General features: G+C 42.1%; 1 protein-coding gene and 1 non-coding gene across 2 annotated transcripts; both read left to right on the top strand.

Annotated features, from left to right (window-relative positions):
• Positions 1 to 2,972: 2,972 nt before the first annotated feature.
• zmp:0000001168 (signal-induced proliferation-associated 1-like protein 2) lies at positions 2,973 to 61,548 on the top strand. Its single transcript, XM_036143209.1, has 16 exons — positions 2,973 to 3,321; positions 29,915 to 31,510; positions 33,168 to 33,292; positions 33,392 to 33,580; positions 37,460 to 37,634; positions 37,935 to 38,038; positions 43,162 to 43,319; positions 44,736 to 45,345; positions 46,107 to 46,381; positions 48,117 to 48,509; positions 51,566 to 51,692; positions 51,798 to 51,930; positions 53,859 to 53,957; positions 55,502 to 55,574; positions 56,963 to 57,041; positions 61,220 to 61,548. Exons 2-16 carry the CDS (start codon positions 30,391 to 30,393, stop codon positions 61,361 to 61,363), a joined length of 3,804 nt encoding a protein of 1,267 aa, XP_035999102.1. The 5' UTR covers positions 2,973 to 3,321; positions 29,915 to 30,390; the 3' UTR covers positions 61,364 to 61,548.
• On the top strand, positions 26,510 to 26,582 carry trnak-cuu. The gene has a single exon. It is a non-coding gene; the product is annotated as a tRNA-Lys (tRNA).
• Positions 61,549 to 62,235: the final 687 nt, after the last annotated feature.

Genomic DNA, 62,235 nt, shown 5'->3' with positions numbered 1-62,235 from the left:
ATATGAGACAAAGATAGAAACTCAGTGAACCTGAGTATAAAAAGGCCTCAAACTGATGGTTGGGCATTCTGCTTCAGGATTTTTCTGGTTTTGGTTTCATCTATTAGCGGCAAGTCTTCCGGGTCCTCAAACGCTGTCCCAGACCATCGCACCACCACCACCATGCTTGACTCCAGTTTCGATAGACTTGTGAGAAAATTGTGAGAGGGGTCTTTGTGTTCAATTTTGTTCAGTGAGGGCTGAGGACGTGAAACTCTCCTATGGATGGATGCATTTTGTGCCCAGTCATCTGCATTGGGTTGAATCAAGAACCCTGACCTTAACTGAGGAAAGTGAGGCCTGCAGGGCTTTAGGTGTTTTGTGGTAAATGGTTCTCAATGTGGTTAGCTGAAGTCCCAAAGCCTTAAAAAGGGCTTTCTAAACCTTTCCAGACTAAAAGACGTGAAAAGACTCAGTCTCTAATCTGTTCTTGTATGTCTTTAGATCAGGTCATGATGTCTTGCTTTTTTAAATTTATTTATTTTAGATTTTTTTCTAGCAAACTTCATGTTGTAAGACTGTTCTGGTTTAAGTGACTTCTCACTTCTACAAGCCTGGTACTAATCAGGTCTTTGAGTGAAAGTGAACTAATCTTTAAAAAAAATTGTATTAATTACATTAATGATATAATTACAAAGGGGTAATTACTTTTCACAGCGGGTTTTGTTTGGCTATGGTTTGAATAGCTTTTTTTTCGTTAAGATGAAGACCTCCGGTTCCTCGTAATCTCCCTTTCCAGGGACCAGAGATGGTCCTCACCCATAGAGACTGTTTGGTAGAAGGTCCAGCAGAGCTTGAGCTTTCTGCCACCACTCTATAAGTACCGCCTTCCACAGGAGCTGCTGGTCATCTTCTACACTGCCCTCATTCAGTCTGCCCAGCATTCATCCTTTACTGTTGGTTGGCGCATCCCCAAAAAAGGTGCCGTCCAGACTGCAACAAACAATCAGATCTGAAGAGAGAGTCATCAGGGCTGACCATCCTTCCTTCCAGGACTTATCACAGTCCGGGTTTAGGAAAAGGACATCTAACAGCTCTGTAGACTCCACAGCCCCTGGACACAAGTTGTTTAGACTTTGATCTTCAGGTCGGCGCTACAGAGCGCTATTTGTGAGACAGTTCCGTCCGTCCCCTCATGCTGCCTCTCTTATAACTCCTTTAACATAGTGCCTTGATCACATGCCTATTTGCACTAATTCCACATTCTGTTTTTGTCTTGTATAAATAAACAAAAACAACAACACTATATATATATATATATATATATATATATATATATATATATATATATATATATAAAACCCCACCTCTCGCCAATTCACAGCTGGAGATACACCAGCACTCCTTGCGACCCCAGCAGGGATGAGCCTATTAGAAAATGGATGGATGGATGTGTGTATATATATATATATATATATATATATATATATAAATTAAAATGCTCCAGTTTTTATTTTTTTATTCATTCCAAATTTTAGATATTTAATCTCAGTTGGCTGTACACTGAGAGCATGTAGAACAGAAGTTAAACTTCTCGTTTGTGTTCACGTACCTGGCCAACAAAGCTGATTCTGATTGTGAAATGAAGTCATCATTTGAGAACTGAATGCTGTGTTTTCCCAGGGTGTCTTTATCTATGACAATTTATTTTATGATCTGAAACATTGTAGTGCAGGTGTCACCAATCTGGGGCCCGTGGGCACCAGGTAGGCCCCAAGGACCATATGTGTTGTCCACAAGCCTGTTCAAAGACTAGCACAATCCTCCAGTGATCAGCATTAAAGATGCTATTGTATTCAGTTGCTCTTCCCTTTTAATCACACTTGTATTTGAATAGATTTAAAACACGACAAAATCATTAAAAACACATTTATATTAGGTAAAGTTAAGGTGAGCTTGGACTCTTGTAGTTCAAGCCCTTCGTATGACACGGTACCGATGAAGTAGCTCTGAGTTTCAAAAAGGTTGGTGACCCCTGTTCCAGTGCGACCATAGAGACAACAAAAACGTACAAAATCTGTAAGGAGAAAAACACTTTATCACAGGACGCCGCGTCATCAGTACAAGCGTTGATACTCCTTTTCAGAACATACTTTCTGGATTATTCTGCACTGTCTCCGAATCTCTGACACAACAAAACCAGTGGATAGTGACTCTGGCCGTCACAGGCAGGATCACTCGTACATCCGTCCATCCGTCCATTGTCTAAGTCCAGTTGTCCATGCAGGGTCAGAAGGGAGCTGGTTCCTATCTCCAGCAGGTGATTGGGCGAGTGGCAGGGTAGCTACACCCTGGATGGGTCGCCAGCAGGGCTGGGTCAACCATGTAAAGTGGAATCTGTGTCATAATCTGTCACAAGTCACTCACCCTGAGTGAAATGTACGGGCTGATCAACTAGCTTCTGCCTCTTGTGACATCATCGACCCCAATAAAAAAAAAGCCCAACAAGCAGCTTTTTTTTCTTTAAAATGTTTGTATTTTATGAAATCCTGAAATGGAAATGAATACTTTATTACCCAGACCTGTTTTTAATCATCAATACACATGTCTAAGGGTGGAAATAAATCCTGACAGTATGGTATCTTTAAAAATTAAAAAATAAAGTCCTTCAAAAACAGCCGTGAATATCAGTAAGTGAACAGAAGCAGCTATTTCCACATATTGCATCAGCACGTTCCTTTTTTTTTTTTTTTTTTTTTCTTCATGTGGTGTCGTTGTTTAAAGCATATGGAGCATGTGCTTCTGCAAATGTTTAAATTGATCCTTTTGCACATCGGTGTCAGCTCTCCTCTCTGTCTGCCTCTGCCCTAGCCTCTCTGACAAGGAGACGAGGAAGAGGAGGGACAGAGAGAGAGAGAAAGAGAGAAAGAGGGAGGGAGGAGGAAGAGTGGGGCCGGCTTTACTGTGATGTGAATGGAAGAGAAGCAGCGGAGAGGGGAGAGACAGAGAGGGAGGGAGGGAGCAAATCAACCTGCCTCCTCTTGACTTCAGCAAACAGCACAGAGGAGTGCGCCTATTAGGCGCTGGGAAGCGTGCGCAGCGAGCTGTTTTCTGTTGGGCTTTTTTTTTTTCTGTGTGTGTGTCTTCTTGGTTCAGAGGAAGCGCACAGCCCCGGGGAGGAGGAACCGCCTCGGCAAGAGAAACGAGCGGCCTCACCGCGAAGATAGATAGCAGAGAAAGAAGGAGAGAGAGAAAATGCTGTCATGGGGAGAGAAGGGGAGGGAGTCGACAGAGAGGAACAGGATGAAGCAAGCCGGGGTCGAGCAGGACTGAAACGTGGAGGTAAGGCTCGTCTTTTCCGCGCTGCCGGCCCGCCTGCGTCCTCTTTGTGCCGCGAGGATGAATCTGCACGGACGGCTCCTCTGTATCGGCACGCGCGTGCTCCTGCAGGCTCCCCATCCATTCAGAGACAATGTAGGGGATATGAAATAACGGCTTGGCATCCTCCTTCTCCTCCTCCCCCCCCCCCTCCCTCCCTCTCTCTGCCTCATGTCCTTTGTGTTTCTGTCACCTCCGTCTTAAAAAAAATAAATAATAATAATAATAAAAAAACGTGCTTTACCCAATTAAGAAATTCATCTAACCCAAGATTCACACACGACATTGGAATATTAAAAAGCGGCTCCACAACCTTTGTCGCATTTCATCCCAGGCCTCCTCTCCTCTCCTCCCCTTCCAACACTGTTACCCCCCCCCACCCCGCATCTTCCTTCATCATCTACCCCTCCACACACACACACAAACACACTGTCATCCATCCCGTCTCCCTCCATTGTGTGCCCTCTAACCAGGCGATTGTCTTAAAAACAGTGTTGTGACATTGTCAAGAAGGCGCCGCAAAAAAAAAAAAAAAAAAAAAAAAACCTTGAGCGCTTCTGGCTGCAGGACTCAGGGATGAGGGGCAAGGTGGAGGGAGGAGGGGAGAAGATGGATGGATGGACACAGAGGGAGGGAGGGTTTGGGGGGGGGGACTTGGAGAATGAGAAATGCAGTAGCTAATAACAAAGAAAGAGCATCCATATGATTCCTATTTTTCAAACCCTGCTCCATCAGTCTGCGGCATGCTGGGATTCGCCGAGATAAACTGGATGCTTTGCCACACACAGGCGACGAGGGAGAAGAGAGAGACAGGCAACCTGGACCAGGGTGTTGTTTTCAAGGTGGCGGGGGGAAAATGGGGGAGTCGGGGCTCCTCGTCCCTGACTGATTTAAACACGGGGCTGATGGGCGTCAGGGATTCAGGGCCCTGCGAAAAAAAGAAAAGAAAAGCTGAGCGGCAGGGAAGACGAGCAGCAGTGGCAGCTTATGTAAGCCCGTGCACTCAGAGGACGGGCCATTTAATTTGCGTTGAGCATCATGACTCCTCATCCAGCCTGGTGTTCACTGTGGTATGTGGTCGGTGTCAACATGTTGAGGGGGGGGGTAAAAACGCAGCTTGGGCCGGCAGGACAGGCAGGATATATATATATTTTTTTATTGACCTGAAGTAGAAAAATCCACCTTGTCGTTCTCCTCCTGCAGATGCTCGTCGCGTTCATCAGGGCAAATAAGTCTCCCGGCATAAAGTGCACGATGGTGCCCGCGGAACAAAGCCTGACCTTTAAATTCGCGGCTGTTGACGGTTTTATTACCGCCTTCCGCTTTTATATCAAATTTAAAAACGAGAGAAATTGTAAATACATTCATACCCCCTGAATTAAAATAAAAAAAAAAATCTTTTTTCCACATTTTGTTGTGTTACAACCCACAAGACTCAAGGTATGTCACTGGAGGTTAATGTGACAGACCGACGCAGCTTGGAACATCCCACAATGCACTGTTCAGTCTGTCATCCACAATATGATGCAACTGCAACCCTTTCACAGACATGGCTGCCCCTCCTAAACCGACAGGCCGGCCGAGGAGAGCATTAATTTAGGGAAGCAGTCGACAGATCCGTGGCGACTCTGGAGGAGCTGCAGAGATCTACAGCTTAGAAGAGTCTATAGCGCAGCTATTGGTTACGCACTCCACGTGTTTCGCCTCTGTGAAAAAGCGGCAAAAGACTCAGGTTTGAATTTCCCCCACGAGCAACAAACACGTGGGAGGAGCTGTTCCAACGTCTAACCTTTGGCCTGCATCCAATATGCTCTTATGTGAGGGAAAATAATCACCTTAAACACGAGATTTGCACATGAAAATATGAGCGTGGCAGTATCATGCTGGGGGGATTGCTTTTCTACAGCAGGGACAGGGAGGCTAGTCAGAGTTGATGGGAAGATGGAGAATCCTGGAGGAGACGCCGTCCATCCAGTCCCCGCAGCATCTCGTTCTCTTTAACTACAGAGAAAGATAACGCTAAGGTTCTGTCTCAGAGGGGATGAAAACAAATGCACGCAACACCTTTCAGCTTGTTATCCTACATATTTTTTTGAAAACCATTCATCCTTTTTTTTATTTTCTTCCACTTTAGCGTTGCTGTATCACATAAAATCCTACTAAAATGAATTGAAATTTCCGTTTATAAGGTGACAAACTGAATGCTTGCAGTTCTCCCCTGGAAAAGGGGTTTTAAAAGTCAAGGCAATGGAAATTGACTCCGCTTATTCTAATGGGGCAATTAGGATAAATTGGTTTTCATTATTTTCTTTAATCTAATCAACTCAGCCAATTATGTTTAGCCTGCTCGGAGAGTTAAAGCATTTTGCGATAGTGAAGAGGATAGGTAAGAGTTGTTGGAATTAGGAAGGCAAATAACCCTTTTGATTTATGATGAAGAAAATATTAATTACCTGTAGATCTTGTTTCTTTTCATGTTTTGGCGCTTGCTTTGGAAGAATAGAGAGGGAAAAACTAGTCTCACCTTTAAACATCATGGGTTTTGTCTCTCTTTTTTTGTTTTCTTCCTGTAATCTGAAGTCTGACGGAGACATTTGACAGTCGGCCCTGTTTAAAAATGGAAAGATTGCGTAAAAATGCATTGTGACTTCTGCTATTTTGTGAAACTCTTTAAAATCTCAAAATGCAACCTTTTCTTTTTTGGGTTCAGTTTGCCAACCTGTAATTTAAGAGATCTGGTCTTTACATGGTTCTATAATTATTTAAAACGAACCTCTTAAGACACAATGAAAGAGTGAAGCCAGGAGCTCTTTATCAAATGCAGTTTACTTATTATTCATTGGAAAATGCTCTATAAACCCTGAAGTTTTGGCAATTTTCCGCTCTCGAGTCTGCAGGTGTATCGAGTAAAGGAAGAAAATACCAAGGGCATGGCTTTCTCTAAGCTGTACCCTTAGATAAATAACTATTGCTGCTCCTCAACCTGAGAAAGGTTTATAAGGTCCTTTCTTAAAGGTGTAAATCCACCATGCCTTCTCACACATATAGATTAAACGCAAACAACTTCTCCAAAATACAGTAACTTAATAACTAAATACTACAAGTTATTAACACTTCGGTCAATAAGATATTTAACTAGACTAGGAACATTCAACTAAACTACTAAATGAAGATGAAAAGAATAGAGAAAATGTATAAATTATGGGGGGGGGGGGCTACCAATATCATAATGTAACTAGTAGAAAATTAACTAATATTTACTATTTCAAGGCATTGTTGATAGTGCATTCTAACTCTTTTTCCCTTCTGTCTGCTCCAAACTTTGGATTCTTCAGTTTTCTTTCTAAGAACAGATTCTAGATAATAATACCATGGAACCCTAATATTTAATAAATCATTAAGTCATGTTTTCAATATATCTTAAAAGCCTCAATTTGTTACTCAATAAAGCAAGAAAATAGCAGAATGTATTTAAAATTTGAATCAAATATATGGTAAACTCATGCAAAAAATATTAAATAAATGTAATTAATTTTTTGGTTCATGTGCTAAAAGTACATCATGAAAATATTTAAATTGCTGTGTCGCGTTAAAGAAAAACACTGATATGATCGGTTATCTTACACATCAACTTAGCTGCAGACCAGTCGCTATTACTGTTGTAGCATTAATACTGAATGACCATGAAGTAAAAATAATGTATGAAACAATTGTTAAACATACATGAAACATATCATTTCTATATTTTATTTATTTAAAATAAATATAGCTTAGGTTATTATTTTATTTAGATTTCCCACATATAGAAATTAATTGCGAGACTTTTTAAATTACCGAATTGCGGCTCTTTTGCCTTTCCGTACCTGCCCGGTCGTCCAAGTCGTTTGTGTTTTAAGCTTCTGCTTCTGTGACATGTTTAGATTTGCACTCCAAATGCCACTAGCTGGACCTTCTTTTAGCGTTTCAGGTTAATTTTACCCACAGCCGCTCACTTCCAGTCACAGTGATGAGGACACGCCTGGTAGGACCGTCGGTCTAGAGCAAGATACAGAACAGTGCAGCCATTAACGTTTCCCAGCCTTCAAACATTACCTATCGGACCTGTTCTAGTTACAACTTTCCACTGGCGAAGACACACAACAGGTCTGCTGACAGAAACTGCTGAGTCTGTTAGCGCAATTAGAGGACACAGAGATGAGAGGGCCAGCTGCTAGGCTGCACCTGTGGTTTGAGGCGTGTCCCTCAGGTGACAGTAACTGTTCTGACCCAGAACGGAGGGAAAACTCAAGGGCCCGGTATAGTGCCCCCCTGTTAGCCACTGTGGTGATATCATAGTTTTGGATATGTAGCTATGTAACTGTCTAAGAACTACCACTGATAGATCTTCAAACAGCCAGATAACAATGCAAAGTAGAAGGAAAAATAAAAATTTTCAGAATGCTTCTAAAAAACAACTGATTCTTAATGTTGTGTTAACACAGTCATCCCAGGGACTGACTGAATGGAGTGATGGACTACCAGGACGGTGACTTATTGACTCACGGTTTGGCGGACGGATGATGTCACAAGCAAAGTTTGCGGCCCAGCTTAACAGCAAAGAAAACAGCGGCTACGCCACTATTTAGCAAACCCTCTAAGTCCCACGCGTACCTTTCGAGTGCCATTAATGCAGCAATTAATGTGTGTATGAGTGCTGGCAGTGTGCTAGGGAACGGAGCTGGGCGCTAAACGCTGCATTACTGATGGCGGCCTGGCCAGCCTTAAGCAACCATAGGCAGGATGTTCTCGGATGTCCAGTATCCGTAGGGCTAACATCACAGTTTTAGAAAGAAACAGAAGCATTTGGGTTTGTTTGAAAGGATTTCCAAAAGAAAGCCTCTTCTCACTGAGAATAATATGGCAGCAATGCTTGAGTTAGCAAAATCTGACCTGAATGATCAATTATTCTTCAGGAACAGTGTCTCTTTTTTGGATGGATGGTTCTAAAGTAGAGCTGCTTGGCCATAGAAAACCAAACACCTAATGCCAGCTGTTAAACATGGTGGTAGAGCAATGGTGATTTGGGGTTATTCTGCAGCAGCAGGCGCTTTGGTTGACCTTTCAGCCGCTGAGTACATCATCCCGCATCCCTTTAAGTGTGTAAGGTTTCTATCTTTTCCCTGGCATTAGTGGCGTGTGGGGATGTTCATGATTGTTCTGATGTTTTTCCATTTCTGCTTTGTTTTTCGGATACACCATACATGTGAGATTTAAATAAATGTAGGAGCCTTGTTTTAGAACCTTGTAAATACCAGATTGTTTGTTTCAATGAAGTCCAAAACACGATAATTATACATGGTTTCCAATCGATCAATCAACAAATCAATCAATCACTCAATCACTTACTCTTTATTTCTAGAGCACAGTGTTGTAAATGGCTATGGCTACCAAGGAACCCTGTCTATGATAGGGAAACACTGGCAATATGATAAAAGTAAAGAATAAAAGGCAAAGTAAAAGTTAGAAAACATAAAAAACTTAAAGACATCCTAATACTTTATATCATAACTTGGTAGTAACAACTAAGACCAATAAAAATAAAGAAATGGAATAAATGAACAAGGAAGCATCTTCTTACACCTTAAATACCTAGAGATGAAGGATAAGATATGAAACTTTTAATACCTAAAGATAAATAAATCAGTTAAAAAATATTAGGGTTTTAGGCAAGGCAGGGCAAATTTATTTGTATAGCACATTTCAGTACGAAGACAATGCAAATTGCTTTACACGATTAAAACATAGGACAATCAAACAGAATAAAAGCTAGTTGGAATAAAATGTAGAAGCAAAATAAAACAAAAGCAAATATTATTAAAAACAGTGTAACTAATGATGTTTCAGTCATATCATGCTTTTAGGCCCATACTTTTCCATACATCCTGAGGAAAAGATTGGCCCTGGAAACTTTGCCTTTGACCCATTATACGGACTTCTCTGCTTCCAGACCCTCTTATTTCAATTTTTATTTTATTTTTTAAAGGTCCTCTGCGAGGTCGACCAACCCAATGAAAGGTTTCACACTAATTGGACGGATTTTACTAGCTAATGTGTCTTTTTTTTTTGTTTAGGATGTTTGTTTGTTTTTAATATAATGTTAAATTCAAAATGTGGGTCAGAACAGATTCCACCAGCCAAATTTGTCTTTACTGGAACAAGAACAATTTAAACCTAACAAGTCTGATGTTTTTAGCTCGTTTTGACATATTTTAACAGTCCTGTAATCTCGTGCTCCCTCTGGTCCTGGCCACTGCATCCGTACGCCCGCATAAATTCACTAAACTCACACTGAGGTCGTATGGGTGCCGGAATTGAAATCTTGATCTCATTTTATCAGGTTGGTACAAACGACAAACCTCTGACATATGACCTGCAGGCTGGTTTCACTTTGCACTGCACATAACTATCCATCCAGGATTTATATATCGGGCAGTTACCAGGCAGATTTAGCTTCAGACTGAGTCAGCATTATATCATGCCGGGTTTTTTAGGAGCTTTTTTTTTTTGCATGGCTGCTCCCTGCCAGGCTCCCTGTGGGGGCTCACAGTGAGGAAGCCAGTTTGACAGGCTGAGTCTCACCCTCACAGGATGGCAGAATACCACCGGCATGAGCTGCTGGGTGGATCATCTCAGCCCGTTCTCTACGCTGTTACCTGTCCCCACTACTCTGCTGTCTGCTCAGCGGCACGTTGTGGTCCCTTCGTAATTATCCAGTGTCGTTTCCCCCCCACTAGGTAATATGCAGCAGAACGAAAAGCGGTGCAGGTGAAGGAGCTGCGTCAGCTAGAGTTTTTAAAGAGATGAAGTATGATAGATGTGTGCTCAGCAGCCCTTTTTTATTATTTGAGGGGGGCCTTCCTCGGTGCCTGCAGACTTACTGCTGTGTTTTTGAAAAGAACCATCTTAAAGGCCTTTTCTGTTAAAATGTCGCTCAGGGTTTTTACAGTCCAGCGTTGTCTGCACAAGACGGTTTTATTAGACTTTTCTAACTTGCACAACGGAACAGCGGGTATTAATTTCTCTTTGGAGAAAAAAAAAAAAAATCAACCCTTCTAGCCTGAAATCAGAAATGAGAAGACAAATCGGTCGCATAACTATTGCTCTAAGTGACGTTATTATGGCCATTTCAGCTAATAAAATACAGACCCTAACAAAGGTGTTCATAGCCCTTGAACTTTCTGACATTTTGTCACGTCACAACCACAAACCGCAGTGTTTTTTTTATCAGTATTTTTAAAATCATGTACAGTTTTTACGTTTTTTTGTTTGCAAATGTGGTAAAAACATAACCTGACCCTTGCCATCTGGGACCTCTCCATAGGAATTGCCTTTATTGAAGGCTGGGCCTTATCAAAAATCCTTGCATATGATTGGATAAGCCACTTGTCTGTCATCTTTATCGACGTGCTATTTCAACCACTCACACAGAAGCTAACCCGTGACGCTGTGAGAGAAAACAAAACTTTTTTTTTTTTTTAAATGTGTTTGCGGCTCTAGAGGCACGCGAGCGCCGCGGGTCGGAGTCGATCCCGGGCCGACCGCGTTGAGGACTAAAGGCCTCCTAACATGGTTCGTGCTAACCGCTAACAGCTCCTCCACGGGCGCGCCCCGGAAAACAAAACTTGCCAAATCCGGTCGGGAGAAGGGCGAAAACATGGTTTCCACCAACAAAAGCCTTCAGAGCCGTTCTCTGATGTTCTTTTAATGAAACAATATTAGGTAGATTGGACAACACGGAAGAAATAGCAGCATCAATGTTAACGCTTGCTTCCTCGATGCGAGCCGCCATTGTTGTCTGAATCAAAACAGTCTCACGTCACGGTCGCGTCTCCACTACGTCACATCTATGAAACTCCAGCCCTGCGTCCTGATTGGCCAGACAATAAAATTGGCTGGAGAAATCACTCTCTATGGGAGAGGTCCCAGATGGATGTAAGTGGAGCTAGGCGGAGCGATATCAATCTGGCTAGGGTCAGGTTAACGTTATTATGGCCATTTCATTTAATAAAATACAGACCCATACAAAGGTGTTCATAGCCCTTGAAATTTGTGACATTTTGTCACGTCACAACCGCAAACCACAGTGTTTTTTATCAGGATTTTTGAAATCATGTACAGTTTTTACCATTTTTTGTTCGCAAAAGTGGTAAAAACAACGGTAAAACAATAAAATAATAAATTAAAAGCTTCTCTGTCCCAGCTGAAGAAAAACATCCCCAAGTCATTATGCTCCCACCACCATGTGTCATCGTAGGGGTTGTTTCAGAGTAATAGGTAGCGCGGTTTCCTTCCTGTCACATACCGTTTTGCATGTAGACCTTATTCTGATCTGAGCAGGTCACCTTCGTCTCCCCAACAGGTTTTTCTTTGTCTGGTTGTTTGTAATGTGACAAATTGTTTTTTTTAAAAATACATTTAAGAAAACGTAAAACCTTTCGGAATAGAAACTGCTCAGGTAGTCCAGTTCGACGCCGTAGTCTCTAATTCTGTTAAAGTTGTTGTCATGTGAAAAATTCATGTGAGAAACTGCTGCCAACCAAAAATCCATCTGACTCATTGCGTCCCTCGGCATTTCAGGAATACGTCGACGCTGCCCCTAATCGTGACGCCCAGTCATGTCGTACACGCGTTAAACCATTTTGCAGTGCAGCGTTCTCTTTCTCATTGTTCCCCCTGCCGTTACTGAAGAACTGCGCTCGAGGGGATTCAGAGATACTGAAAGCAAACCGGTTACCAACCACTCATCCCAGCGCCACGTCACTCTATCGTATTGCGTGGTTGATGAAGATTTAAAAAAAAAAAAAAAAGGCAGAAGGCATCCCATTTTGATCGCAGTTTAAAAATAGCCTCACAGACAGAGCCTGCTATTCCGGGAGAGATATGCGAAATATGAAAGATTCCTCGCCGCGTTTGTTTCACGCTGAAGAGCCCCTTTTGTTCGGTCACAACTGCGGAGGAGGAACTTGCTCCCTCCACTGTTTCATTTGTACGTAAAAAGACTCTCCTAATAAAGAAGTGAGAGCAGTTAGAGACGGTACACGTTTCTTCGCCAGCCATTGACGGAGACCAAATGGTGACCACAGTCAGGAAACTAACAGCAGAGATGTAATCTTGGTGACATTGAAGGGGGGGGGGGGGGGGGGGGGGGTCTTGTTTTTGCTTTAGAATTTGAGCTCTGTCTCACTTCCCCTATCTTTAGTCATTCCTATTAACAACACTAATAGGCGAGTTCCAGTCAAAGAAGCTCATAAACGTCATGCAGGTATTGTTTCCTCCTTCTTTTCCAGTGCATGCACAGCTACCTTAGTGTGACACAAGTGCAGAAAACCGCAGAACTACCAAACGTGCTCCTTGTATGTACGTTCCATCACAGCAAGGCAGCGCAAAGTCAGCCGTCATCTGCGTCACCGGTTAACAGAGCGATGCTTTTTTTTTTTTTTTTTTTTTTTAAATCTAGGTCAAAAGGTGCAAAGATGTTGATACAAATGACACAAACCACCAGGGCTAGGAGAAGTAAGCTGCTGCAATTGCCTCCCCGCATGTATTTGTGACATAAACCCATTAAAACAGTTTCTAGAGCGAATCGTTTCCTTCGATGCAGGTGAGTAACTTTTTGTCTTTATTTTGTCAGCATCAGAATTAAGGTGCAGATTTTGGCAAACTTGCTTCATTTCCAATTGCCTCTCCAACTTGCATTACCTCCATAGCTAGAATGGAGCGCAAAAAAAGAAAAGCAATAATTTCCTTCCCACGCTGTAAAAGCAGAACAAACAACCCAGAGTGTTGCCTGTGCCACCAAAGCCCGCAGGGGACGTCAGTCCGTTTCTCCAAATAATGAGAGCCATTTGAGCCCGTTGACTTTATAATGGACGTAGATGGAAGCAAATGTAGCTTGTAAGTTAAATGGCGGCCATTATGGAGGGACCCCTCTTAGCTGACACCTTAAGTCATGATCAACACTCGTTTAAGTTAAGCGACGACAGCGTTTGGTTGAGCTTGCTGGTAAACGAAGGACATTTGGGTAAAAGGGGGAGACGAGTTGGCTGTGCCGCTGTTTCGTTAAACACTCGGCTACATTTCAGTCCACGGAAGGGACTTTGAGGAAGCGGAGGAGGTCAACCCCTCTTCCTCTGAAAGTAGACAAGGTGGATTCAAAACGCTTCGGTGTGCAGTGTTGAGCAATCTCTTCCTGGTTTGCACGGATGATGGCGGAGCAACGGGGAGCTATTGAGCTCCACATAACAGGCGCAGTCATGAAGCTGGAGGGTCACAAACGCCGACTAACGCTCGTGCATGCAGAGGGTGGCTGCAGCGTGACAGCTGCTCTTCCTGTCTCTGTGGGGAGAGCGCGCCACAGATATAAGGCTCGGACGAGTCAACAGACCCACACAATACCGCTCTGTTCAGCTACGCTCACGCCTTGAACCCCTGTGCCTGTTCTGCCGCGCTCTCCCATCAGCCCACAAGGTGTATTTTCAGATGCACAGGAAATAGCAGCAAATGCCGTGTCAGACAATAGCTCGAGTTTGTTTGGTCCTTTATGAGCAGCGCACGCAGTAGGTCGGGCGAAGAAACAGTAGCTGAGGAATAATGACTAATTGTTTGAAGAGGAAGTTACATTCTAATAAATACAATGCTATAGACGGCAACGCTTTCCAAACGTTGCCGTTGGAGGCTGAACGATTTGCCCGTTCGGTGCGAAACAGCTCAAGCTCAGACAGATTGGGTGGAGAGCATCTCTGATGAGCTCCTCAATTGAATTTAGGTCTAGACTTTGACTAGGTTATTCTAGCACATTAACACGATTTGATCTTAATAATTTAATTGTATTAATGGCTCTAGGTTTAGAGTCGTTGGTCAGTTTCAAGTCTTTTGCACCCTCCAATAGGATTGAGTGTACTATCTTTTTCTCTATTTACTTTAATTTAGACCAGGTAATCTCATTGCGGCTGGTGGTCTCATTTAAAGGAGAGAAACCCGTAACACAAACATAAGACTTTTTCCCATCAGCTCTGACCAGCTTCCTTGTCTCTGCTGAATAAGGCATCCTCTAGACATCATCCCAACACTGATTGGATGGTGTGTTCAGGGTTATGTGCAGTGTTTATTTTCTGCCTATTGTAGAGTTTTGCAATGTAGATCTAAAAATTAAGTTTTGGGTCTAATTTGACTAGAATTCAGATTTTTATGCGTCATTAATCATTTTCCTTGCGTTTCTCAGTCATGTACTACCCTGCGTGCATGAAATCCGAAAGAAAACACCTTGAAGGTTGTTGTCGGTACGTGACAAAGCTTAAAAGGTATGAATCGTTCAGCCAAGCCGTCTATGTACTTCTATGACTGCAGACTGTCTGACTTGCTAGCCTAACTGTCTCTTTCCGAAAAGACACACAAAAGAAGAAGTGAACCCACAGCAGACGGAGCCAGTGTCACACGACCAGTGACCTTTACATAGACAGGTTTTACTGTAACACGCAAGATCCTCCTGAGACCTCCAGCGCAGACTTAGATATAAATCATAACAAATCAACTCAATCCAGCTCATGAATTATTAATCTCACAGTAACCCTCGCCCTCTTTCGTCCAGCCATATGAATAATACATTAGTCAGAAGTCTTAATGTCAGGTTATACTTAGGGGCCAAACAGTAGTCAGGACCTCCTCATACAGTACAACAATCACTGCAGACTACTTGTTTATGACAACAATACTAGAGTAAGAGAGCTTAAAAGAAAATTAAACATTTAAAAATGTGTTCTATTTGAGGGGAATGGTAAACTGCTGCATTTTTAATTAGTGCTATAGAATAGTGGTCCTCATCCCTGGTCCTCAAAGCCTACTCTCCTGCATTTTAGATGTTTTCTACTTTAATACCTCTGTTTCACAATGATGCATCATTAACAGACTTGCTGCAGAAGTAATTCAATCTGTTGAATCGGGTGAGTAATTCTAAAGTATGTAGACCCTGAGGACCAGGGCTGGAAGCTGATTGTTTTCATCCATCTATCCTAACATAAGGGGAGGCTACAGGTTCATGGTGGGAAACCTAGATATTCCAAACAACAGTCTCCATTCTTGGAGGATTTTTCAAAAGTTTTCCCAGGCCAAATGGGTTATGTAGTCTCTTCAGAAAGTTCTGGGCCTGCCCCAGGGACTCCTTTCTCTCATTTCTGAGGGACAAGCCTGTATAACCTCCAAAAAGTCAGGGAACGTTCTGATCAGCTGACTAAACCACCTCGGCTTCTTACACTTTAATGTAGAGAAGCAGGAGTTTCTGTGTGGCCCAGTCACACTATTGCTTATCTGCCTTGGTATCTATATCACAATAATAGCAGCCTTAATGAAGTCATGTTCCAGGATGGTGTTTCTATGCTTCTGATACTAACACGTTCTCTGGCATGAGCATTGCAACTTAGAGATAACATGTGATTCACACATAAGCGATACTGCTACTTAAAAGTCGCAACAGTGACCTAATCATTTTACCTAATTTCATGATCGGCTGTGCATAGCCACAATGCAGCGTTCAAGCTGCACTAATAAAGATTCACTCACCTCGTCATACTAATTGCTTGAAGTGGCTCGTATAGGAGAGCAGCTTGACCTATTTACTGAAAAACTCGGCAAAGCCCTACCTGACCATTGGGCTAGACTGTGCATGAAGCATTGGACTTTCATCCTAAATGGTCGAGCTATCAGTCAGAGTGGGGGGTGGGGGCGGGGGGGGGGGACTAAGTTGGTGACGTCATGCAAAAGCTACTGTGTCCTAATGCAGACACAAAATGCAAACTTTACCTCCTTCATCCCAACACACAATGATACACATGCTTTACTGATGTGACAGGGCTGGATGTTTCACAAAGTGTTCTTCAATTTCTCTTACACAATGGCTGCATGATTTTAAGAAACCCAACTGCTAAATTGTTTTTGAATCTTGCACATTACCCAGATGTCCTTCACTACTGGCTTCCTTTTTTTCCCCAAAATTTCCCCACCATTCCCCCTGAGCCTTAGGATCTTGGTTGCTGAGGTCAGCTTTATGTGTGCACATTAAAGACATGGCAAGTCCAAGCAAGTGGTAAAATACCTCATTGGCAAGAAAGGTTTGAAAGCATATTTGAACAAATATTGTTCTCATTGTAAATAATGAAATCACAACGACCATTACAAATTGTATTCGTCTCTAATTTAGGCCAAGCTAAAATTTGTTTTTAGGAAGGTGACGAGATATGAGATAGTGACACCATTTTAAACTTGAACCATGCCACCCTGTAGAGGAAGCTCATTTCAGCCACTTGTTCAATGGATCTTGTTCTTTGGATTCTAATTTAAATCTGATGGCCATAAAATAGGATCTGAAAGTAGATGGAGAAGTACATCAAGGCGTTCTCCAATTATAGCAGTAGCCAAAGCCCCAATCTGTCTGTGTTCATCTTCATCTCTGTCCTACTATTACTTGTGAACCAGACACCAAGTTACTTGAACCCCTCCACTCGAGGCAGAAACTGACTTTGAGGGAGCAGACCCCCTCTTCTCAGTTGAGAACCATGATGTTAGATTTAGAAGAGCTGACTTTTATCCCAACCACTTCACATTCATCTGACACCCTTCTATCTATAACGACACCTTGAGATCCTATTGAGATCCTATCGAGATGCTATCGAGATGCTATCGATCAATGGCATAAATGCAGCCCTGGTGGAATCCAACCTGCTCTAGGAACAAGCTTGACTTTGTTCTAAGAATGTGGATGTGACTTTTGCTTTGGATGCACAAGACCTAAATAGCCTTAATAGTAATTCAGGTACCACATTCTCCTGCAGAAACCCTTACAAACTAGCCCACATGCAGGTGGTTCTTTGTCAGAAGTTTGTTGCATGAAGGATTATCACTAACAAGACGAACCGCACCACTGGTCTTTCTGAGATTCTCCAATGTCTTCTGTTGTGTTCCTCACTTTTGACAGCCAGATAGTGAGTTGAGCATCCTTTGCCAGGGATTACGTGTCTGCGGGGATCAATAGCTCAAACTGGCGTTTTGCAAAACAGCTTGAATTAAAAAGAGAGAGACAAACCACTTGACAAAAAAGAAGCGAGTGCAGCACTTAAGAGCTTCTGGATTTGGCCCAGTTAGCTGTCCACAATGTGTTGGTGCTGGGAAGGGAGGGAAGTGTTTCAGCAGGGAAGATGGACGATGCCATGAGAAAATGTTGGGCATTAGAGTGAACTCATTTTCTGAATCTCATCCAGCCACATTAATACACATTTACTCCCCTAAAAGCATTTCATCTGCTGCAGTTTAGTGTCACACACTCAGATGCAGAGCAGGAACGCAACCTGATCTCAGATGTTGCAGGGTTGTGTGCGATCAATAACTGAGGCCGGCATTAAATTTCCCAAAAAATCAATCATTGTTAGGAGTTGATTCAGACCTTGTGGTTAAGGCAGCTTTTAACTATGATGATAGACAGTGACACAAGAGCCGCTGACCTCTTCAGAGGACTTTCGTAGGTTTTAGTTGGAATTTAAAACAGAAGTAATGGCCGTGTTACCACATGTCGATGTTACAAGCGCTTGCTGATTACAGCGTGTGCAGGACACTGGTGTTCCTCAACTCAACATAAGGTCAACCCAATGTGACATAACTAAACTGTCATTGGGGCGTGGAGGTGCGTAGTGGAAGTACTGCGTAGGGCTCATGTACGGAGGCCTAGACACAGCCGTCCCTGGTTCGGGTTCCGGTCTGCGTACCCTTCTCTCTCAACCCAATTTCCTGACAGCTTACTTTCAAATAGTGCCACAAAAAAAAAAAGAACTAAACTGTCAGTCCATAAAACTAAAACTTGCATTACGTTTCACATCTCCATTAGCATCTTCCTATTATTTTGTCAACTAAAACAAATCCACCAGTGGTAAATTTAATTATCGGGCATGATAGAGAGAGACAGAATCTAAGAAAATATGCTTGTTCACGCTCCTGCGTGGGCTCCTGAAGTTGTGGAAGTATTGTGCGGAGAGGATGACGACATCCATCCTTTCAGGGTTCAAAAGTCACTCATCTCTTCCTGTTTTACAGGACGCAGACTTGCATGAGCAGGCACAGAAGAAGTCAAACGGCCATGACTTCCCCTAAACGATGCATGTTCGACTCTCCTCTCCTATGACATCCGCCTGTGTCCGTTTTTACACCAGAGCCTCATTAACCTTGTCTGAGGCTTAATATGGAAGCGGGGCTTGCTGTCATCAGCTAACAACGGTCAGCGATGGCCTTCAGCATGAATAAAGAGCAAAAAGAACAAAGGGGGTGGCATTTGTTTTGGGGTTATAATGGAAAGAGGCATGATCAAACAAAAGATCTCCACATGTGGGTAAAATAGATTTGAGTTTTGGAAATGGCACCAAATCCCCCTACAGTACTTTGTGAAAGTGTTGTTAATCTTTGACCTTTTTCACATGTTGTCCTGTCAAAATCACAAACTTGAATAGATTTTATGTGAATGACCAGTGAAGATCTGAAACTATGCTGTACCCTTGCGTCTAGCCCCTGTGAGTGAAGTTGCTGCCATGTTTCTTGGTATATGTCTCTACCGGCTTTGCAAATCTATAGATTGAATAGTTTCAGCATTCCTGTTTGGAAAATTACTCAAAGTCAGAGTAATACTTGAGCTCTCTCAAAATGTATTGTTAGATTTACATTTCACTGTGATGGACTGGCGACCGGTCCAGGGTGTTCCCCCGCCTCCTGCCCAGAGACCACTGGAGAAAGGCTTTACAATGCTTTTTTTTATTTTCAGATGATGGACTGAACAGTGCTTTGTGAGATGTTGTAAAGGGCAGAGTCTAGCCCTGTTAGCATGAGTGGAGCTGGCTGTTGCCTCCCCTGTGGTATTCAATCTTGGACAGCATTAACTGCATGGCAGGGTCATTAGTCCTGGAGGAAAAAAAACAACAACTAAATAACTGCACTGTTTATTGTTTGAAATTAATCAAAATCTACATCTACTACAAAGCTGAGACCATTTATGATGAAACGTTCATACAATACTGTGAGGTACAATTGTCCCTGTACCTAAAATAATGTTTATTGTATGGTCGGCTTTTTAAATTTATCAATAGCACAAAGCCCTATCCCACAAGCCCCACAAGAAACATATATATATATATATATATATATATATATATATATATATATATATATATATATATATATATATATATATTATATATATATATATATATAATATATATATATATCTATATATATGTATATATATATATATCTATATATATATTATATAGTATATATATATAATATATATATATATATATATATATATTGTATATATATCTGTCTATATCTCTCCTATATCATATATATATATATATATATATATATATATGTGTGTCTGTGTGTGTGTGTCTGTGTGTGTCTGTGTGTGGGTGGTAGGCAACAATTAGCGTATAATTATTTCTTGAGAAATACAAATCCATAACCTGCTAGTTGATAAAGCTTTTAGTGGATAATGTCTGCTCAGGCCATGTTAGGGGATGGGGACAATTTATTAGGAAAATATGGGTTGTAATGCTCAAAGACTGAAATGTTTCCTGATCTAAGCCATTATCTTGACATAGTGTTAAATCACTGCATCAACAATAGGTTTATCAATAGATAAAGGAAGAGAAGAACAAAGTACGTAAAATGGGAAGAAAAAGTTCTGAAGAGAATCCACCTTCAACCCCAGCATTGTAATATAACTTATATGTTCTTTGGATTGTGATCAGTATACAATCAATACAGAGAGCGGGTATTAGGTGTCCTGTCATAAAAGCATAATGCCAACTCCATTGTTCTTTTGAATTTCTGTAAGTATATCTTACATGTCTGGGTGTTTCCAATTAAAAAGTAAGGTGAGATTATGCAGTGTAGTGTGACTAAAAAACAACACTGATTTTGACATTAATTAGTTGGTCTAAATAAGATTACCAGAAATGGGAAGATGCTCTTTGGCAGTTAAAAAGAGAAAGTCGGGCAGTTTTAATTTAGTCCCCTTTGTTAAAAAAAAAAGTTACATTTTGTGCAAATATAATTAATAATCTGAAAAGTAACCCAACTTTTTAAGTTCACAGCTGGTAATGAACTTTTGAGGTTTGAAATAAAAATTAAGAGATCATCAGCATAAAGAAAACGTCGTGTTAAGTGTTACTCCTCCGAATCCTCTGACATATCTCATCGGGTCAGCACAATACTGCCAGAAGTAGAGTAGTTAGATTAAGTAACAGCTAAGGAGCTGACCAGTGAGTGAACTGAACAGTGATGTGTGCCTTATTTAAGATGAAAATAATTTAATTTTTGATTATTGAAGCAGAATAGACAACATGGGATAAATGCAGGTAGTTAAAGGAGCATAGTACAAGTTCCAGAGGTTTTGCACAAGTCTGCCCCCTTTGGCGACAAGTTGAAATGACACCAGTGTTGTGCACGTGCATGGGAGAAAAGTAGAAGCAATCACTGCTGTGACTGCACAGGTCTTTTGTTTAGAGGCATAATATCTTAAGACGTAAGAAAGTTATAAATATTAGCCCGTGTTCTCTTGTTGATGTGTCAATGGTGATAGAGACTCAACAAAGTGACCAGGTGAACGAGAGCGTGCAGCATGTAACACCCACACACACGGCCAGAGAATATGTCCTGAATCACTTCCTTGAGAAATGAATGCAACTGCAGTAAATAGAGGAAAACACATTTTACATGATGGGTGATCATAAGGGTATGTATTGGAAAGAAAATAAATAACCTTTAAACTTGTGCAATGGTCCTTTAAGCTATAAAATCAAGTATTAACTGAACCAACATTGTACCAACACACCAAACCAATGATCTTAATCCACACAGTCAAATACTTTCTCTGCCTACAGTTTTAGGACATATTGTAGTATGTCATTTAAAGGTGCGTACAAGCTTCTGAAAAAAGGTGTTGGATATCAGAGAAGGTTACAAACCTTAAGATAGATTTTTGTCAAAACCTTTCCAACCTGTGAAGGAATTGTTTTATCAGAATGATACAATCCTATCCAGAGTGATATAATTTAGTGTTTGCCAACATAAATTAGCTTGCTTCACCAAAGATCCATAAATGGACAAAGTCAACTTTAAGATTCAAACCGTGATATGTTACACAATTGCCATATTTCAGCACCATGCCTTGTCAGCGCTATGTGCTGTTGCTTCACAGGGAGAAAGTTGTGTTCCTTGTGTAGAGTTTGTATTTTCCCAATGGGCACATTTGGTTTCCTCCCACGGCACTAAACGTTAATTGGAGACACATCATTTCCCTTAGATGTGTGCAAAGAGTTGTTGGTTTATTCAATGATTGACTTGTCCAGGGTGGGCCCCACTCCTCACCTATCGATTACTGCAGATAGGAACCGACCCCCACAACCCTAAAAAAAGGATTAAGCAGGGGAAGATAATGATTTGATAGCTCTGTGATCAATATTTTTCATAATGTAGTGGAGGGAGGAATATAAGAGGATGATGAGAACCTTGGCATAACTTCCAAAAATATCAGACCAAATTGTCAAAATATAGACTATAGCCATCTCTCCATGAGAGAGACGCCTGCGTGTGCGCCTCTTGCAGCACGGAGAAATTTCAAGGAAATCTCTTCATATGAGAAAGAAAAAAGTGATCAATTGTGCTGCTTACTGGCAACTCTCTGCAGATGCTCTGTGTGGACAGTGGTTAACAGTTTGAGCAGCATGTACTTTTATTAGAAACTGACTCAACTTCGCCATAATGATGTCAGCCATGTGCACTTGTAGCCTGCAGCTGTATTCAGAGGAAACAGAGATCGAGCACAGGCTCCTTTGTAGTTTAGTATAATTTATGAGATCGATGCTAAAGCATAAAGGAGCATTCTTTCCCCATTTCATATATTATGTTGTTGTGTTGTTCAGAAACCATTTTTTTTTAAAACCAGAGTGTTGCAGAAACACTATTTGCATCTTTTTGTCGACTTGTATATAACCAGAAACTAAAACTCTTGATGACTTTTAAGTGGGTGTCTTGGCCGAGACTCAAATCAGGACAAGTTACTGCTCAAGCACAAGACAACTTTTAATAATTGCATTAAACATTTACACGTTTTTCTTATCTTATCATCAGTTAGGAACACTTACACTATAAAATATCGAGCTTCCTATTTATGTTTAAGGTTGCTTTAATTTATTTTGGAAAGAAATATCTTGATAAAATATTATTAGACGTAGTAACAGTTCTTTTGTCTGTCTTTATTTTGTTGGGTGTAGTTTTTTTCCTCTTTTTAAATAATGACCCTGGCATATTTTTGTGGGTAAACATTTTAAGTGACTTTTCAGAAGATATGGCGATACATGCAACAGGAAATATAGTAACGATAATAAGCCCAGGCTCAAAACCTAAGGGGGTAGTGACAAAAACATTTCAGTTCCTCTTTGTTTTGTACTTCTGGTTCAGGTATATGTCATACTTCTCTACAGTTTGCACACTACTTGCTCAGCAACAGGTCCTTTTTCATTGGAAGGTGAACATTTTACGTGTTAAATGGCGTTCTAGATTAATGAAGATCTGATCGAAGGTGAGCGAATGAATGACTTGCTTTTTAACCATATGGAATTAATGAATGAACCTTTTTCATGATTTCTTTCCCCTCAAGATAACTTAAAGCGCAACAACCAGGTTGAATAGGTAGGTTTCTGTGCTATTTAGCTACGTTTTAGATTAGTTTTGGGTACCAGACAATCAGAAAATAAATCATTCAGTAGGATCTATCTGATCTATCTGCTTAATTCTAAAGCTGCAAGCCATGGTGAGATGTTTTTGTGAAATAGGAAAAAATGCAAATAATTTTCTTTATGTTTATTTAGTAGAATTCAGTATTTATTAATCACATCCAAAGATGTGTGACTTTCTCTACAGCTGTTTATTTCAGCCCTGATCCTTCAGACTCGTACTGACATTTTGCCTCTTCAACACAGGGTTTTAAATCAGTGGCTCATTAAGAGCTTTCTGCTGAACTTGGTGCCCTGCTGAGGAAGTAATCCAGCCATTTAATTCTGGTGTGCTGGAGCAGGGACACGTCTAAAACATGCGAGACTGGACTTGAGAATCACGACTCTCCTACTGTCAGTTCAGTTTAATTTGGATTTTGTATAAATATTCTGGTCTTCACTAGATTTTAGGGTTTCTTAAATCTAATCTTAAGTTTACAAAACCACACACCAGAAATTCAACCATGTCCAATTTTTTTTGGGAAAAGCCTGAAGCCAAAAACTGAAGAAAAAATAAAAGAATTACTGTGAGAAGTAACACAAAGGCAAATAAGCTCAGTCATGTACTATGACTTTTCAAATTTCTACATCAGTTGCTCACTCTGGTTGCATACAAAGGTTTTCCCGATTGAATTATTACATAGTTATGATGTAATAATTATCGTTTGCTTATTATGTTGTATTTCTGTGATTTACACTTTCTTTTTGCGCTCTTTGTTTGTAAACTAAGCGCTTTTGTATATTTACAATATCAATACCACGTGATCGGATGTACGGTATTGCGCATGCACGCAATGAGTAAACGAGGAGATGCAATGGAGCCGAGCGGCTCAGCAATGGCCAGCGGAAGTGCGAGAAGAAAGAGGAAAAGTGCAAGATAAAGTGTGAAAACGTGCAAATAATGTTGTTGCCGAGAGGGATAAGACAAGTCGCGCCAAGCTGTCACCTAACTGTGAGGCATTGCTGGATGGTCAGCTGGCTCTCATTGGAGCTGCGTCAAATGTCGCCATCTTGCTTTCTGGTAGCCAGTCTGATAGACTGCCGGCACATCGCACGCGACAAGGTCTATGTCTGCTGATCGTGCCCGGTGCGCAGTTCCTCTCAAGCTCAAAAAAGACAAAGTAAACACTATCGATACGAAAGCTAAATTGTCATATTGCTAAAATTTCCTGCATAACTTAATCCAATTTCATATAACCCTAAAGCTGTGTATTCTTCTGGGTTCCCATTTCGTTTGGCTCTGATCTCCGTGTGTGCCTGTGGGCTTCTTCAAAACCGTCATATTTTGACCCCTGATCCAACCAAAACAACTGATCCATATCCTGCTGGTTGATATTATTTACTGGCATCCATCCTTAACTTCAAAAGCAGTTCATACATTAATGAGATCAAGTGTACGGCCAAACAGTGTTTTGTTATACCTAAATATATAATAATAATAATCTAACTCATGCACTGGTGTCTTTTTAATAATAATCAAACTTTATTGATCTCACAATGGAGAAATTCACTTCTGCATCTTAACCCATCCTCTAGGGGAGCAGTGGGATGCCACCGTGCGGTGCAACTGGGTGTTAAGGATCTTGCTCAGGGACCCAGAGTGACAGCTTGTGGGAGTTGAACTCAGAACCTCTAGAACCAAAGCTCTGTGCTCTAACCACTAGGCCACCTCTCCTAACCTAGCTTCAGCAGACTGACCCCTTAAAACATCTGTTTTAATGTCGGCAAACAAATAGTACTTAGACTTATTTCATGTGTTTAAAACATTTGTGAAATTTGGGTAAAAAAATCTACATTAAAAGCATTCTATGACCCATTTGACAAAAAAAAATTTCCTTGTGGCAAATTAAAGAGACGCTTTAAGACCAATCTGTCACCAAAGTGACTTTATTATTCCTGCTGCATGATTCTTGTTACATTTTTAAAACAAAAGCGTCTCTTTCACGAAAATAGAACATGCTTTCCTGTATCGCTTCCCTTTCTGGTTCTTTCATGTTACCTTCCTTGTGATCGTTCCAGCCAAACAAGACTCAGATCGCTGAGTCCTTCGCCATCAGTTGTGAATATGATTGGCGTCTCATTGAAGTGAATGGGATCACAGTGAAGCTGTAGGGCAATGGAAACCATGAAGAAGGTTTGCTTCAGACCTGCTGTAAAAACAAACACCGGTTCTTGGGTGTTGTAGTCTTGAGCCTGAGTTCAGTGCACGCTCTGCTGTTGGATTAAGTGATCCTGGCCAACACTGGAAGTTTTGTTTATGTGTTGGAATAACATGAAGGCGAACTGTGATTTTTGAACAAGGAAAAAAAAAAAAACAGAAGCTTTCTGCCAAAAATTTCCTCCCACATTTAGACCAGGATGCTTGTGACAATACAAAGATGCTGCGATGTATCATTGTATGTTGGTAGAAATTGTATGAGTCTGCACTGGCAAAGCTGTTTGGGAACATCTGAAAGCTCCTTCGTGGGAAACATGAGTGGGTTTTCAATGTCAGCAGCCTTGGCATCATATAGATGGAGCACAGTGCCTGCTCTGTGTGAACTAATGCTTGCCTGTCAGATGGCAAACCACACATTAGAGGAGGTTCCTTTGATCGACAGGGCGAGAGAAGCCTGGGTTGGTTAAAAGGTCCCAAATCGTATGTTGTTCCGAGTAATTCATTATTTTCTGTAAAAATATTATATACCTGATGTCATGAGTAGAAACATTTAAGCTCAGAGTTTGTTCCTATAGTCATGTGTTGCACTGACAAAAATAAATACAAGCTGGATTATAAGGCTAAAACCACATCTTCATACTACGACTTTAAATCTCTTGCTTGTGCGTGGTTAAAGCTTTAATATGAACGTTTAAAATGTAGCTTCTGGCCATTGTCAGATCCTTTAATATCAGATTAAAACAAACATTTTCATTTGGATGGCTGTTTATGTCTCTCACAGAGACATTTAGAGATTTGTTTTTTTTTTTTAAAGCACGAATTAAAATGTCCAAAGTGATCTCGTGCTTACAGAGTAAAGGTGGTTGGATACGAATGCGTTTTGCATTTTTCACATTGTTATTTGTACGGCAATTTGAAAAGCCATGGCTTGTTTTACTTCCACCTTATTATGCACTATTTTGTGTTGGTAACAACATGAAATCCCTTTGAAAAAGTTTGTGGTTGTGACATGGCGAAATGAAGAAGACTTCCTGGGGTATAAATAGTTTTGCAAAAGCACGGTAGTTGCTAGTTTTTAGAGCTATGGTCTAAACAACGAAACTTTCCGTGCCCCCATAGTGTTGCTGTCGTGACACTGTTGCTGTCAGCCCGGCTAGCTCAGTCGGTAGAGCATGAGACTCTTAATCTCAGGGTCGTGGGTTCGAGCCCCACGTTGGGCGCTTACATTTTTGGGGAGGGTTGTGGGCGAGTGATTAGAGCAGCGCTTTTGCACCTAGAGAAGGATGCAAGTACCCGGTTCAATCCCCAGTGCCAGCACTCTGGGTCCCTGAGCAAGACCCTTAACCCCAGATTGCGGCGCACATGGCAGCCCACTGCTCCCCAAGGGTAATGGGTTAAATGCAGAAAGCAAATTTCATTGTAATGTATGTTTTAATGACAATAAAGTAGTATTACTATTACTACTATTATGCACTACAGATGCTCTGGAGGTAGTGGCATGGATTGAGCTAAATGGACATATGTAATGGCTGCAGTGACCCCATGGAGGACGGGTAAATCCAGATGGTTACACTGGATTTTATATATGTTTAGGGGTAACTGCGTGAAGTGGTTTTTAGACCAAATGCACACCAAACACTTCAGATTTTTATTAGTGAAACATTTTGGAATTCACTGTTTTCCTTTCACCTCGCAATTATGCACCAGTTTGTGTTGGTCTGTGACATAAATCCTGGTGTGTTTTTCATTGAGAAACAAAGATTTCTTGTGACTTCCTCTCTTCAGTCTGTAAATCATTTTTTTTTTCATCTGTATCTTAATTTGTGTGTGTGTTTGCACTTTTTGTGAGAACATATATGTTTGCTAAACCACACTTAAGGGACTTTCCTTCTTTTCTGAAAACAAACACAAGGCAGATCAAATTCTCAGATTGAGGCTGCAAAGCCATTTCAGAAGACATCTCGCCGATACGCTGTCCTGTCAGGTGACAGAAGCACAGCTGGGCGCGTGTGCATGTCTTGCTTTTTTTTGCTGGTTGCTACTCTGCACCTCTGCACCTGCTCAGTACGGCTGCAAGCGAGAGGAAGATGCATGTGAGAAAAGCCAGACAGGAAGAAGCTTTGTACCTTACTGACAGCGACAAAACGCCTCAGCTCGAGCTGATTGACGTACGTTTTGGTTAAAGACGGCGCAGAAGTGACAGAAGCAGGCTTCTCTTTACCTAATGCACCGTCCGTTTTTTGGGGTAAGTTGCTTTTAAAAACTCCTGGGGAGTTTTTGTTATACTTGTTTAAAAAAAAAAAAAAAAAAGAAAGAAAAAAGGGGAAGTTCAGTGTTTTATGACTTGTAGCACAAGTTTTGTGGGTTTTGAATGACTATGAAAAGTAGCAAAAGCTACACGGACCCGAATCAGTGTTTGCGCCGTGTTTGAGAATTTGGTGGAGGAGTAAACAGCTACCGGGCTTTTGTTTGTGTGTGAGCGTATGTGGTGGAACGAGGCAGCTTGCGCTTATTTTTCTAATGCGCTGGCACACTGTCAGTGAGCCAGGAAAGGGCCCCCTCCCCTGTTTTAATAAGGTCTATTGTGAGCGTGTGCTGAGCTTTAAGTTTGAACTATTTAGGGAGACTTTGGAACGGAAAGTGACTAAAGGAAAGAATAATAACGAGAAAACAGAGGTAGCGGAGCATTGCGCCACTATGAAACACATGTCAGATCTGCTTGCTGGTTTATTGTTGGCATTCAATACTTGTTTATTTTTTTTATTTTTTATTTTTTCCACAAAGCCTTCCTGGAGACTCTTACAACCATTATGTTCTATATGCAGTGCATTGTAAAAACGCTCACAACTCTTGAACTTTTTCACATTTTGTCACAGTAATTTTACTGTATTACACCAGGATTTTAGGTGCTAGCTAGACCAAGACAAAGTAGTGAGTATTTGTGAAGAGGAATAAAAATGCAAGCGTGTTTTGTGTTTTTAAAGTTTGGCATGCATTTGTATTTGATCCACTTTACCCTTTTATCCCCAAAATAAATTCAGTGCGTCACCTACTTTTTAAATAGACCTTCATCAAGGCTAAGGAACACAGCAGACAGGTCAGAGACGAAGTTGTGCAGAAGTTTAAAGCTTATCAAAAAGCTTTGAACACCTCAAACAACTGGCCAGTTCTCAAGTAGATAATGGACACAACTGGCACGACTGAAAATCTAGCAAGATGTGGCCCACCGCATAAACCGATAGACCAGGCAGAGAGAGAAGCAGTTTTGGTAACTCTGCAGCTCCTCCGCAGGCAACATCGTTTAAGGTGGGAGAATCTGTTGACAGGATAACTATTAGCCACGCAGTCCATAAATTGGGCTTTTACAGAGGTCATTGTTGAAACGAAAGCCGTACGGAGTGTGGTTTATAGTTTGCCACAAGCAATGTGGGGAACACAGCAACGAGATGGAAGAAGGTGATGTGGTCAAACCTGGACTGAGCTTTTTTTGCCTACACGCAAAACACTGGAGAGGCAACTCACTTCGATCGCAGGGCTCCGCCATTTTTACAGATGTTTTGGACATTCTTCGTGTAGTATACGGAGACTGAGAGAAATGTAAGTTAATCTAAACCTAAAACCGGTGGATTTACTACCTAAACCTACTTTAATCCCTGTGGTTTAGTCCCTCCTCTGTTGCCTAACCCTAACCCTAACATTGGTGAGAGAGAAACCTAAACCTAAGATGAGTGGATTTAATGTAACTTTATTAACTTTCTGTTGAGGCCAACTTCTGGTGACTTCCGGTGTGTACTTCGGGCATATATTGTAAACACAGTAAGGTACTCCTGAAACATTATGTGTGGTGAAAAGGTAACAATGCCCATCGCTGTGAAAACACACTCCCCATAGTTGAACACGGTGGTGGCAGTGTCATGCTGTGGGGAAGTTGTTCTTTGGCAGAGACAGGGAACTGGTTTGAGTGGATAAAGAGATGAATACAAACTAGGACGAAAGCCTGGTAATGACTCACAATTTACAGCTAAAGGTACAATAGAGGGATCTAGATTGTGTGTTAGAATGGCCTATTTGAATGGTCAAAGTTCACCCCTGAATGAAATTGGAAGTCTGTGGTAAGACTTGAAAATTAATATGCAGTCCATCTCCATCCATTCCAAAAACGTTGGAAAGGAGCAAAAAAAATTAGGTCTCTAGATGTAAAAAGTTTGTTGAGCGATACCGCCAAAGATTTGCTGCTGTTATTGCAGTAAATATAGGTTCTAAAAAAAAGTTGTAACTCAGGGGGCTGAATACAAAAAACACACAAAGATTTTCATTTATAAGAAAAGTTGGAATTTTTTTTCGCCACTTAACAACTATGTGGTACCTTGGGTTGGTCTATCACAAAAAAAATCCCAATAAGATACATTGACCTTTGTGGTCGTAATGTGACGAAAGGTGCAAATGCTTCTGAATAGCATTGCAAAGCCGGCTTTGGTAACGATAGTGCAGGTTAATGATCAATATGAGTATGAGGCTAAAACGGTATTTCTTTCTGGGCTTTTTCACACAGGTGATCTATGGATGACGGCTGCAGGCACTGGCCAGTGCACACCAGTGGGTGCCATGTTTGACATTTTGACTCAGGAAGCGCCTCTCCGACACAGAGGGCACAGAGACAGGCTCCAGTGATGATCCCCATGTGTTTAACTCAAACTAAATGCACACCTGCACATGTGGATGGTTCCCTCCAGCGACCAACGCTGCGGTTTCCCTTCCGTCTTCATCATCCCCGCTCAAGAACTCATTGACAAAGCGCGGCATCCCACAGAGGCACCCATGACAGCCCGGAGGCCGAGAGAGTTCATCCATCTTAAGTGGTGCGAATGAGAAAATAAGAGTTGCTTTCACTTAGCTGGATTTCCCATTTTCATACTCAGCGTCCTGGTTTCACACCAGCACCCCCCAGACGCTAGGATAAAAAGTTAGCCGTCGGCAGAAAGCTCCAGGGGGGGAGATTGTGCGAATAGGGTTGATTTCTCAGGCACCATGCAGTCAGACGACCTCTTCATCCGCAAGTTCCGCCGTCAGAACGTGCGCCCCCCCCTCGCCACCGTCAACTTTGACCCCAAACGGGAAGCGGGAGTGGTGGAGTGGCCTCCCAGGAGGCCCGGCGATGGCGCCGACGCCGACTGCAGCCTCACTCCGAGCCGCGTGGGCTTGAACCTGCGTTCAGTGGGACGGGGCCACATCATGCAGAGGAGCAACAGCGACGTCACCCTGGGAGACCTGGACTCCTCTGGGAAAACAGGAGGCAAAGTGATCCGAGCGGTTGGCGAGAAAGTGGGTACGGGGCCTCAGGGGGACTCGGGTGTGCACCTGCACAGGGAGTACGGCAGCCTGTCTTCACTGGAGAGACAGACTCAAGCCCAGGAGTCGAGCGGAGAGAACCAGGGGCCCCTGAGTCCAAGTGCTCTCCGCTTTAAAGACCCCTTTCTGCTTTTAGGATTGGGGAACAACCCTCCAGAGCCCGATGAGTACTTCCGAGATCTGCCCAGGTCCATTGGAGACTCCCCGAAACCTGCTAAACCCCCCAAGCCTGAAGGTCTCAGTAAAAAGTCCAAACCCACGCCTCCTCAAATCCCCCAGCCGGGCCCGTACGACCACCTCGGAGGCGGAGCGTGGGTCAGGAACTTTGCCCACTACGACGTTCAGAGCATCCTGTTCGACCTCACGGAGGTGGCCACCAACAGGGACAGCATCGGACGCAAGAAGAACATCACCTCGGGGGCGTCGGCCGCCTCCCAGCTCCGCCCCCTTGCCCAGTCCACGCCTGCCTCACCAGCACAGGGAGGGGGCGGCGGCGGCGGAGGGAACGCCGACGACCCGGAGCAGTCGCTGCTGCTGGACGAAGGCGACGGCAACGACAACGAGCTGCTCCTCAGCTGTCCGCACTTTCGGAACGAGACGGGAGGAGAGGAGCAGGTGGGCCTGTGTCGATCGCCCGGCAGGAGGGAGCTGTGGTCGAGTGTGCGGACCCCTAATGATGCAGTGTCCGTCCTGGAGGAGCCCCGGGAGAGCAATGTCCAGCTGCAGGGGAAGAGCAACTTCTTCATTGAGCATGCAGACCTGGGAGCGCATTACTATCGCAAATATTTCTACCTGAAAGGTGTGTGACATGCTTTTTTTTTTCTTAATTTACAAAAAAAATATTGGCATAGCTGCTGGTACAACTAACTAAACATTTATGATACAAATGCATCCATTTCTCCAGGCTCTTAAATACGACATAAAAGCCGATTTTTTTTTAGTAACTGAGCACCAGGCTGGACAAGGACAGAAAGATGAAACATTTTCTGTTCTGGGGAAGAAAAAAAAATTCTCACAAACATAATTATGTAGCGTTTGTGTAGAAGCTACTGGGACATCCACTGGAACTGTGTGCTGTATTCAGGATTTTTAACACAGAAATATCAGCCTACTGAAAGGTTTCATTGAGTCGATCAGCCTGTGACACTGCCGGGATGTTAAAGATTCAGTTAAATGCTAACGTGGAGCTTTTCAGAAAAAAAAAATACATTCCAGGTGGGTGTGTACGTGAAAGAAATAATAATAACCTCATAGTCACTGTCAGGTGGGGGATCAGTCATGCTGTAGCCTTGTGTCTCTTCCAAAGGCCCAGGAGACCTTATTGTCATCATGGGTTAATAAAATACCTTGAGATTTTAACAAGAAATTTTGTGGCTTTTGCCATAAAACCAAAAAGGGACCATCATCATGTCTTTCAGCAGAGTAATCTAAATCATATTGCCAAAATAGAAATGGCTTGCGAGACCCAAAACCAACCTTCTTCCATGGTCATCTCAGTTTGTACTACAGGAAACCTGTGGGACGAGGTGAAGAGCAGACAGCATAGCAGAAAAGCTAGGACTCAGGATGATCTTGAGAGATTTTGTAAAAAGAAAAGAAAGAAAATAGTCAAAGCCCTCTCACTCCTTCTCCTCCAACCCCGTGAAATGGAGAAAACCAAATCAAATCCTATTTATAAAAGGAGGTTGTACAAAGTATTGACAGTAAAGGTGCCATAACCGCAGGAGTCCCTGTGATTATGTCAGCAAATTATTTATTACCGTTTTTCCCAGAATTAATAAATCTACTTAAATTAAAGGCTGGATTTTTCAAAACAAAACAGTGGGAGTTTATTCCCCTGCAATCTCTTTTAGAAATCTTTACGAGGGTGCTAAGAAATCCACCCAGCACTGTACGTTGACACCCAACGTGCATTAGCTCAGAACTGTTCATATTCGCTGACAGATTCAGCTGTGAAATAATTTCCATTCAACCAAGCAGCTTGTTGCTGAATGGAAATGAGACAGGCATGGTATCAGAAGTAAGATTTAATTCATCTACTTAAGTTTACACAGACCAGCTGCGTCCAAGTCCCGGAAGGCCTACTTTCCATCACCCTAATCTTTTAATGAATGTTAATGTTACTTCCAGTCAGAAGGAACTACTGCTAGATAGTAAAGATGACTGTCCCTTTAAATTTTAAGTGGTTCAGCCCAGAGCCTATTTAGGTTCAGGTTCAACCAATCAGCAAGCACAATGCCTTTGAATGTTTTATATGTGAGGCGTTTATATGCTGCAACATTTTATACCTGTACGGTCCAGCAGTTGACTAGTCATATGTCCTATTCTTGGGATTGTTTTTTTTTTTATTTAACACAATAGAGTATATCTGTAATTGATACCTTTTGTACTTTATAAGTGTTATAGTTTAAATCTCCCTCTCTCTGCTCCAGTATTTAACTGTGATTGTCTTACAGAGCACCAGAACTTCTTTGGGATTGACGATCGCCTCGGCCCAGTGGCCATCAGCTTCCGCCGAGATGAGAAAGAGGGGTCCAGCGGGGCTCAGTACAATTATAGAATCATTTTCCGCACCACAGAGGTAAACTTTCCCATTTTTCGCCCCCCCCAAAAAAAACCCTAAAACACTCTCTTCAAGCCAAGAATGTGTAAAGCTAATTTTGCTGGGTCCGCTCCTCAGATGAAGACACTGCGAGGCTCCATCCTGGAGGAGTCGGTGCCCTCCGCTGCTCGTCACACCACCCCGAGGGGCCTGTCTCCCAAGAGGCTGCTGGAGTTTATCATGCCCGAGCTCAACCTGCACTGCCTGCGCCTGGCTTCGAACTCCCCAAAGGTCCGGGACACGCTGCTGAAGCTGGACGAACAGGGGGTGAGTAACGGCACAGCTGCGACACCGGGCACCGCTCACAGGCACTCACAGGAGGTGTCCTGAGGTACAGCTTCGACAAATCTGCTCTAAAAATCAAAAATGTTTATGTCTAAGTCCACATTCAAGATCAGAAGTTTACATACACCCATCGTTAACATGAGTCTTGTATTAAATTAATTTTCCTTTTTTTTCCCAGTGTGAAATGATTATACAACAAAAACATGTGATACATTTTAAAACAAATATTTGGCGCCAATGGGAATGTGGATTTGATTTTAATAACACATGAACCAAATTGTAATTTCCAAGCTTTAATATATACTTAGACTTAGACTTAGATTTAGACTTAGACTTAGACAAACTTTATTTGTCATTTTGTATGCACAGAGTGCGTACAGAACAAAATTTCGTTTGCATACAGCTTGAGAATTTCAGTGAATTGCAGTAGATTTCAGAATAAAGTAACTTTGCAGGATAAATACAGTAACTTTGCAGGATAGTAAAGTAACTTTGCAGGATAATAAAGTAACTCTGCAGGATAATAAAGTAACTTTGCAGGATAGTAAAGTAACTTTGCAGGATAGTAAATTAACTTTGCAGGATAATAAAGTAACTTTGCAGGATAAATAAAATATCTTTACAGGATAGTAAAGTAACTTTTCAGGATAATAAAGTAACTTTGCAGGATATATAAAGTAACTTTGCAGGATAATAAAGTAACTTTGCAGGATAAATAAAGTAACTTTGCAGGATAGTTTCAGGATAAAGTGCAGCAGTGATTACAGCAATTGAAATGTATACAGTCAGACACCCACACTCATGTTCGTTTGAATAGTCGCCTAGCAACTTTCACCTGGACCACTCCCTTTTTGACTGCATCAGTAAGTTTCTGGCTTGATTCTGCCTGGATTTACAGGTTAATTTAAAGAGGTTGAGATTGAGGTTTGGGTCATGCCTGTTTGTGTGAGTCTGAGACGGTTGTGCTGCCCGAATAGTTGACCGCCTCAGAGTTTCAATTATCCTGGTGTTGATTTGAGATCAAGTTGAAAAACTTCAAAGGTATTTGTCCATCCTTTTTATGTTTTTTTTATCCACTCCGAGCAATGCTGCGCTACCAGCAGCAGTGACACAGTGCCCTAGTATGACGTGAACAAACACCATGCTTGACATCTTCTCCTCACTGCGGCCAAACGGCTCAATCTTTGCCCTCATCTTACCGTAAAACCACTTCCCCCAAATGTGCCCGGCTTGTCTGTGTTGACAGCTATAAGTTTATATCGGCGGATTTGACAGAGCGATTTCTCTCTTGGTCTGTACCCTCTCAGTCTATGGTGAAGAAAACTGGATTTACAGTTGCGAGTCACACAAGTGATCCAGAACTTTCTCGACCATTGCAGGCTTGAGCCTTGCTGAGGCTTTGGTTGTTTCTGATTATTCTAACTAGTTACTTTTATTCACAAGAAGACTGTTTTGTCAGTTTGAACTGGACAGAGATCCTGAACACATATCTGAACTGGATCTGGAATGGATAAAGCCGCCTACCGTAAAAATATTAGAATGGCCTGACCTTAAGCCTATTTAAAAGTCAGAGACTGCTCTTATTTCTTGGGGCGATCAACTGATTTATTTTACTATTTCTGATACACAGCGTGGTCAAACATTTGACTAGAACTATGTCAGACGCTCAACAGACTTTCATTCAAATATTAGTTGGGCTGGGTGGCTATATATTTAACCTTGCATGTTAAATTTAACCCTGTGTGGATTAGAGAAAATGATCAATATATCCAGACCAGCTATTTGTTGATTTTGCAGCCATGATCAGTCCACCCTGGACAAAGAACAATCCATTATTAATGAAATTAAATGAATATGATACTCATGTCAGATCAGTGCCATGATTAGTGTACTGTAGACTAACATCTGAACCAAACAGTAAACCAGTAATCTGTCAACCAAAAGAACTGGTTGAATTTTTCTGTTTTTTTTTTTTTTTTTTTTGATGAGAGAACATTCTAATCAATTGTGTATTTATTGTATCTTCAGGAATTGGTGCATAATTAAGCAGTATGCACAGAGGATGTTGTTGGTGATGTTTCTGTCTTCACGTGGTTTGCGGTTCTGATTGAGATTGTTTTCTACTTTTACATTTTTTGCTTTGTTTCTTTGTTCATAAGGTAACGTAATTGGCCATTGTCATGCAATCACACACCAAGCAAAATGTCCTTTTTGGGAAAATAAAATATCTATTCTTATTATTTTTTTCTCAGTAATGATACATAAGTTCCTAAAATCAGATTAGGCTAAATTTGTCACGAAATCCTTACCGTGCCTGCAAGATGAACTCTTGCGGTGTTTGCGCGTTCACAAACACTCGAGAATCCATCTTGTACCGATGCAGCTTTAACCGTTCGTGTCCGAACCAAAAATGGATTCGGGCCAATCACGTCGCTGTATCACAGTTTAAGGCGGGACATACCGGTGTGATTAAAACCAAGAGCCGCTGAGCCTATAGCCGATCCAACATAAACGTGGCAGGAGGACGCCCACGTAGCTGCGTCTATCACATCTGTGCATAAGGATCCACAATTTCGTCTTTGATAGTAGAACAGCAAGATCACCTTGATTAGCTTACCTTCTTGAGGTTTCTCATAATGCCTGCTGCTTATGTTTTATTTGATACCATGATTGACTAAAACAGACCTTTGGTAGGCGGGCACTAGGTGTCGCTTTGGCCAATCAGCTCAGAGAGTTCTGCTGAAAGTCCCTCCTTTCCCCAAACGGATTCAAATGGAGCAGTCCCAGATTGATAATGTGCAGAAGTAGAGAGCAACACTCTATCAATCTGGCTGGCCATTGATGCTCCACAGAGGAAGCTCAGAGTAGACTCTACCTGCTGAGGGGGCCGAGGTCTTTTGGAGTTTCGGGGGGTACCCCTTAAGAGCTTCTTTGACTCTGTGGAGCCATCAGCCAGATTCTATGGTGTAGTTTGTTGGAGCAGCAGCTTATCTACAGCTGAGAGGAAGTGGGTTAGATAAGGACCAGGATGGGCCGGTGGTGTCCTAGGATGCCCCCTCAACCCAGTGGAGGCGGCGGGAGACAGGAGGACTCTGGCAAAAATAACATCGCTGTTGGACAATGTTTCCCGTCCCATGCCATAAAGCTGCTGCAGAGCTGGAGAGCTCCTCAGTGAAAGACTGCTACACACTAAAAGCACAAAGAAGCATTATCGCAGATCTTTCCTCCCACCAGCTCTTAGACATTATACCCATCACTGCTCGCAACAAACCCCAGAAGTGTTTATCATCTCTGCTGCTGATTTTCGCACTGTTTTTTTCCGTTTCCTGTAAACAGTCTCTTTTTTTTTCTATGAACTAATAGATGCAATTATATATAATATAGTTGTGCATTTCTTTTTAATCAGTTTATGCTACTTTTAATAACTTCCTAAAGCTGTATCTTTGCCCTTATTTTTTACCTTTGTGTGTATCTGCACGTTTCCATTTGTCTTTCACTTTGCTGCTGGTAGACCTGAATTTCCCCCACTGAAGGACAACAAAGGATTGTTCTATACTATTCAAAAATGTAGTTGATCTGATCATTTTTGTTGTTTAAATAACACAAGTTGACAACAAATATTGCATAACTAGCCAAACTAAAGACAACTTGCACCTTTTGTCTCAAATTTGTTTCATTAAGAAGCGTTATAATGAGTGTTGCGTATTTATTTGAGCACTTGTGAAAAGTGCTTTTCTAAATAATCTGGAACATGAGAATGCCCTAAAAGAGAAGGTTTAGCGACGTATTGCGGAAGTATGTAGATCTGAATTGGTGGTAAATGTTTGCGCCTCTCGGTTTTTTTTTTTTTTTTCTGTGCAGCTGAATTTCCAGAGGAAGGTCGGAGTGATGTACTGCCGTGCCGGGCAGAGCTCCGAGGAGGACATGTACAACAACGAGAGCTCGGGGCCGGCGTTCGAGGAGTTCCTGGATCTGCTCGGAGAGCGGGTGCGGCTGAAGGGCTGGGAGAAATACCGAGCTCAGCTGGACAACAAGAGTGAGCCGCCCTCACACTCGCGCCGCACCTCCGTCTATTCGCTGCATCTCACTTTGTCGCAGTGCCGGTATCCGAAGGGCATCAGTGTCCCACTGAAAGCCGGAGATAACTCCTATCTCGCCACGTGTAATCTGAGTAACGACTGAGAAGCAGCGCAGTCTCTGCTGATTATCGCCGAGCTCTTTTCCCCTTCAGCTTTCAGCGGCGCCTGTGACAGTTTGTGTTTTCATCTTGGAGATTATGACGGATTTCTCTCCATGTCTGTTTTCTGTGTTTGTTTGTTTTTTTGTGCAAATGCAGCCGACTCCACTGGAACACATTCCCTCTACACGCGCTACCAGGACTATGAGATCATGTTTCACGTGTCCACCATGCTTCCCTATACAGCGAACAACACGCAGCAGGTGAGATCATACATACAGTTTAACCTCAGTAAATCAGAATGTCAGCAAAGAGTTAATTTATTTCAATAATTCAAGACATGAATAGATCCATCACACATAGGCTGATATCATTTAAGAGTGTATTTCTGTTAATTGTGAGGATTATGGCTCACAGCAAATTAAATTCAGTTTCTGAGATAGTTGGAGAAAGGATTTTTATTACAGAAATGTCATGTTATGGCCTACACCATCGTGGGCAGACTGCTGGAAGTCAATGACATCCTCCACAACACAGACGTGGAAAGTTAAGAAAGAAAAGTGTCCCTAAAAGAATACGAAAATTTGGGGTTTTCATGAGCTCTGAGGCACATTTATCAACATTAGTAGGGATACATGCTTGAATCTATCTCTTTGTGTGTAATAACTCTATATTAGTTTCACTTTGAATTGAATTAGTGAAAAAAGCTTTTCAGACATCTTACAACTTATGGAGATCCAACGATGCATTTCTCTTCCTCCTTTTTTGTGTTTCCATTTCTTCTTGGCTGTCAGTCTTTTTCGGTTTCACAGAATTACTCTCACATAGTTCTTCTTTTGTCTTTACGACATTGCATCTGTGTCCGCTCAGCCTTCATTACACCACTTTCATGCTTTGCCATAGTAGAATAGTGGAAGCTTTAGCAAAACTCTCCGCTATTCCACTTCCACCCAGTCTTCACTCTCACCTTTAGCCTCACCTATGTGTGCAATCTGTGGTTTAAGCCGGTTTTCTGTCATTTACAGAGAAACTGGAGATGACATTTTAATATTGGAAAAAAAAAAAAAAGAGATGTTGACCAGGCCCCCAAACTACTGCTGTTGGTTCTTAACAAGTTAACCTGCAGTTTAAGTGTGAGGCACATTTTCATTTGGGTTTCCTAAAATTCAAAGCATAAAACCCTATTATTTGATTTTCAACTTCAACGTCATTTATTAATAAAGGACTTAAAATATACGCTGAGGTCAAATACCTATACAGATTAAAGCAAGGTATTACCGATAGAACCAATAAAGTTCAAATATTCACATATTCAATCTAAATGTCTTGTTTCTAATGTTTGTGGCTTGAGAGGTCAAAGTACAACAGTAGTACCTGTTCACTTTCTCTGCTGAAAAAATAACCAGTAACCTGGATCATGTCCGTCTGATTATGTTCTAAATAGTGAAAGAGGGCACATACAGTTAGTCATAGTAAAATCTAGATATGGGCGCTATGGCCTAAAAATAAAATCTCCTATTTTTTTTAAATTATTACCAAATCAGAATAATAGATCTTCTTCCCTTTTGTTTCATAAAAGAAATAGCTGATTTTATTGTTTTAAAGAAAAAAAACATACTTTTATTTCAATAATCTCATCTGGGAGTTGACCTGCATTGAAAGTGCAACTTATTACGTGCTTTAAAACATGCTTAGAAAAGAAGATGACAAGATGGCCCGCCATGGTAAATAATGAAAATATATAGGTTTGCTGCTAGTTGTATTACACATCTAAGAACAGGCTTCACTTCGCTTGTGTAACTTCACACCAACTTAAGGAAATAAGTAAATGAATACATGAAAGTGCCTCGTCTTAAAAAAAAAAAAAGGTTTCCTCTTTGGAGTATTTTGAGAATATGTTGAGCATTGCATGCTATTACCAAAACAATTTCCCCTTTCACGACGGATATAGTGCAAAATTTCATGGACGCCCAGAAGAGTGTATTGATAAAACAAATTAAATAAAAAAACAAATCTCTATTTTTCCCAAAATGAAATCTTCAGGAGTTGCAAATTCGAATTAATCAACGAAGTCAATTTATTGCTCAGCTAACAACTATGTCTAGGACAGAAACAGAGTTTTTCTCCCTTTCTCTAACCCAAAGGAATGTGATCCCACCCTGTAGATAAACTGTCTCACAAGTCTTTGTTAAGCAAAAGACTTTATACTACAAATACTTGCTAAATTTTAGTCTCACCATCGTTCACCTTTGAGATGGTTATGCTGTGGCTTCTAATAAGTTTTTTTTATTTTCTTCCACATTTGCTTCCATAAAGCCACCTATGGAACTAGAACTGTCACTACCCATTTAATTTCTCTCTCACATAGAAAGTACCCCTGGATCAGTGCTTTTTTGTGTCTGCTCTGTCCTCTCAAACCCCCAGTTGGTCCTGGCAGGTGGCCCTTCACACTGAGTCTGGTTCCGTTGAAGGTTTCTTCCTGTTAAAGGGGAGTTTTCCTCTCCACTGTCGCCACACGCATGCTCAGATGAGGGATTGCTGCAAAGTCAGTGACACAATGCAAGGGACTGTGGCTACATGCTTAATCAAGAAAGAGTTAATGCTGCAGTTCAACACCTCAATGCAATCTTCTGGGTTTCCTTTGTTGTTAAACTTTTTAACCAGTCTGTCTGTATGACTGACTTTGAGATGACACGCGTTGTGTCATCTCTAAGCTAAGCTAAGTAAATAAACTGAATTGAATTGTGTTCCCCCCACTGTTTAATAAGGAGGAACCGTTGCTCCACGGGCTCCACTGTTCAGGCGTCTACAACCAGGATGAATGTTTTCTATTTTTAGCTTAATTGGCTATCAAAATTTGTAGAAGAAAATAATGAAGACATTTTTTAACACTTTGTGCGTGTTTTTGGTAATTGGATTTTATCATCAGTAACCACGACAAGGAAGTGCTTGATAGAATCTAAAAATAAAATACAAAAGTAGATAGTTTGATATGAAAGGCATTCTTCCTTTTAGCGTTCAAAAACAGATACACAGAAATTTGTGTTTTTCTTTCTTTTTAGATTTAAAATATGAAACTTTAAATTACAATCAAAGAGAAACCATAAAATTACCCTTTTTCTCAAGTTCTGTCTCAAATATTTCCAAAAATCATGTATCACCTGGTGATATCATAACCCAAATATGTAAAGGTTGAGTGTTTTTGAGATCATGTTCACATACGATAAAAAAATTATAATTTATCCTTGCTCTACCTTAATTTTGTAGATATGTGTTTCTTTTGTATCTTTTTCTTAACCTTTCTCCTCTATATACATAAAAAAATTTGCTAGCCCTTTCATCTCTGCAGATTATTTTGTGCTTTGATTATTTCAATTCTGAAAACAAAAAGCTTATCCATTTTATGCATCAAACAAGAAAAATGGCTGAACATAAATCAAATAACCACATAAAAGTATCCAAAACATGCATGAACCCATGGTAAACAATTGAATTTGGAACAAAATCCATCCTCATTATGCATCCTTGTTTATATTTTTTTACATTTATGATCAATTCTATGGTCAAAGTGTGAAGTTTGAGCATAGCTAGTATTAGCTTTCAGAGAGGTGATTTGGTTAAAACTGTGTTAGGAATAATGAGGCTCATTTTTAGTTTCTTTTAGAATCCAACAAACTGAGTCAAACCGGGTTTTTGACCCATCGCCAGTGGCAAAGGGGCATTAACTGAGGGATCTGAGTGTAAAAATGACCAAACATTAGTTTAGTCAAACACAAGAAGAACATGAGGATCCGGTAATCAGTGCCTCACCAGAACATGGCTAAACACCAAGTGTAACAAGTCATACAGAACCAACAGCGATAAATTTGCTGAGGAAAAACAGGAAGTAAACAGAACTCAGAGGACAAATCCAACCTGCATGCAAAGTCTGCATCAAGTCTGTGCTAGGTGGGGACAGTCAGCAGGATAATGTGGTACAAAAATCTGTTATAGTGTAAGAGGAGGTGAAGACTGGAGTCTGCCATCAACCCCACCCGAGCTAAGTCGCTGACAGCCATACATGTTTGGCTGAATTTGGTCTGGTTGTCTGAACTTAATACTGAACCGACCACAGCAGTCTGTTGCCAAGAGCCAATGAAAAAAGAAGGCTGAGACACAACATCAGCTGCATCTTTAATTTCATTTGTAAATATTCAAACTTATAACTATAAATGCAAAACAACCAAGACTCAAGAAGCTTCATTGTCATATTGACATTTTTGGCTCAGAAAGCACATAATTACCCATAACACGCAGATACAACGAGAAACGATCTTGCTGTGTCTGCAATGGGCAAAGTTCAAACTATTAACTAATTATAGTCTAAGATTAAGCAGAACACATAATGACATACAGAATGAAAAAAAGAGCGATGCTAGTCAGATTTCTAAAACTAATAAAAAGAAGAGTTTTATTAAAATAAACAAAACATTTTTACATTTTAAACATTGAACTGCGTTGGGATTAACAAGATACCAATCAAAACCAATCAACATTAATGGATATTGTCCTAATTGGAATTAGGTTATTTATTATACATTTTAAATGTAAGGTTTATGGTAGAAACATTGACATTTTTAGAATAAAGTTTTAACTTTGAACGTCATTCAAAAAACCTACACAACTTCCCACATTAAAAAAAAAACTGTTCAAACTTTTCAACATGAGGATTACGAAAAAAAAAAAAAAAACACTATCCAAATTCAATATTTATGTAAATACATATCATTCGCAATCACTTCCATTAAATATTGTAAATTGCAGCTTATTCATGTTATGGGGCGGCAGAAAAGAAATGTGGTCATAATTCAGATAACATCCTCTGTTACCGCCTCCAACAGGTGTGTTCAAAAACCTGTGAAGACTGTGAAAGTTGTGTAGTTTGTCCTCGGATTAAGTCGCATACAGAGCACCTGCAGCATCACTTTAGAAGTTAAAGTGCAGATTGATTATGACGCACTGTGCTGCAGTAATAAGCCAGCCAGAGAGGACGGGGCCTCGACGGAGCGATAACTACGTGATGTTCTGAGTGAAAAGGGAACCCAGCAGGTTTTTGTGTGTGACAGACATCATGTCACGAACCTCCCCAGACTTCCCGTATCGTCCTGAGAGCCCAATATTTCCTATTTTTCTTAATTTAAGGGAGTTAGACTTTGTTAATGAGACGTTCAACGACCAGTTCTAGGGTGTAGATAACAGAAAGAAAACTTAGTGGAGAAATAAAAAAAAATATTTTACAGTATGAATCTAACTGGTTTGATCTGAAATCATAATGGCCATTATGGTCTAGTGATGTGTGAAGAGCTTGTGTAACTCTTGCCTTTGTGTCCTGGGTTTGCCTCACCAGCTGCTTAGGAAGCGGCACATCGGGAACGACATCGTGACTATCGTGTTCCAGGAGCCAGGCGCCTTGCCCTTCACTCCGAAGTCCATCCGCTCCCATTTCCAGCACGTCTTCATCATCGTTCAGGTTCACGAGCCGGGAACGGACCACACCTACTACAGGTGATTCTCGCTGCTCTGCTGCTTATACACATTTAAGATCACCGTTCCTTCAACCAACCGGGAAAAGCCCAGACGATGACATAAGCACTTTGGCAGGTGTTTGATTCGTTCACGCCGTCTGAGTTCGTTGGAGTCACACCCCAGACACACCGTTTCCTCGTGGAAAAATGGCATCAGTTAAGATATCAGGAAGAGGATAATGGATTTCCACAAGTCTAGTTCATCCGCTGGTATCATTTCCAGATGGCAGAAGGCCCCACGTTCATCTGTTCAAACAATTAGATGCGAGCATAAACATGATGGGGATATTCACCCATCGCAGTGATCAGGAAGAAGCTGGTTCCTCTGTACTAGACACAACCTTTCGGTGCAAAATGTGCACTTGAGCTCCAGAACTGAGGCACTGGAGCTCGTAAATATGCTGAAGCTGGTAAGATTATGTCGGACGCTCACCTGGGAAGAAGCCATTAATCCAAAAGTAGCACAAAAAAGCCTGATTAAAATTGATAAATGCACTCAGGGACTTATAATGTCCATGGATACATCTGGGGTGGGGGGGGGGGGGTCACAGAGGAAGCTTGCCAACCTAAGAACACCAGCTCTAGTGGGAAATCCAGAGGTGACAGCATAATGTTTGCACTTCACAAAATAGATGGAGTCGTGGCGAAATATTGAAGAGACGTCTTAAGAAATGAAATAGGAAGTAAAATATTGATTCAGATTCCAAATGGATCTAAATCCTTAACCATATTTATGGCTCAGTTTTTGTTTTCTACAGCATCAATCATTTTGGAGTTGCAATAAACAAGCCCAGGTAGGGGACGGGGACGGGGGGGGGGGGGGGTTCATGCATGAGGCAGACCAGAAACCTGATCCTGATCACAAACCTGAACCTGACCGAACCAGTGGGCATCCACACTGGTTCGGTCACTGGTTTGTATGACTTACTTCATACAAACTGGGTGTATGTAAACTTCTGAGTCTGAAAAGGGCAATGAAAAAACAAAAATCTCTAAAAGTTTCTCTATCTCGGTATTTCTGGCATTTTGCAAGTAGAAATAACATGAGTGATCCCAACTGGTCTAAAATAGGAAAGGTTTAGTAGATTTAATGCCACCGAAAATGGAATTTATGTCTTTTTACGCTTTTTTTTAAGTAAACAGCTGGTTTTAATTGTCAGTAACAAATAAAAACAGCGAATTGTGAGGAAAAAGAGACTTTTACACTCGTTTTGTCACCATTCCTGGAGTCAGTGTTAGGTTGACTGTTACTATTGGAGTAATAGCCGCTTCACTGAAGGTGTGAGCAGAAAACACTCCTCCACGTGTAACCCCGCTGCACTGAAAACAGCACAGAGATGGAGCGTTTCCGCTGAACCTTTCCCATTCTCCTCTTTTTTCCTCTCTCTCCTCTCAGAGTGGCTGTGACACGCTCCAAAGACATCCCGCTTTTTGGGCCCCTGTTCCCCAAGGGCGCCCGCTTCCCTCGCCTGCCCGCCTTCAGAGACTTCCTCCTGGCGAAGGTGGTGAACGCCGAGAACGCCGCGGAGAAGTCGGAGAAGTTCCGCTCCATGGCCACCCGCACTCGGCAGGAGTACCTGAAGGACCTGGCGGAGAACTACGTGACCACGACGCCCATCGACTCCTCCACCAAGTTCCCGCTCCTCTCGCTGGGGAGCAAGCGCAAGGACAAGATGAAGGGCGCGAAGGGCGCGGAGCTGCACAGCGCCGGGGCGCTGGTGTGGGCCGTGATGGTGAGCAGCAGGGATGAGCTGGAGGCCGGCGAGCAGCAGAGGCTGCCCTGTCTGCTCGGCGTGTCGGCGGAGTCGGTGGTGCTCATCGAGAGGCTCAGCCGCCGGGTGGTGTTCAACTGCTCCTGTCGAGACGTCATCGGCTGGAAGGCGGTGACGGAAACAAAGGACGGGGGTCCCTGTTTGGATGTCTTCTACGAGCGCGGGGAGTCTGTGTCCATTAGCATGTTGGAGAGTCAGACGGAGGACATAAAAGAAGTGGTACAGAGGCTTGAGGTGGGTGGCTTTAGTTTGACCTTTAGTTAAACACGTTTTATCATGCATTGCTTTTCGCCCCCCCCCCCCTTTTTTTTTTTTTGGCCTGATTTTTGCACAAATATTTTATTGACTGTCTATGTACAATTTAAAAAACAAATTTTGCTGTTTTTATTTTTTTTTCTTCACTGCATGTGCCCTCTTATTTACTTTTATCTGAATGTTATGTTGTCTGTGTACTTAGTCTGGTAAATATGTCTTGTCTTCACCGTGGGATAGTGAGAAACGTAATTTCGATCTCTTTGTATGCCTGGAGCATATGAAGAAATTGACATTAAAGTTGATTGATTGATTGATTGATTGATTGATTGATTGATTGATTGATTGATTGATTGATTGATTGATTGATTGATTGATTGAATATTAAATTAAAATATGAAAAATGTCCCGGGCCATTAGGATTCATTTCCTCCTAATCAATACGTTGTTGAATCAATCTGGGTCTCGTCTGACCTGAGCATCTCCTTCCACATGTGTGTTTTATCGTTTACCGCAAACAGAACTTCTTGTTTCTTTGCTTCAACGATGGCTTTCTTCTCGCCACCCTACCTTAAAGCCCAGATCTGTGGCGGGAAGGACCAAAAGTCGTCGGCGGGTTCTTCTACCCGAGCTGTGGCTTTCTGCAGCTCCTCCAGAGTCAGCCTGTGGCTACAGTTTGACAGAACAGGAACGTGCTCCATGCTCTGTTTAGGAATCACATATCTCGGTCTGCTCTCCTGCAGCTGGTGACGCGGGGCTGCGAGGCGCTGGAGGTCACCCCGCTGCGGGACGGAGTGGGGCAGCCCGGCTTCCTGATGAACGACGAGGGCTTCGTGACGGACCTGCAGAGGTTCTGCTACGCCGAGAGCGGAGGCCTGCAGCTCTGGGCCCGCGTGGTCCGGCTGTGCGGGCATTCCCTGGTTCACCTGAGCCCCGAGGAGAGGAGCAGGCTTCTCCGCACGGCGCACAAGATCCACATCACCGTCATCCCGCCGGACGAGAACGGCAAACCTCGCAGGTGGGGAAGGAGCCTTCCGACCCATCAGGGACAGGCCGATGTGCGGGAGGGAGCGGACGGGGAGTCAGGGAGTCAGGGATAGGTCACGGTTAATGACAGCCTGTGGTCAGCCGGCCTACAACCACTAAATGATTTTTAATGATGTTTAATAAGACCGACCCGGCCTGGCCTACTGTACCCCGGACAGAGGATAAAGTATTAAACCAGACGTTATTAAACCAGACATCTCAGCTGCTTACAGCTTGCAGGAGAGAACGCCCCTGATTTATTTACGTTCAGCCCTGCGTCGCTAACCTGACTCTAGCCAGCTGTATGTCGCTCCGCCTAGCTTCACTCACATCCATCTTGGACATAGAGAGTGATTTCTTCAACCAATTTTATTGTCTGGCCAATCAGTACGCAGGGCTGGAGTTTCATAGATGTGACGTAGTGGAGAAGTGACCGTGACGTGAGACTGTTTTGAATCAGACAACAATGGCGGCTCGCATCGAGGAAGCAAGCGTTAACATTGATCATACCTCTCAACTTTTGACGACTGTTGAGAGTGAGATTGTTGACGGGGGGGGGGGGGGGGGGGGGTGTTGGTCGATTGAAGACGGTCCAACGGGGGGGGGGGGGGGGGGGGGGGGGGGGGTTGGGGTGCTGTTGGTCGATTCAAGACGGTCACTATTTTAGACGGACTTTGCTTTCAGGTTACAGTTTGTAATAACACATGACGACTTACCATTTAATTCGCACACAACACGGACCGTACAAGTGTTTCACTTTGGATGAGGGAAACTTGTTTGCGCGGCGGCGGTCCTTGCAGCTGTGTTACCTCTACTACTGGACGTGCGGAAACCATTGTACCGCAAATTGGTTCCGCCATGACGCGAAGCGTCCGTACGCGTGCGTTTCAAGAGTGAGATTTTCATTGTAAGATTGAGATTTTCAAAGTAATGCGTGTGAACGTGTGCAATTGATGAAATGCGTGTGTCACACGGTCGATGCGTGAGAGTTGAGAGCTATGCATTGATGCTGCTATTTCTTCCGTGTTGTCCAATCTACCTAATATTGTTTCATTAAAAGAACATCAGAGAACGCCTCTGAAGGCTTTTGTTGGTGGAAACCATGTTTTCGCCCTTCTCCCGACCGGATTTAGCAAGTTTTGTTTTTCGGGTTGTTTTCCGTGGCGGAGCGGTTAGCGGTTAGCGGTTAGCGCGAACCATGCTAGGAGGCCTTTAGTTCTCAACACGGTCGGCCCGGGATCGACTCTGACCCGCGGCGCTTTGCCGCATGTCTTCCCCCCTCTTCCTGTCATCTCACTGTCAATAAAATGCCTGCCACTAGAGCCGCAAACACATTAAAAAAAAAAACGTTTTTTTTTTTCCTGCGTCGCTCTCACAGCGTCACGGGTTAGCTTCGGTGTGAGTGGTTGAAATAGCACGTCAATAAAGATGACAGACAAGTGGCTTATCCAATCATATGCAAGGATTTTTGATAAGGCCCAGCCTTCAAAAAAGGCAATTCCTATGGAGAGGTCCCAGATGGATGTGAGTGGAGCTAGGCGGAGCGACATCCAGCTGGCGAGAGTCAGGTTACTGCGTCGCTCCTTCTGAGGCACAGTACATGCATTATCCCAGTTATGTATCAGAAAGTGGCAAATCTCTCTGCTTTATCCCGACTTTTGATCAACTGACAAGTGCCATAAAGCTTTCGGAGGTTTGTTCTCACTACGTCTGTAATTGCCTTGCAGGAGTTTCTCTGAGCTTTACCAGAAAGCCATCAAGGATGCGGAGTGCAAGTCCGGCGAGGACCAGTCGGGAGTAGCCTGGGTGGTGGACGAGAGGGAAGAGGAGACCGAGGAGCAGGAGCAGACGGCGGGGGACCAGGTGGAGGCGGACGGGCTCGGCGAGGAGGAGCTCGCGGAGGATGAGCTGAAGATGGAGGGGGGCGGGGAGCCGCCGTGCGATCACCAGCAAAACGAGGGCGGTCACGGCCCGCTCCTCGCACCGCCCGCTTTACCTTTGCTGAGGGCTACGTCTCTGCAGGACCAGCCGGCCAATCAGAACAGAGAGGTCAGCGTCTCACAGCTCCCCCGCAGCGTTTCTTTGGAGAAACAGCTTTCCTTCACTGACACCTGTGATGGGTAAGTGTCATTAAAGCTGTTAAAATATAGCTGCCACATTTTTGCTCCAGCAAAAACTTATTCTGACTCTTTATGTTTTTTTAACTTGGGCTTAAGGAACGCCCATCTTCAATTTTGTTTCATACAAACAGGAAATAGAATATTTATCACACTTCAGCAATACAGTTTTGAGGCGATTTCAAGGAGTTACTTTACAATTTACGATTTTACTCTAAAAATCTAAAGTACATTAGAGAAAGTCAGCTGCTGGTTGGGTAATTAACTCAAGCAGTTATCAAGAAAGTCATTTTTTTAATGTACAAGTGTCAAAACTGGACAACCACAACATCTCCTTCACAACTTTCCATGAAGTCCCATAATGTGAAATAATTTAAGAGGTTGTTGGTTTTGCTATTAAACTATTTAGCATTGCTGCCGTTGACTAATCTTTTGCAGCGTTGAAAGGTGCCGACACGCACAAATCCATCAGTCTCCTAATAGAATAGAATAGAATTCAACTTTATTGTCATTGCACTGTCACAATTACAAAGCAACGAAATGTGGTTTGATAATCTGTTTGATAATCTGTCAAACGTTTGTCTGAAGGAGAAATTCTTGATCTCCCAACTTAAAATAAAAACCTAATCAACACTTTCTTGCATAAATAAAAAGTAATTACACTTTATTATACAACAACGAGCAAAGGCAACATCGATCTAATAGGGAAGTATTATTGTATTGCTAATCACACTATATTTCTTAAAATAATTAATTTTAGTAAAAAGAAATGATTGTATAGTCTACCTAATCAAGCTAAAAGGTAAAGTTTAATGATAAAGAAATGTAACATTTTAGAATATTATCTGAGCTGGTTAAGGCAGTCTCTGGGGACTGATAAACATTTGACTCGGGTCTCAAATGCCTCAAGTTCTAAAAACTACTTTTTGAAAGTGAAAAAAGTGAAGACTTTCAAGGTTTCAAACCCGACGTTTTCAGCTTCTTACACAAGATTCCCCAGGATGAAGAAGGAAAAGGGAGCGCCTACCGTGGGTCAGATGGAGCTGTTTAATCAGAACCGCTTACGTTTCTGCTCTTCGGTTCTCCCACCTCAGTCCCTCCATGGCAGCGGTTCCCAAAGTGGAGGTCGCGAGATGATTTGATGCTGACGATTTCGTATTTCCTTCTTTGTGAAACCGATACCAAAGTATGACTTTACAAGACGCTCTACTTTCCTTGCTTTAACACAGGGGGAAGGCTGCACTTTTTTGTATTAAGTCTCATGAAAATACTACTCTATTCTTGTCATTTTATTAATGTATTCTCACAATATTGTGACTTTATTCTCATAATTCCCAAAAAACTTTCAAATGAAAGGAAAAATAATCCCACCCTCCAAAAGGGGGTTGCCAATCTCTGGCACTGTAATTTTTAGGTCACAGGCTAAAAGGGTTGGGAGCCTCTGCTCTATGGCAGGGGTTCCCAAAGGGGGGTTCTGGCCCCGAGATGAGTTGTCAGTGAGTATCTTGCTTTCAGTATAGCAAATGTATGCCTTTGCTCATGGAAAATGTTTAAAACTACTCTACATCAGATAATATCAGAGTGCTTTTCCTTGCAAATATGTGAAATTAATCTCAAAATAGAGTTTTTTGTAGAAATGTAGAAATAATTTATTTTCTTTAATCTACGATGGCCCTGATACGAATTTTTTGGGAGGGGTGGAATTATGAGAATAAAGTCATAATACTGTGTTCAAGAATAAATAGCATTGCAAGAATAATGTTGTAATATTAAGAGAATAAAGTCATAATCTTGTTTGCACAATTGTCCTGATACTAATTATAATTATAATTTGATGCTGATGAGCTAAAAAGATTTAGTATTTTATTATGTGTGAAACCGATACCAAAACAGAACAATTTAAAAGATGCTCAGTGTTCCTTACTTTAACACAGAAGGGAAGACTGTGCTTTGTTTTAAGAGTCTCTGAAACCACTATCTTTGGAGTCGCAGGCTGTAAAGGCTGTATGGGATAGAGGATTAATCAAGGCTCCAGCGTCAGCTCTGTGTGGCCGCGGTACTGAAAACGCCAAACAGGACCGCTCTCTGCTTTTATTGGCTTTTGAATGCCTTGAGCCTCCTCACCTTAAATTTAAATAAGGGTGACATGTTAAAAAAGCTGACGATAGTTGTCACATTAGAAATGGGGCCCATTGAAACCTGGATTCAGACTTCTATTTTTTTGTATTGCTAGTGGCTTTTATTTTATTGTTATCAGAAATAAAAAGAGCAGTGATAGACGGGGGTAGTCACACCTCAAAGATCCCAAGGTAGGGAATCAAACCAGGGATGGCTGCGTTGGACTTTAACATTTTGGATATGGGGGCACCAGGTCTGCCGCTTAGCCTTAGGTTGTGTTTTTTAAAGCGCCATTCCAGATTCGAGAGACGGCAAGAACCGAAACAAAACAGCTACGCTTTAGATTTGGATGAAAAAAGGAAAGAGGAGGACCACATCCAAAGTCTTCAACTTCACCCTGAAGCACCAGGACAAACACAGAAAACTGGTTTTGCCACGAATAAGGCAGGTCATGAATAAAACCTTAACAGAGCTGCCGATCCTTTCCTTTAAAACACGGAGCCGTGTTGTGAAACGCGATGACAGCGCAAGAGCCCGTTTGTTTCCATTCAAGAGCTTATCTACGCGCTGCGGTCTCGCTCTCATCCTCTCGAGCATCAAGGTATCGGTGTCAGACTGTTTAATTACTTTAATCACATCTGCTAAGGCGGGAACTCAGCAAAGAGGAAACACTCATGCAGTTAGTTCTAAAATCAGACGCTCCTCGCGTTGAGCTTGATTTTTATCATCCCTCAAGCACAACCCGAATGATCTGGCTGGACTTAAGCGCATGCTGCTTTTTTTGTTTTTTTTGCTGACATTGCGAGTTCAATGTAGTTGAAACCTAAGCTCTCCTGGAGATTAGGTTTGGTTTTAACCACTGGATTGGATCAAAAGATTTGTGGATGTGTGTTTTATTTTATTTTTTCCCCCCCCCTACTATATTTCTCGCTGACGGACAGACACGTGTATGACAACGTGATGATGCAGGAGCAACGGCACGTCTACGAGAACGTCGGCGAGCTCAGGGACGCCACGCCAGACCTGATCCTGGCCGTAAAACCCAAAGTCGCCCCGGAGGACGAGCCGGTAACGCCTGAGCAAAAAAAAAAAAAAAACGATCCCCCTTCCACGCTCGGCCCCCTTCCTTACGGTGTTTTTTAAACGTCGGTCTCTGTCTGCTCCTTGATTTAGTTCATGGCCGCCGACTTCGGTGACGACAGAGCCTCGGCGAGTGATTGCTCCTTCTCGTCTTCCCGGCTATCGAGCGTAGACCGAGCTGAGAGAAACTCCCGGGCCCTCAGTCTTCATAACTCCATTACCAAGAGTAAGTGCGGTGCTCATTTCTGAGAAATTGTCCAGTAAAACGCTGAGAAAGATCGTGGGATGCAGTCACCTGAACCTTGCAAAGAATATAGGTTTTCTCTAGGTTTTTTTGGTCAAACTTAAATGCTTTGAATCGCCAAACCTATTTGAATATCAGACAAATGTAACTTGAGTAAAAAAAAATAGAAAAGAAAACCAGTTTTCAAATTGTGATTTTGTTTATTTAGATAAATGTTATCCCGAGTGACCTTGTCCGATGTGAAAAGAGAAATGACCGCTAAAGCAACAACAGTTTGTGACAGCTGGCGATGAATCTTTGACATCCATGTGGAAGGCTTTTTTTCCCATCTCATCTGTGGAGGATTGTTTTAATTCAGCCTTATTGGAGAGTATTTGTGCACAATCAGCTTGTTTAAGGTCATGACACAGCATCCAAGTCAGATACAAGTCTAGACTTTGACTATACCACTTCAAAACTTTCATTAAATGTCTTAAATGACTTGCTGGTATGCTTCGGATCGTTGGCCTGTTGCATAACGCAGAAGCTCCTACAGTCCTTGAAGAACTACTGTAACGGATAACTTCCAAAAGGTTCGGCTTTATTCGCATCGGTCCACATAATACTTTCCTAAACGTTGTGGGGATGATTAAGATGTGTTTTTGCCAACAAAAAACGCCATTTTTACCCATCTCTTTATTATTGTTGAATCAGGAAGTCGTAGGTTTGGACAGATTGTCTCCACGTTTTTTTACATGGCTGTATATTGTTGTTGTTGTTGTTGTTGTTGGGGGAGGAGGGGGAGGATCCAGCGAAACAGATGATCAGTTATGAGTGAATTTAGAAAGTAATACATGCAGAAAAATACGATGACCTTCGTTTATTAGTTCAAAACAAAGCTTTATTACAAGACAACAGCTGGCTCAGCGGCTCAGATGATGAGCGATCACACGTGTTTGCAAACCCGTTTGACCCTTAAATTCCTTTTTTTCCAGCTTTGTCCTGCCTAAAATCCATCTCGTCATTATCCCCCCCTGCAGTTCGTCCTGCGTCCTCTTTGTTCCTCCTCCTTTATGCGCGCTGCCCACTATTCCACTAATCTAATATCACCCCTGCTCTGCTCCCCCCCACCTCCCCGCCCCATCACTGCCATGAATAAAAGAGGGGGGGGGGGCATATGGGTAGTGGGAGGGAGGGTGTTTTAGGCTGCACCGCCTCCCCCCCCCTCCCTCCCCAAATCAAGGAGCCCCTCTTACGCCATCTGCTCTGCCTCTGCTGAGAGCCTCCTTGTTTAACCGCCACGAGCAGCACGATTGCTCATCATCTCCTCAGATTCCTCTGATTGTTTTGCAGTTCACTCGTTTACGGGAAGTCTGAAGGACTCGATGATGTGGCAGCGACACTTTACGCTCACTTATAAAAACCCAAGACGTGCTCGAGAGTAGCAGGGTAGCAACTGTAGCATCTTGGATTTTTAGAACGTACTTTGAAAATGATTTCGAAGCTTCAGCCTTCTTGGCTTTCATGCCAAACGCAGTGATGTTGCTCAGCTGTTGAACATTATTCAGATTTAAGTTTGTTGGTCTGTGACCAAAGGCAAATTTCCACACATGTGGACAAAAAAAGATGAATATTATTATCGTTATGAATTGTTGTGATTATTGGTTTTGTTGTCAGCAGTCGTTTACATCAAACCTTTCACAGACATGTCCTTAAAAACACCCTGCTCAGAATCTGAGGTTAAGGTAATTCTATCATCAGAGCAACACCGCCCCCTAGTGGGAGATCTTTATCGGTGCAAGACCAGAGGCAACCCAGATGCAGGCAACATCTGCAGTCCCATTTCGGCGCTAGATACCCCCTGCCTACACACAGAGATAGAGAATACCGCCTGTGGCATGATGATAGATCTTCAACCCTTTTGCTTGCAGTTCTCTCTGAGACAACAGATTCGACGGAGGAGGAGTGGCAGTCCATTGCCGACCTGGCGACAGCCTGCCGCAGCATCCTGGAAGCTTTGTCCAAAGAAGGTGAGGCCATGCACGGTTCAGAATGTGTGCTTAGTTTTTTTTTTTTTTTTTTGCATCCAAGTAGTTAGATGAACCGTAAAACTCAAAGAGTAACTTGATTTTCAATGTTCTGATCTTAAAAGTTGTATTCTTGCCGCCCTCTAGTGGGCTCTTCAGGATGCAGTACATTTATGTGATGAGAAAAAACACTTTTCTCAGTTTATCATCAAATCATAGCGGCCACTTGTTGTTTTGGTGACAACTTGGAAAAAGATCCTCACTTATTTAAAATATTAAATATTAGTAGGTGTCCAAAGCCATAATCTGACTAATGAACGCTTGATTATCCTGCTCTGATTGTCACCCATCAAGGAACATTTTTTTTTTAGGATGGAAAAGTCATCTGGGAAACAACATGAACTAATCTGGGATAGTTCTCCAGTTAATACACTTGACTATCACTTAGATAAAAGTAATCTGCATTCAGTGGCTTGCAAAAAGCGTTCACACCCCACAAAGCTTCTCGCATCTCTTCGTACTTAAACCTTGAGCTTTAGGGCCCGGGTGCAAAGAACGCGATACAGACTTTTCACACTTTTATTGCACATAAAAAAAAAAAAAAAAGCGGTGCGCACGTGTATTCAGCCCCTCTGAGTCGAAACTTTGCAGAACCACATTTTGTTGCAACTGCAACGGCAAGAGTTTTGCATAACACATCTAGAAGGTGTTTCTTAGTGTGCTTCGATTTAAACCCTTACATTGTAGCCCTGGCTCCATGTTTAGGGCGGCCGTCCTTTTGTAAGCTTGAAACCTCTGCGTCGGTTTCCTGATTTTTTGCAACCTTTAATAAAAGCCTCGCGGTGCTTACCTCCACCCACCTTCCCATCACCTCCACTTCCCTGTTATGCTGAACGAAGGCCTTTCCGATAGCATGGTGCTTCACGGCGGTGTTCTGATGAATACGCCGCTTTGCAGGTTGTCTGAAAAGCTCAGAGCCGGTCTCTTCTAATCAGAGCACCCCCTTACACATGTTCGCTGTGTCCCCTACTTTGCTTCTTATGACAAAATGCAAATGGGACCTCTTCTGCTGCAGTGCATTGTTTCAGCAGTGGTTGCCTCTCAGCAAAGGCCAGATTTGCATAACGCACGACTAATATTTATACTGTGCCGATTATCCCAACCTGACCTCCAGAGTTGTGTTACTCGGTTTTTATGACGCTGTTTGTTGACTTATGTTCTCTAATGAAGCTCTGAGGCCTTCGGGGGAATATTTGTGTTTATGGTGAGATTCGATTACGCACAGGCGGACTCTGTGTGCTAATTAGCTCACTCCTGAGGACAAAAGATTTTATTTTGAGGCGTCGGAACAAGGGGCTGAATACAAACACGCGCCACACTTTTCAGATCTTGTTCTGTTGAGGACGCTTAAAAGCACGTTGCCTCGATCTGCACCTAAAACGCCGCTGCGGTTGCATATCAACGGGGTGTGAACGCTTTTGCACGGCCACGTCACCGTTTTCCGCGCAACGCCATGATAACTTCCACCATCATGTTCCCCGTCGCAGACCGCAGGGCCGGGGATTCCTCTCAAGGAGGAGCTGATCAGACGGACGGCAAACTGAGAGACTCCAAGGACAGGTGGGTGGCTGCCAAGTACACACGAAACGGAGCAGCTCGGCAGGCTTGTTTGTTTTCGTTCGTTCTTGTGTTAACAGTCTAACACACACCCCCCCTCTCCGTTTTTAATCTCCCATGTTGCCCTAAGTTGGTTGAGACAAAGTGATGCTCCTTTTAGCTCCTACCGTGCCTCTTGCGTTGCATCTGTGCTCACGTGTCAGGTTGGTTTGTTCCACTGAGCTATATAATACACTGGAGTGCTGATTCTGCCGAAAAACTGAAGTCACTGGCCGCCATCTTGCTCCTCCCTACTCTCACAGAATCCCATAGGATTTGCTTGCAACAACAATAAGTTTTCTGGCTGTGTGAAAATATTTCACAGGTAATTCTACAGTCAGTGGATGTACTAACACTATCAACTACTAGGAAATTAGGTGCTGAAATATTTTACATGTTATTCATATAAAAAAAATATATATATATATATATATATATATATATATATATAAGTATGTGCATATGTATATATATATATGTATACACATATGTAAATATATGTTTTTGTATATTGTTATTTATACATTTATAAATGTTATATTTAAATGAATAAAATGCAAAATATTTCAGCACATGACTTTCTCAGTACGTGATAGTACGTTTTAGAACATAACATAAAAGTATATGACATTTGACATTTTTAAAGTTTTAAGCCCCCCCTGAACATGAGAAAATCCTCGTTATTCGATGCTGCAGCGCACATATTCCCTAGTTACTGGAGGGAGATAGGGAGTACCAATATGGCGGCTGGTGGCTTCAAAGTGACTCGTTCTAACAGCGGGCGATTAGCACTCCAGTGTATAATATAGCTCAGTGGTTTGTTCACATTCGCCGGCAGAGGGCGGCACGCTTCATCCCAATTAAATAATCCTAGCTTTGCAACTTTTCCCAACAACAAGCTCCTGGCGTCGCATCTACATGATAATGAACTTAAAAGCATCAAACAAGCAGCTGCATCATGGAAACGAGGAGGTGGGGGGGGGACCGAACCTTTCAACAACACAACGGCGCCATTATTCTCTTTCCTGCACACCGCAGGGCGTAGCCGTTATTTATGACTGCAGTCTGCAAGAAACGCAGCTCGGGATGAGAGCAATCACTCACGCGGGCTATTAAGGCGAATTGACCTCCGAAGTGTTGCTGTTTTCATTAGAGGTAGAAGGAGCAAAAGTGTCGCGCTTAGCCTCGACTCCACCACCAATCAGACAAATTGAGAAGTTCGCTCGACGTGCGTTCGCTGTCGAGCGACGACGGGAACGCTCTCGTCGTTCGTCAGTGCATTTGTTGATTTGTTTGGAGCGGGAACTAAAACCGCCCCGACTGTCTGCTCTCCGCTTGTTTCCCCGCTGCAGCGACTCTCCGGGCCACCTAGAGGAGAAGGTGACGCAGCTGGAGGCCATGCTGAAGAAGCTTCAAGATGACCTGCAAAAGGTGCTTTGACTTCTATGAATGTTACTCTCTTGTGACAGTATTTTGTAGCTCCAACTAAAAGAGTCAGCAGGTAGGGGAACGTATTTCTTTTTGCGCAGCTTCTGTCGCTGGAGCGAGAAGATTTCTGTGTGCCGAAGCAGCTGTTAGAAATCCTGCTGTCCACGAAACCACTTCAGGGCCCCTGCTGACTCGCTGTAGAGATGTATTAAATTATAAAAACAAAACAAAAAAGAAAACACTTTAAAAGATGTTTATTTATTTATTATTTTGTGTACAGAAACGTTCCTGATTTTTTTGTAATTTCCCCCGTATTCTGCTACTTTACATGTATTTATGGGAACTCCTGCTGTTTTTTTTTCCAGTACTTTCTTTCCTGCACATTTCCACCAAACATGAGTCTGTGCTGCTCTGTTGATCTTTCTTGTTGATGCCTCAGAAAACTGTATGAGATGAACTCAAAGGCTTCCTTTTGGACACAAGATCCAGCTGCCTTAAGAAACATAATTTCAACACAAAGTCCACTTTTTAAACAAAAGACAAACAAACTAAAAAAAAAAATTAAAAAAAATGTGGCTTACTCAGCAAATGGAGCTGCTCGGTCAGCCACACACACACAAGTGGCCCTTGTGTTGAAAGTTTATTTTGCCAATACTCTGTCTCTGTGTATGTCTTTGTCTGTATGATGCATGATATTTCTCCGAATTCAATTCTATTTTGATGAGGACTGCAACTATGACTATTTTCACTATTTACTAAAACAATGGCTGTTTTACTGAACAATCAACCAACTCTTTACCTCTCAATAATAATTACAGAAAACACATAAAACACTTACATAATTAAAGGAAGTTTAATGTACAAATCTTGACTATTATTGATTCATTTACGACCTTGTTTCTGAAAAATGAGAGAAAGCACGCTGTGTAAAATGTAATTTTTTTTTTTAATGATGCAAAGATTTAAACACCAAAACAATGTTTCTAATTTTTAAACAAAAATAGTTGTCATTCTTGAAGAACACACCATTACACAAAAGTGCCGAGCCATCTGTTATTTCTTTATATTTTCGCTGCCCTTTAGTCTTTTTTATTGTGTTTGAGCAATATGTCTTCGGGCTTTTTGAGAGTTGTTTTTTTGGACTTTGCTTTTTCTTTCACTTTTACCCAGCAATCACACATAACATTTCAATTGAATAGAAAAATAAACTGCCTTAGGTCAAAAGTGCTCCCGAATTGCCTTCACCAAGCATTTAACAGTGTAACATTTATAATTTAATGGCCAGGCCACAGAAGATTTTTTTTTTTGTACGTGATGAAATATTACACAGCATGATCACTGCAGCTCTCAGATTCCATGCATTCAGCCCATTTGCACCACAGTGACAGCATTTATGCTACCGCTACTCAAATAAAGGAGCAATAATAATATTACTTAACGTCATGCAAAACTATGCAGGTGCTCTGTCTGTGCTGATGATATTTACTGGCTTCAGGATGCTGGCTGCTTGAAACTGAAAATGAAACTGACAGCATGACCTACTTTATGGTTAGTTCAGCTAAAAACGATCTGACCAGTAGGGACACTCAGAACATTGAACTTTCAGTCCAGCATCGCCAGTAGATCCTTAATATGAAATAAGACAATTACAACCTGGCATAGTAATATATCCTGTCCTGATGCAGCAGATCATTGTGACTTTTACACTCCTGATTCCCGTACATACACACTACTAAAACCGGGAGTGGATTGGAAGCAACGCAGTTTTTTCAAAGACATAATAGGACTTGTTCTACAAAATCCCCTTCATTTCCTCATCCGTAGACGTGGATCAAACATCTGCTTCAATACACCATCACAGCAGTCCACTTCTTAATGACTTCAAAAATAAATTCTTCTCTGTTTAACCTCTAACCTACTCAATTCTTTCTCTGTTATATAAAAAAAATATATAACAGATACACATTTTGTGGTTTACAATTAAATCGCCAAAGTTAGGTATAATTTGGCATAATTCACCCCTATCATTGAGTTATCTGTTGGTGATTCAGCAAAATCAGCATAGTCTGACGGATACAAAGCCAAAGTGACTCTTTCAAAGAGTTGGCTGAAAACTTCACGTACAGTAAGTGGTCAACTGAAGGATCAAGCATCCTTCAGGTCCTGTATTTGGTCTTTGCTGCAGTTTCTCCTGCTGTAAATAGTTTTTTTTTTGTCTGACACTTCATGTCTTGTCCTCTATGTGTCTTTTTGCCTCATTTTTAAAGGACATGCTGCATATGTTTTGGTCAGGCAATAGGGCTGAGCTAAAAAGGCATGATAAAAGGCAGCTAAAGTCAAAAGAACAATTTAAATGGCATTCAAAAAGCCTGGAGAACTGTTGATTCAGTCGACTGTAAATGATTACAGGGATCTCGCCTTCCTGCAAGTGAAATATGAACAAATGAGTGTTTTTTTTTTTTAACTTGGACAGTGTTATGTGAGTTCATTTTAAACCTGATGCCAGCTGCCTACTTCATTGACGCTGAAATAAACACAACAAAAAAAAAAAAAAAACTTGTCCAATTTGGGAATAACTTATGAAAGTACCTAGCAGCAATGTAACTTGATTTATAGTTAGGGGTTTGAGATGGAAGCAATGTGATGAGTGAAATGTTATCAGGGGGAATCTTTATTGGACTAGCACAAAAAGAGATTTAGAAGCAATTAAAATTCAAGTGATTATGCTTATTAAAACCACAGTCTGCACCGTTACTCATTGCAAGGATCATTGTAATAATAATTCGTGCTTTTTCAAAAGACTAATCCCCTCTTTGAGATGTTTCCATGTCACAACCACAAACTTTGTTGTGTTGTTATTGACTGACGCAAAATGCAGAATAGTTGTGAAAGTAGAGCATTTTCTGAATTGTTTCTATAAATTCAAATCTGAAAAGTATAGCATACGCTTGTATTCGACCTCCTCGACTGAAATAGCCTTAAAATAAAGATGTGGTGCGTAATTTAATCTCAGTATCCCTACAGTTGTTCAGTAAAGGTCTCAGAGGTTTTCTAGAAAAGATGAATCAAAAAACAGAATCACAAAGACCAGGGAACAAGGCAAGGCAAGTTTATTTCTAAGGCACTTTTCAGTAACAAGACGATTCAAAGTGCTGTGGCAGGCAGGTCAGTGAAGTTCTGGAGAAGATTAAAGCAGGATTAGGTGAGAAAAACAAATTTTTTAACATCTCCCAGAACGCCGATCAAGACGTGGTCATCCGCCTAGACCGCGAGGAGAGCATTAATCAGGGTGCAGCCAGGAGCCCAGTGGCAACTCTGGAGGAGCTGCAGAGATCCATGGCTCGGGTGCAAAACCCTGTTGAATTGACAGCCGGTTCAAGAGTATGAAGTCCAAGTGGGTATGAGTATTATTGCATTCCCAAAGGTTTGGCATCAAGTTCAAAATGAATAGAAATGATCATATTTTTTTCCCATTTTTAACATTTTAGAGTATAATATATTATATTAAATTGATGTTCTGTTTTTATTTACCTTTTACACAGTGGGCAAACAAGGTTTGTATGGTTAACTTCTCAAATGCGATGAGTTGCTGCTTTTCTCTGTTTTGCAACAACAGAATCAATCCAAACATCACTTTGGGACTCTGGAAACGTTTTTGATTGTGCTTACATGCTACCCTTTTTTTCCTTCCTGTAATCAGTTTTGGCATCTGATGAATGCAAAGTCATAATTGAGAACTGTTCAATCATGAAAATACTCATTAGTTGCAGCCCTACACACACTTTGACTGATAAGGTGCTTGCTCATTTGACCGTCAGCCCTTAAAAGAACTGATTCAAATAAACAATATGCAACAGTAAAAATCAGCAAACGCTTGGTTGTTTTCGCCTGATTGCTCCAATCAAAACCAAATCTCCTCTGTCAGAGAACTGATCGGATCACCTTATTGGGGTTCTGGACTGCGAGTTTGTTCCCTCTCGCTGCTGTGCGTCTCTGCTCTGCCTGTCGCGTCTCTTGTTTTTTTGCGCACGCCCGCGAGCTTCCTTCGAGCCATCACTGTACCTGTCGCACCCACCCCCCACCCCACCCCAAAAAACCCAACCCACCCACCCACCTCTCGTTCCTGCCACAGCAATCTGAGCGACAGCTTCTGTTTTCTGTTGTGTGCCGATGTTTTTCAGGAGAAAGAGGACAAGGCGGTGCTGCAGGCCGAGGTGCAGAGCCTCAGGCAGAACAACCAGCGGCTGCAGGAGGAGTCGCAGAGCACAGTCGCCCGCCTCATCAAAGTCACTGAGCTGCTGTGTAACGTCAACAAGCCCTGTTAGGTCCCCCCCCATACCGCCACCCCCCCCCCCCACCCCTCGATGCTTGATGATGCAAATCCTGCAGAGCGCCTCGATGCTCGACACCGTTCTTTGATCATGTATAGATAGGTGCAAAAAGTAAACACACACACAGGCAAGAGTGGTCCTGCCTGATGGTGAGGAAGTATGCAAAAGAAAAAAAAAAACATAACTTGTAGACTGACTTGCACAGGCTGCTGTGAAGCGTGTGTGCGTGTGTGTGTGCGTGTGTGCGTGCCTGTGTCCCTTGCTTCAAATACTTGACAAGCTCTGCTAAGTAGCACTTACATAAGAGGTTTGAATTAAGACGGCGAGACACTGTATAGCATGTTTTTGTGGTGTCTAATGGAACATGACCAAAAGTGTACAAAACATAGTAAGAAGTATCAGCAGTAATATATGTGAATCGTAGTATCGCTATGTTTCCTGGCATACATGTAGTTGCAGTGTCTTTGCAGTGTGGTTTCTGCGGCGGCACTGGCGGGAGGGTTGGCCCGAAAAATTAAAGCGCGAGAAAAATAATAAATATGCGACAATTGCGAGTCTGCAGGCGGCCTTCTGCTTAAAAAGATTTAATACTGCTCAGCGACTGGCCTCAGAGCGAGGTCCGTTATGTAAGGACACCACCCTCAATCTTCACTTCTCAGTAGTACTGTATGTAAGTAATTCTGTTTTTAGGAATAAACAATTTAAAAAAAAAAGCAAGGGGAAAGGGACTGGTAACTGAAAAAAAGTTAAAAAAAAAAAACTTGATTGTTTCTTCTGGGTTCATGTTTTGAAAAAAAAAAACGGCATAGAGAGGAACTTGAAAAGGGTTGTAATACCTCTCCTGAAGACTCACACTCTGGCAGGAA

This window comes from Fundulus heteroclitus, chromosome 11, assembly GCF_011125445.2.
Source record: "Fundulus heteroclitus isolate FHET01 chromosome 11, MU-UCD_Fhet_4.1, whole genome shotgun sequence".
In the NCBI taxonomy this organism is placed as follows: domain Eukaryota; kingdom Metazoa; phylum Chordata; class Actinopteri; order Cyprinodontiformes; family Fundulidae; genus Fundulus; species Fundulus heteroclitus.
Note: the sequence above shows the minus strand (reverse complement) of the source record. Positions and strands in the feature narration are given on the sequence as shown.

Bases quoted from the DNA above. Each gene is read 5' to 3' on its own strand.
- zmp:0000001168 (XM_036143209.1), top strand. From the start codon at position 30,391: ATGCAGTCAGACGACCTCTTCATCCGCAAGTTCCGCCGTCAGAACGTG. The intron at 33,293-33,391 runs GTAAACTTTCCC...TCCGCTCCTCAG, and splicing joins TCATTTTCCGCACCACAGAG to ATGAAGACACTGCGAGGCTC. The intron at 33,581-37,459 runs GTGAGTAACGGC...TTTTCTGTGCAG, and splicing joins TGAAGCTGGACGAACAGGGG to CTGAATTTCCAGAGGAAGGT.